We start from the raw sequence: 72,089 nt of genomic DNA, 5'->3' as shown, positions 1-72,089 counted from the left end.
GCATTTTATGTAATATAAATTAATTATTTTTCAGTATGTAATACAATGTGTTTAATTTTATATAAAACAGTTTTACATGTTTCTCCATTATAGCAAGAAGACAGAAAGGCTGAATAGAGAGGTAGGGGGGATAGAAAAGGAGGAGTTAAGGAGAATGATGGAAGAGATAGGGGAGAAGATAACAGAGAAGTTAGGCGAGGAAATGAGAAAATTGAAGATAGAAATTTGGAAAAAGGAGGGGGAATGGAGAGAAGAAAGAAGAGAATTGAGAAAAGAGATAGAGAGCCTGGAGAAGAGAGTGATAGATTTGGAAGCAAGAGTAGAGGAAAGAGGAAGAAAGGAGGTAAGAGAAAGAGAGGGGGGCGAAGGAGGGAGTAAGGGGATAAACGAGACAATAATAGGAAAAGTGAAGGACATAGGAAAGAAATTAGAATGGAAGGAAAGAGAAGAGAGAAGAAACAACATAGTAATAAAAAGAATGGAGAAAGGGAAGGAAGGTGTAAAGGAAAGAGGAGAGAGAGTAATGAAAGAGAGAGGAGCGAAAGCAGAGATAGAATGGATAAGGATGTTGAAAGGAAAGGAGGGAAAGGAAGGTGAAATGGTGGTAGTAAAACTAGGAAGTGGAGAACAGAAAAGACAGGTAATGGAGAGGAAGAAGATATTAAGAGGAAAGAGGGTGAGAATAGAAGATGATTTAACATGGGAAGAGAGAAAGATAAAATGGAGACTAATGGAGATCGCGGAGATAGAAAGGAGGACAAGAAACAAGGTATGGACGAGCTATGGAAGGATAAAAATCAATGAGGTATGGTGGAGATGGGAAGAGGAGGAAGGTGTGCTTAAAAATTGGAAAGGAGAAATTAGAGAAGGTATAGAGAAAATGAGGGGGGAAGAAGGGGGTATGAAGACAGGAATGGAGGAAAAAAAGGGATAGAAGAAGGGAGAAGAGAAGAAAGGAGGAAAGGAGGAGGGGAGAACAATAGTAAGAAGAGAAAGGAGGAAGGAGAAAGGGGGACGGAGGAAGGAAGGAGAAAGGAACAGGAGAGAAAGGAAAAAGGAGGGGAAGTAAGAGAAGAATGGAAGATAGGTTTTTGGAATGTGGCAGGGCTGAAGAATAAGGAAGAAAAGTTCTGGAAGGAAATAGAAGATTGGGAGGTGGTGGTGATGATGGAAACATGGATAGAGGAAAGGGGGTGGGAGGCGATTAAAAAGAGGTTACCGAAAGGATATAGATGGGAGAAGCAAGCAGCAAAGAAGAGAAAGAAGAAAGGAAGACCGATGGGGGGAATGATCATGGGGGTAAGGGAGGAGAGGGGGAAGATAAAAATATCAGGAATGGGAGAAAAGGCGGAGGGAATAATGATGGCGGATTTAGAAGTAGGAAGAGAGAAGTGGAGGGTAATAGGCGTATACATCAACGGGGACATGGAAAGGAAATTGGAGGAAATGAAGGAATGGATGGAAGAGAAAGAAGAAAATAAATGGACGATTTTGGGAGGAGATTTCAACGCAAGGACAGGTAGAAAGGGGGGGAGTGATAGGAGGGGAGGAGGAAGAAGAAAGAAGATCAAAGGACAAGAAAGTTAATGAGGAAGGGAAGAAGTTGATAAAAGAGTTGGAAGAGGTGGGATGGGGAATTTTTAACGGAGGGATAAGAGGGGATAGGAAGGGGGAGTACACATATACAGGAGGAAGAGGGGAATCGGTAATAGATTACGTGGTGGGAGAGGATAGAGTAAAGGAAAGGATAAAGAGAATGGAGGTGGGAGATAACATAGAATCGGACCATCACCCATTGATTGTAACGCTAGAAAGAAGAGGAGGAGCTGAAAAGGGAAAAAGGGGGGAGGGAAAAGGAATAAGAAAAAGAGGGAGATGGACAAAGAGGGGAGGAGAAAGAATAAGAGAGGAAATAGAGTGGGGAGAGGGGTGGAAGGAGGGGATTGAAGAGGAGCTAGAGGAAAAAATAGGAAGAATAGAAGAGGAATTGAGAGAAGGAGAAAAAGAGAGTGGAGAAGGGAAAAGGAAAGGGTGGTGGGACGAGGAATGTGAGGAGAAGAGGAAAGAAGTGAGGAAAAAGTTAAGGGAATGGAGGAAAAAAGGAGGAGGAGGAGAAGGATATAGAAAAGTAAGGGCGGAATATAGGCTAATGTGTAAAGGAAAAAGGGAGGAGGAGAGGCTAAGATGGTACAAGGAGGCAATAGAGGCAAGAACGGAAGGAGAGGTATGGAAGATTATAAACAGGGAAAGGAAAAAGAGAGAAGGGGTGAATGAGGAGATAAAGGCGGAGGAATGGAAGGAATACTTCATGGACTTATTGGGAGGGATAGAGGTAAAAGTGGTAAGAGGAGGAAAAGAAAAAAGGGAGAGGGATGAGGAGCAGGAGATAAGCAGGGAGGAAGTAAAGAGGATGCTGGGAAAACTGAAGAAAGGAAAAGCAGCGGGGGAGGATGGGATACCGAGTGAGGTATGGAAATATGGAGGGGAGAGGGTAGAAGAGTGGGTATGGGGAATGTGCAACAGAGTATGGAGAGGAGAAGGATGGCCGGAGAGGTGGAAAGAAGGGATAATAGTGCCACTGTTGAAAAAGGGAACGGGGAATAAAGTGGAAAACTATAGAGGAGTAACATTGATGCCAACGCTATACAAGATATACGTGGGGATTTTAACTGAAAGGTTAAAGGAAGAAATGGAGGGGAAGAATATGATACCGGAGAGTCAGACAGGTTTTAGGAAGGGAATGGGGGTGATGGATAGTATCTATGTGTTGAACTATTTGGTGAATAAGAGGGTAAACAAGAAGGGGGGAAAGGTAGTCGCGGCATTTATGGACCTGAAGGCGGCGTTTGATTCGGTAGATAGGGAGGTGTTAATGGAGGCAATGAAGAGGAGGGGAGTAAGGGAGGGATTAAGGAGTAGGATAGAAGAGGTGTACAGGGAAACGAGGAGTAAGGTAAGAGTGGGGAAGGAGGAGGGAGAAAATTTTTGGACGGCAAGGGGGGTGAGGCAAGGTTGCCCAATGAGTCCGCACTTATTCAGTTTGCTGATAGCGGATATAGAGGAAGTGCTAAGAAAAGGAGGTTGGGGGGGGGGGTGAAACTGGGAGGGGAAAAAGTGCATTGTTTGGCGTACGAAGATGATATGGTACTGTTGGCGGAGGATGAAGAAGGGATGATACATATGTTGGGGAAAATGGAAAGTTATATGGACAAGAAAAGGTTAGAGGTGAATGTGGATAAGACAAAGGTAATGAGGTTTAAAAAGGGAGGAGGAAGAATGAAGAGAGTGGAGTGGAGATGGAAAGGAAAAAGGTTAGAGGAAGTGAAAGAATTCACATATTTAGGGTATAAGCTACAGAGGAACGGGAGGCAGGAGGCGCAGGTAAAGAACAGAGTTAGGAAAGCAGGAGCGGTGATAAGACAGGTGTGGGGAATGGGAAAGAGAAGGTTTGCAGGAGACTGGATGAAAAGAGTATGGCTAATGGAAAGGTTGGTGGGGACGGTGTTGGAATATGGGGCGGAAATATGGGGATGGAAGGAGAGGAGAGAGGTGGAGGCAATGCAGGAGCGATGGATTAGGTGGACGTTAGGAGTAGACTGGTGCACGCCGGGGTATATGGTAAGAGAGGAGATAGGAAAAGACAAATTTAGGATAAGGGCAGGAAGAAGGGCGGTAGGGTATGAGAGGAAGTTGGAGGAAGGAAGGGGAGGAAGTTTAGCGAGGAAATGTTTTGAGGATATGAAAGAGAGGATAAGGGGAGGAAAGGAAAGAACGATGTGGGAGGAAGAGAGGGGGAAATTCTGGGAAGAAAGAGGAATAGAAGGGAAAGAGATGGAGGAAAAAAGGGGAAGGGGAGAGGAAGTATATGAGGGGTGGGAACAGAAAGACAGGGAAAGGCAGAAGGAGGAAAGATGGGAGAGGATAAGAGAGTCGAGATATAATAGATGGTATGGGGAATGGAAGGAGGAGGGTTTACCGGAATACCTGAGAAAGGGATGGGGGGAAAGTAGATGGAGAAGGATAGTTAGGTTCAGAATGAACAATGAGATGAGAGGGGCGAGATACTGGGAAGAAGAGGGGAAAAGAAGGTGTAGGTTATGCGGGATAGAAGATGAAACATGGGAGCATGTGATAGGAGAATGTGGGGGAGAAGGGGGGAAGGGAAACTGGTGGGAAAGAATGAAGGAAATACTGCAGGAAGGAGGAGAAGGGGAAGGATGGATGAGAGAAATAAGAAAAAGAGGGAAGAGGGGAGAACGGAAGAAAGGAGGGAAGGAGGGGAAAAGGAGGAAGGAAGTATGAGGAGGAGAATGAGTGAGGTATGAATGAGGTGGTGGAGAATGTATGGGGAATCGGAAGCCGAAGCGAAGCGATAGGTAGGGACGGCTCTTTCTCTCTCTAAAGTAGTAGATAAGTAGGTTAAGGTAGAATTAAGTTATTTGTAAATTAGATGTAAGAGTAGAGTTAAGAGTAGATATAAGTAAGATTGTAAGAGTTTGTAAGGTCGGGGAACGCTCCTTCAAAAGCGCCTTCAATCCCTTAGGGGACGAATAAAGAATTGAATTGAATTGAATTGAATGTTTCTCCATTATTTAAATAATTAAGTATATTATGTCTTTAATTTGATATAATTTTCTTATAAATATTTATAAATAATTGTTTTTTAATGTTTCACTGTTTTATACAGTTATATAAATATAATTTTTTATTTGATTTTTATATTTCTTTATTTCTACAATTAATTATTAAATATGATAATTTTATAACATTAAATTAGTTACAATACTAAAAGTCATTTCATTTGCATATAATGGATTATGAAACTGATACAATAGAAAAAAATATATATTTTGTATATAAATTAAATAAATAAATAAGCTCGTTAATTTATAAATTAGAGATAATAAAACAACATGAGCCTATTACGAGCTGTGTGAATTGATGTCAAACATATATATTTCCAAACTTTACATCAAATCATATAAATCTACTTTAACAAAGATGGAGACCAATAATGTTATCTATAAAATTAATTGTAACGATTGCAATGCGACTTATGTTGGTCAAACAAAAGTACAATTGAAGACAAGAATAAAGGAATATAAAAATAATATTAGATATTTACACACGAAACCTTCGGTAATATCTGAACATATTATCAGTGAAAATCACTCTATTGATTGGGAAAACATAAAAATTCTTGATCGTGAACCCAATTATTATAAACGATTAATATCAGAGATGATTTTCAAAAAACAACAAAACAGAGGTTTAAATAAAATTGAAGATTTAGATACATTAGATAGCAGTTATTTTTCTTTATTGGAGTCTTCCTAACGAAATTTTCAAATAATTTCTACAAAACATGTTTACCAATTAGCAGCATATATATATAGAGTGCCAGGTCGCGACTCGTATCACTTTTGTATTTACAACATGAGTATCAAGATGTTCTATCTTTCTGTGACTAGCGTCAATCCATGGTTTTTTAATTTGGAAGTTAAGGTGAGAGTTATATTATAAGTTACTTGAATTTCGATTATATTGTTTGAAGAAGTATTAGATGTAATAAAAAATTTTAATAATAGAAATCGCGAGACCTAGGACATATTAGAAGAGAATTAACTTAATACGGATCATATCGTACTGGCTTAACCAACGTTTCACTATGTTTTAACTAATTATGACTGAAGAGACGCAAGTAAGCGTCGAAACGTCTCATTGTATTATTGTAAAGTAAATTTATATGATTTGATGTAAAGTTTAGAAATATATATGTTTGACATCAATTCACACAGCTCGTAATAGGCTCATGTTGTTTTATTATCTCTAATTTATATATTCTGTAGTTGTAGTATGGCATCTTTGGCATTGTTCTTTAAAATAATTGCTAAAGGGATGTCAGTCTGCATTATAATTATTTTGTTCACTATCATCTTATGAGTGCGTTTTATATTTCTGATTTTTTGATATACTTGAGAAGGACCGCAATGACAGTCGAAACGTCGTATTTATAATAAACATTTGAATAAATTATTGCCAGTGTGGTCGACCCTATCCTAGTTATTATTGTTTATTTTTACTGGCGACCTTTATTTTATTATCTATTTATTAGAATACTTTTTTATTTTAGAACCGGTATAGTACGACTCTTCTGTAGTTCTCTATCCTCTTCTGTTTTAGAGCAGCACACGTATAGTAGAGAAATATTGTGTCGTCTGTTTCTGATTGTGAGTTCCGTTTTTTTTGTGAGTCATGTAAAAAAAACCTGTAGTAGGGAAAGCGAAGCAGTCATTGGTAAACTAAAGATTTCAGAATAGAACTGTACAGAGTGTGGAAATTGTCTGTAATAATTATATAGATAAAACACGTGCCTGATGTATGTGCTCTCTGCAATCGGCAGACATATACGCGGTATTGCAGTAAATTTCGTGTTTTTGCAAGCAGAAAATTAATTAACTCAAATACTTTGTTGCCATCACTTTAATTTGTATTATTTTCTTGCGTTTTATTGAAATTTTTTCATAATAACTACGATAAAAAGTTTACCTGTGACAAGATGTTAGAGATTATTCTCAGCCAAAATAATATCACAATTGAGGATGTAATTAGCTTTAGATGTGTATGCAAGCAATTTCAATTTGCAGCCAAATATGACAAGTTTATGGAACGGAAGCTTCTTCAGAGGTAATTTTTTTGTTTGAAATGTTTTTATAATTTTTTAAAATAATCCTACAATTTATTCTTTAAGCAAAAAAATGTATTTTATATAAAGTGACCAAATAAAAAATATTAAAAATACAAGTGTGATAAATCAAATAATTTGATTAATAATCAGTTATGAAATGAACAAGATTCCCATAACTTTATCGTTTTGTTATATTTTAATTATAAATTAGGAAGGAATTTTTGAAGAAGAATACAAGAAAAACAATAAAATATATTCTGAAATCAATGGTTTCCAACATATAATAAAATATAAATTGTTTATAAAATATAAAATGTACCAAATAAGTAATTATACACAAAATAAATCTGGTTGCACTAACAAGAATTCTGTTCGAAAATGGACGAAACAGTATCACTGGATGAATCTACCAGAATTCCTTTTAATACAAGTATTTTGTTTGCACAAACAACTGATTTGATGTGATATTTTTGGTTGTAGAAATTAATTATCATAAAAGACTCATCTCTGAGATGTTACATATTTAGGAACAACACACACACAAAATGGTTTGAATTTAAATAAAGATACCGAATTACTCAGTAAATCTTATTTTGATATTCTAGACAAAATAGGAAACACTTAATATAAACACATAAGACAAATAGGTCGTCAGAGACATTCTCAGATCAAATCTATTTAATACACACATAACCAAGATCGAGCACAGGTGAAAATAAGAGGTCTTGTCATACGTGACTTTCTTTGAAGAACAACATATATTATAAGTAAGCGTGTGAATTTTATTACTATTTTAACTTGTGACATAGCTCTAATTTATTTATTTATTCATTAATCATAACATAGTGCGGTTGACAACAACTATTTCTCGCATAGAAATGAAGAAATTGTACGGAATCTTTCCAACATCTTAAATGTTGTCGCATCATAAGTTGTTTAATTTGCACAAGTTCAGCGATATATATTATATTTGTTTTTAATACTCGACTCATATTAACGAAAGACTATTAACTTCATGATATGGTAAATTGATTCGAATGGAATTTTTTACTGAAGAAGGCTGCGTGCAGTCGAAACATTTATTTGTAATATATATGGAATAAATCGTTTATTTTTATATCACCTTAATAAGTGTTCTTTGTGTTTGTCTTTAAATAAGTTATTTGTTGTTAACAATATACGAGCAAATTTAATTATTATTTGATATTGTTGATTGATTAATACTTAATTTTACTCATCAAGATTTCTCTATGAAGAAGAAAAATTATTATCCTTTTTTAATTATTGCTTCCTTATAGAGGAATCTTAATAAAACACAGAACTATAGCAATACAACAAAAAGCTTACATTTATATTCGAATATGCGCGCTTTTCGAACGCAATCTAAATAAATTTCATTTTAGGTGCTATTTTAAATATCATTATATAAAGTCAAGACAAATAAATGTGATACAACCCAAGAAGAACAAAAAGTCACGATAGTGTTAAAATGACGTCAAATTGACATCATTTTGACCTTCCGCTCTCCTTGGGAAGCAGCAATTTACATTTTTATTCGAGAACAAGTTTTTCGGATAAAATAATTAAAAAAAAAATAATTGCGACATCAGATTTCATACTTGATAATATTGTCTGCTTTATGCTATAGCTACTCCACTTAACAGGACATCGCAACGACAGTTTATCTTATTTTTTATTTTTATATTAAAATTTACAATACACATATTATAAGAACATAAATATTTAAACATATGTAATACGAGATTTCATATTTAGTGATACTGTCTGTTTTATGCTATGGTTTCTCTATTTAACAAGCATTGTAATGACGGTATGTCTCATTTTAAGTACATATTATTACATAAAAATTTATATCAATTTACAACTATACGAAAATTCTTTCATAAAAAAACAGAACTGTCGTAATACAACCAGCAGCTTATATTTATAAAAATACAAGTTTGTTGAACGTAATAATTGTTTAAAAAATTTATAAATTTTTTCATTTTCAGAACTCCTTGAAATTCAACAAGCTCCTTGGAGTCCAACTAGCTGCTTACATTTTTAGTCGAAAATACTAGTTTTTCGGGTAAATATTTATTTAGTGACAGCCCACGGTTGGAACTATGCTACAGATCTATAAAACTCGTCGAAAACTATAAAATTTTATTATTTAAATTTAGAATAATGTGCTAACTTTCATCCAAGTTATCATATTTTTCGAATTTAAATCAACGAATTTTATAATCCACAAGTTCTATGTAGTTCTGTAGCATAATTTCGATCATAGGCTGTCACTAAATAAATATTTAATCTAAAAACTCGCATTTTCGTTCGTAGGGTTTATATGATGGTCGTTGTTAAGCACTCGATTAACTCCGAGTGTGAGAGTTCTGGTGAGAATGGATAGGGAGATATCGGAGCAGGAATCAACGCATTCTTGTCACTTTAACACACGAGGTTTATTGAAAATACATTTTCACTTTAAGCACAGTCCTTATTGAGTAAGGACTCTCCTCTTGATACAGACAAACACGGTCGTAGATTAGAAGGAACGTCAATACTAGTTTGACTAGACGAAACGTGAACCGGCAGACATGGCCGTAGGAATCGTAGTAGTTATACGCGTGGTTTTTGCTCTAGACCGCCGGAGGTCCCCTCCCCCCCCCAAAAGTGCTAGCGCCGGACCTCTCCCATCAGGTGGTGCCCTCGATAGCAGATCGATACACAGATCACTCGCTCACCTTTAACGGGTGATCGCGGCGGAAGTACCCACCTTGCTTCCCAAACAGTCGTGTTTCGAGCATTTTATTTGTATTGTAAAATAATTCTCGTACAAATTATTTTTAGTATGGTAAACTGATAATAGAATACTAATAATACAAATTTGAGAAATACGTTCAATAATTTTTATTTAAAAATAATGCAGATATAAATAATGCTGCAGTATATTATATTATACAGTTATATTTTAATTTTATATTTTATTATATATTTTAATTTTAATTCTCGAATGTCTATTACGTACATAATTTTAATTTGCTGGATTTTAAGTAAGTATTATATATACAGGCTGTCCAGTAATTATCACCTCAATCGTCGTGTGCAAGTAGTAGTAGTAGTAAGTCGTCGTGTGCAGGTAAAGTAAGTTAAACCGAATAGGAAAGTCCTCTATCGTTTTGCAATTTACGCAATAATTATTGTTATTAAATAAAAAAGATTGGCCAATCCACGCGAATAGAAGCGCGCGACGAGAAGAGACGTCCTACTGTAACATGATACACGAAGATTTTTCGAACACGATTCGTACCAGTCATCGTTCGCTCCTTCTTCCGCTTTGCCGCGCGCCGTGTATCGTGTTACAGTAGGACGTCTCTTCTTGTCGCGTGCTTCTATTCGCGTGGATTGGCCGATCTTTTTAATTTAATAACTCAATAATTATTGCAAAAATCACAAAACGGTAAAGGACTTATTCCTATTGGGTTTAACTTACTTTACCTGCACACGACGGTTGAGGCGACAATTACCGACACCCTGTATAATATTATATTCTGAATTTTTGTTATGTACCTGACAACACAAGCGCGCGTTATTGATATTACTTTTATTTTTTATTTTCCAACTGTCAAACTATTAACCTTCATAATGACAGTTGCTTGATGCTATTAATATAACACACAATGTTAATCGAGACAACCGATCAACATCGCGGAAAAGCAGCAACAATATTTGCGATAATTGACTTTGCATACCTTTTAGAAAGTAATACCAAAATCCTATATTCATAATTTTCAATAGACTGAGCACTTGATACATACAACTATCAAAATATGCATTCACAGCTATACGTTTGCGAAATAAGCACAATGACAGAACCAATCAGTATCGTCGAAAAGAGGCAACAATATACACTTCGAGACTTTCGAGAGGCCTTTGATTGCACCACGATATATTCGAGAATATCGAAATGTCTTTTTTTTTGGAAAGGGATTGGACAGAGTGAGAAAACATTGCCTGTTGCGTATCTCCTGCAGCGCCGTCCTGTCAGCAAAATTGGGCAACACAAGGGTGAATCAAAGAAAGTTGACACATGATATAAATTTAAAAAATGGTAGTAATTTAATCAACCAATTCTGGCAAATTAAGTAATCTTTATTCACGACGTTTCGGCCATGGGTTTCGGCCCTTATCAAGTGCTATAATATATAATAATGACAATTGTTAGAAAATTAAAAAATTAAAAAGTAACAAAGTAACTATAATAAAACGATAAATATTTCCACACATTAATATGTAAACCTTCCTAAAACACAACTTTTTTTAAAAAACCTTAATTATTGATCTTACAATGTGACAAGATATAATAAATCGATAATGTGAAACAATTAACTATATTATTGTGTCGGTTTCAAGCTCTTTATATATTCATTACTTTGATCAAACTAAACGACCTTTATTAGTTTTTCGTAAACAATATTTAGATTATGCGTGTCTTTTTGTAAATTAATTGTGTTGTCAAATTTTTTGATAAAAAACATCTCCGTGATTTCTCGTTTTTGCACATATTTCTCATGATGTAAAATTTCAGGAGCGGACCAATCAAAATCATGACCATTATCCAATTTATGATTACTGATGACTGAATATTGTGTGCCTTAATGTTATTAAAATATTCTTTTATACGTGTGCCTAATTGTCGTTTAGTCTGACCGATGTATGATGAGGAACAATTTGCGCAATTAATTTTGTATACTACTCCTGTTTTTTCTTTTAAAGGTAAAGGATCTTTGACACGTTTAATTAGTGTAGTCAATTTTTTCGGTATACAATAAACACTTTGCATGCTCATAGATTGTAATAATCTCGAAACGTCTTCACTTAGTTCTTTGACGTACGGTAATTTTATGATGCGGTCAAATTTTTCACTAATTAAATTATCGTTGTCAACATTGCGATCGTCGTTATTTCGTGTTTCAAGCAATTTTAGCCTATTTTTTACAAACTTATTAACCACATTCGACGGAAAACCATTGTTCATCAGTATCGATTTTACTTTAGCGATGTTCACTTGATGAAAACTGTCGTCCGATAATAAAATCGCATGATCGACAAGACTAAAAATGGTATTCTTTTTGTATTTAAAGGGATGGTTAGAATAATAATTGATATATCTACCCGAACAAGTGGGTTTCATAAACCAATTAGTTAATAGAATACCAATTTTTCTAATCACAGTAGTGTTCAAAAAATTAATCGAGTCGTCACTATCAATTTTATGAGTAAATTTTAATCTCGGATGGTAATCATTAAAAACCGACAAAATTTCATCAACACCCCCACATGGGATAATTGTGAAAATATCATCCACGTATCTATAAAACAACGAAGTTTTGAAACTCAATCTTTCCAGGCAATCAGTCTCTAAATCATCCATTACGATATCCGCTAATATGGGTAAGAGCGGAGACCCCTTAATATAAACCAACACAATAATATAGTTAATTGTTTTACATTATCGATCTTGTCACATTGTAAGATCAATAATTAAGGTTTTTTAAAAAAAGTTGTGTTTTAGGTAGGTTTACATATTAATGTGTGGAAATATTTATCGTTTTATTATAGTTACTTTGTTACTTTTTAATTTTTTAATTTTCTAACAATTGTCATTATTATATATTATAGCACTTGATACGGGCCGAAACCCATGGCCGAAACATCGTGAATAAAGATTACTTAATTTGCCAGAATTGGTTGATTAAATTACTACCATTTTTTAATTATCATCTGATGACTTCACAGTTTTTTACATCTTTTGATATAAATTTAATTCAATTAAATACAAATTCCCGCAAATACGTATAGTTTCTATATGCAATTACGTCTTTGTTTACACATAAGTATTGTATTCTCTGTTATTCGTATTTTTGTATGATGTCTATTTACGAATAACTAAATTAGTAATTAAAGTTACAACGAAAGTTCATATTATTATTGTATTGAATTCACTTGGAGATCGAGGAAAAACGTGAATTATGGCTTCGAATAACAAAATTATTCGTTCAAATAGAAATTGCAGTTTTGTTGGTTGTTTGAATACAGAAGCTAAAAATCCCGAATTAAATTTTTATTGTTTTCCATCAAAAAGTTATGAAGTAGAAAGAAAGAAACGATGGATTCAAGCCGTTAGGAGACAGTAAGTATGATCGATGTTAATGTATGATTATTTAAAAATAATTTATAATAATATTATAATAATATTATAATATGTATATAAATAAAATACAGAATTATTTCTATTATATTTTTAAATATATATCTAATAATAATTGTTTCATAGAACTGTAAATGGCAAACCTTGGATGCCTGGCTCAAATTCTCGTGTATGCAGTACTCACTTCGTGGGTGGGAAGAAATTAGAGAATATGTATGATGAAGCATACGTTCCATCAATCATCTATCCTTTATCTTATAAAGAAAAAAGTCAAATATAGAAAGAGCTCAGCAACTTAAAAAACGTAATATACATAAAGAAGCTGCAGCAGTAATTTCAACTAAATATGAAGAATATGAGAAAACGAGTTAGTACTAATTTAAAGCATATAATTATTAACATTATATAAATAAATAAATAATATAATAATAATAATGAATAAGAAAATATAATAAAAAATTTTAAATTATAGTCGTCGTAGAAATGAAGAAGAAAAAGGAAAGCATTGGAATCCAAACAGACCCTTGCATGACATCATTACAAATGATGTCAACATACTTTTTTGCTAAAATGGAGAGAATGATATATGTACTCAAACAAATTTGTATTCAACAGCCGCAAAAATATCGTAATATTATTATTGACAAGCCAATTAAAAATATGAGAGAAAAAAACGTGGGCCCGATAATGAAATAAAGCCAGAATTTACGGGTTTTGCAGATGTTAAAACAGATTCATCTATGCGTGAGCTAGCTGGAATATCACACAATTTTTTGATGTTTTATTAAATTTAATAGAGTTAGATAAAGATGAATAACCTGTCTTTTACAGAACGCTAGGAAAAGAAAATAGATTATTACTTTTCCTAATAATGAAATTAAAACTATTATTTTCTGTGCTCTCGGCGTTCTATATATTTCACATTCACAAGACTACTGCGTCAAGAATTTTCTTTGAAGTTTTGCAAACTTTAACCAAGAAAACAAAAACATGGATTTTTTGGTCTTCTAAAGAAAATGTTAAAAAAAATTTGCTTATATATAACATTTTCTAAATATCCAAATTGCAGATGTATTATAGACTGCACAGAAATACCAAAATTAACTAATACAAGAAATCTTTTAATTTACAAAAATAAACATACTTCAATTGTGATTTCATATTGTGGATTATTTATTTACGTTTCAGGTAAAACTTTTCCTTTTATAATTTGCGTGGTACCGTTGTCGATTACAATCTCTCTGACTTCACTCACGTGATTACTTCGGAATAATTTTGTTTCTAATATATTAAAAAGAACAAACATCGAAAATGTCAATTCCTTTTATAAATGATAATCTCAACAAATAAGTTTATTGCACAATACAAAAGTACAGGCAATAAGAAATAAGAAATAGGAAATATCCAACATATCTTTCAACGTGTATAAATACTTTTGGAAATGGATTTAGGACAAAACAGATTGGTCTGAACATTTTGAAAACCGCAATAAATAACAAGGGAGGTCATTTTGTTAAAATTAAAATTGAATGTTTTACTTCCTCTTCACTTGCATTTTATGTCAATTTTTCGCGCTGCTCACCTTACGAATACCTTTGTGAGGCGACAGATGGCGTCTCAATCGACTGCGGCAGATACGCAACAGGCGTATAGATGAATTGGAAACGCGTGCTTCGGATCGTACATGTGCTCTCTGCAATCGGTAGACATGCATATACGGTATCGCAGTAAATTTCGTGTTTTCTGAAGCAGAAAATTAATTACTTAAATACTTTAAAGTATTAAAGTAATTAATAGTACCAATTGTTGCCATCATTTTAATTTGTATTATTTCGTGTGTTTTATTGAAATTTTTTCATAATGACTACGATAATGTGCTTACCTGACGAAATGATAGAGTTTATTCTCAGCCAAAGTAATATTCCAATTGAGGATGTAATTAGCTTCAGATGTGCATGCAAGCATTTCCAATTTGCATCCAAATATGACAAGTTTACGGAACGAAAGCTTCTTCAGAGGTAATTCTTCTTGTTTGTTAAAATTTTTTATAATTTGTTTACGTTAACTGCACAAATTGTTATTTACGCGAGAAATATATTTTATAAAAATAAAATACATACAAAATATAAAAATATAATGTAATGATACAAATTATTGCACTAATAATTAATTATAAAACGGACTAGATTCCCATAACTTTGGTTTTTAATATTACGAGAATTAGTTGATTAAAATATAATAAAAATATAAATTATTTATATATAATATAAAATTTATACAAAATAAGTAATTATACTGAAAGAAGGTAACTTTTTGTAAGAATCACATGGATGATGACGTTAATAACATATATCAAGTCAAAGTCATGAGGTATGAGAGGTTGCCCACTTTCCACAAAAATAATTAGCAATGTAATTTATACTATATAATTTAATATTATTTATTCATGATATCTTTTTAATCTACAAATAAAAAGGCAATAAGAGCTAATTAAGTTCTATAATAAAATTATATTTGTGAAAAGATTTATAACATAAATTATTAAATATTATACAGAAGTAAATTCGTTTTTACGTTTCGGTTGTCGACTAATGGAAACAGTCTACAGTGATCAGATAAAATACGTACTTGTGCTTTCTGCAATCGGTAGATAAGTATGTAGTATCACAGTAAATTTCGTATTTTTGCCAGCAGAAAATTACACAAATAGTTTGTTGCTTTAAAATTTTTATTACTTTCTCGTGTTTCACTAAAACTTTTATATAATGAATACAATAATGAATTTACCTAACGAGGTGATAGACATCATTCTTGGGTTTACTGATATTACTATTGAGGATATAATTAGCTTCAGATGTGTGTGCAAGCGTTTCCAGTTTGCAGCCAAATATGCCAGTTTTAAGGAAAGAAAGTTTCTTGAGAAGTAATTCCTGTTTGCAATTTTTTTTACATTTTGACTGTCAATTGTGTGCATTTATGACGAGAAATTTGGGAAGAATAATAAAAAAAATTAAGGATTAATATATAATTTCGATGATAAAATAACAATTATTCATATTTTTTGATTGTAGAATTTTTCAATGTTTTTCCCGTATTCTCCGTTAAAATTCCCTTTGAATATCATCTTTACATTACTGATTGTGAGTCAATATCCAAAAAGTACTTACCTTTTAAAAAAAAGTAAGAAAAGGGCGCCAAGTTTATGTGTCATGTTTAAAATTGTTATAGAAAAAATATAAAACTTATATTGTAAATATAACATATTATTTCTAAAAAAAACTGATATCAAAAAGTTGTGCCAAATAAATAAAAATTTGTAAAAAAAAATTGAAAATTAAAAACTTACGCGAAAATTAAAAATTATCACAAAATAAAAAAAAGACAAAAAATTTTAGTTAAAAAACTTGGCGCTGCTAAAGTAAAAATAAATTGTTAAAAAAAACAATAAGATTTAAAAATAAGCAGGAATATTTATTCTTTAACAATAAATAATGTTATTTTGCTTAAAATTAAGAAAATTAGAAAAGATTTTATAAAATACAAAATTTAAAAGCAAACGTAAGTTTATCGATATAACAACGGTTCTGCATTTTAAATCTTATTTTGTTTCTTTTTAAAACTTTGAAAATTTGGATGGATTATTTCATAAATAATGTCCCATATATATATATATATACATATATATATATATATATATATATATATATATATATATATATATGTATATATATATATATATGTTTATATAATTTAATGTTACTTATATTTTAATATAATTTCTCTCAAAGGTGGGTTAAAGGATTATTGAAATTAAATCTCAAATATGAGATTATTTCATATTTTAAAATCTTGGCAGTGACCAAGTAAAATTTGGTGCCTTGTGCACAGATATTTAATCCTAACGAAAAAATTTAGTTTCTCTTCTTCCGCGTTCGGCTCTTATCGCCTGTCTTATACTTTAAATTTATATTAATATAATTTAATATTAGTATATAATTTAATATTAATTATTTACGAGATCTTTTGGTTGTGGAATTTTGCAATGTTTTTCTCGTATCCTCCGATAAAATTCCCACCGAATATCATCTTCAGATTACGCAGTCAATATTATGAAAATCTTGTCAAAGAAATTTACAAAGGTTTATTAAAATATAATTTGTTTTATTTTCAGATGGTCCTCTGTTAAGAAATTTTATGACACACAATCTAAAGAAAATGAGAATGAATTTGAAGAGAACGAAGGAAAGGATCAAAAAATTGTAAACTTTATAGAAACAGGCGTAAATTGTATAAGAGAATTAAAAAATTGTATATCTGAAATTATACATAACTATAATTACGATTCACTCAATAATAGAAGAGGATTTGACGAAATATTTTGTACAGATAAATTTGATGAAATTATTTATAAACCTGAAAACACCATAAAATATTATTTTTTTATTGATGAATTGAAAAAGTCTTTTACACAATTTTCACGGTATAGAATTTTTAATATATATATATATATACATATATAAGTATATATTATCGTATCTATTGACTTTATAGCTTAATGTATATATAATTTATCATACAATTAATATGATAATTTTTTAGGAAAATTGATTGCGATCTAACTGAAATATATATCAAAAAAAAATTATTTTACTACATAAAGCTATGCTTCGTGAGTAAGTTACCGAAAAAATTTAAAAAGAAACCTCGCAGAAAACAGATAATGGAAGAAATTGCTACTTTTGCGGTTCAATTTGCGCAATTTGAAAAGGATGTATTTTATGGATGTGTAAAATCATCATTAGATAGTATCGCAAAAGAAGTTTTAAATTGTCTTAAAGAAGAGCATCCCAATCATTCGATATTCTCGACGTCGGCTGAAACTTTTTCTTATTGGAGAAACAACAATATCGACGATAATCATTGGAACGAAGCAGAAAGTACGCAGATTATGGATACACTCGAGAAATATATTTTTGGTAAATTAAACTTTCGACTATGCCAAAAGACAGACAGAAATGTGGAAAACCTTTGTATAGATAACGTAAGTTATTTTTATCGATAATAAAATTTAAATTTTATAAAACTATAAAGTCACCAGATGACAATTCAAAAATGGTAATAATTTAATCGACCATAGTTATTTCGTTTTTATACTATCATGTTATTATATCACGTCATATTCTAAGATCGAATTTTTGTTTGTTCAAAAAGTTGTGATTTACTTTGTTTTAAGAACATAGCACTTGATAAGAGCCAAAACCCACGACCAAAACGTTGTAAATATTCAATAAAATTACTTATTTGCCACAGTTGGTCGATTGAATTATTACCATTTTTAAAAATTTAAATTTATTTATAATACACTGGTCAAAAAAATTATCGCAATACGCAATTAATATCAAAATTTCGCATAAATTTAAATAAGCGTACCTCCGCGAAAAATTATCATATTTAGAAAAAATATTTTTGTTTTAAGGAGTGAAGTCTCCACTTTAAGAATTTTTAAGAAACAAAAAAAATTTTTTTTAAATACGATAAATTTTCGCGAAAATACGCTTATTTGAATTTACGCTAAATTTTGATATTAATTGCGTGTTGCCATAATTTTTTTGACAAAATGTATATTATATTCATTTAAATATATTATAACCAACTCTATAACAACTTAACATGCTGCGCGCATGGCCATGTTTGTTATATCCTTAAATTACACTCGCACAAATTATTGTTGTATTGTAATATTTGACATAGGTGTTAAAAAATAAATGTGGCCAGAAAACAATTTTATTAATAATATATGAAAGCGTGGCCAGGAGACTTGGTTTACGTTGCGTTTTAATTAAGGAAGAGTTCGCAATTGGCGAATACTATATATTTTGGATGCCAAAATAGTAAGTATAAATTAGAATTGAAATTAATTGAACATTACGGCAATTCTAATATATATTGCATACACACATATATTATCATTTTATATTGTTCGCAGTGCTATGAATAGGTTTGAAAATGCAAGATGTTACGATATAACCTTTGAAGAATTCCCGAAACGTCTTCACAAACAATTGTCGCCGTTTATGATGAACCGTGGAAATACTTTGGCAGACTTTATACTAAAACCTGATGAGGTTGACAATTATATACATTGTATATAAATTTTCTTAACACTAATTATAATATACTTTTATAACTACGGCAAATAGATTAATCAATAAAATATGCTTTAAACGTGATAATAGGCAGCAGGGATTATTACACAATCTCTCATATTTTTTATTTTTATAATCAGATCCCATTTCGTTTTTGTATAAATTTAAATTTTTTTTTCAGATGTTGTTCTTATTAGTACAGCGCTTTCATTTATATTTGAGGAACGTAGATGAAACACGTACAATTGATATTTTATATTCATGTGGAATATTAACATTTCATCAGGTATGTTAGCACTATCCGGGTAGCAAACTGACTGCCAAAGAAGGCAAAATTTACGAATTGTATAAAAAGAAAAAGCAAATCAAATTAGATCTTACTTTTTTTTTTAGTGGCATCTACGAAATGAATGGTTAAAAGAAAAGAAAACATATAAAAGGCCAGAGAATGTAAAGTTTGCTGTTGGAATGATAGTTAAACATGGTGACAAATCATATATAGTTATTTTATTATAAATATAGATTGAATTTTATTATAGATTAGATATAATCATATGATTATAATTATAGGTAAAGAGGTGTGTGTGATCGTCGGATGGGACAGATATGATATTGATCGAAGTGATACAATCTCTTTAGACGTTACACAGAACTTAAACAATTCATGGACCATGAATCAATATAAAATGTTGTTGGATCAATTTTTTTGTGAATTTACAGCAACAAATAAATTTGTACATCAACAAATATATTACATTATTCTCACTGAAGATAATAGACTTCGTAAAGTAAAAGAAGGTATGAGCATCATTATATATATAAACTTTTTTATTTGTTTAGTATACGAAACTCATCTCTTTGTATGTAATCCCTGATAACAGTTTTTGCGTGCATTTGCGCGCATTATACATATAAACTGTGTACGAGATTTGCCCGAGTTTTGCATGTGGGATATGTTTAGTTGTACATATTCCACGCAAATGTTTAGCTTATGTATTATTTAATACACCAGCAAATCACGTGGAAATGGATATCAAATTGCCAAAAATATGTCAGTGATGTGATAGTATGTCAGCAATATGCTTGTTGAATATGCTCATCTTGCATGCTTATAACGAGATGAAATTGCGTGCAAAGTGTGCTAGCATTTGCTATCACTATGCCGACGCATTAGGATAAAGTTTTGCTTGCGCCATATAAGCTGCTTGAGTATGCAATGGCTAGGTATACATTTGCGCGCAAAATGTTTTCTGGGATATAAAATAATACTTTATTTTGTCTCCGTTATTTCATTATTATATTTTTTATTTTATTTATTATAATTCCTTTATTATTTATTTCATTTATTCCTTTCTTTCTCTTAGTGATTATGAATTTAATTATTATTTTTTATTTCAGACGCTATAACTTTAACAACGCCGAAATGGATCGATAATAACGAAATAGGTCGCTATTTTTGTAAATTCGAAGGCACGCATTATGTGCCAAATAAAATGTTAGCAAAAATTTATCCGTATAACGCCGCTACAAAAGCCGAGATAGAAATAGCTGAAACATTGTTTGATCTTTGATTGTTTCTCAGATTCTTTGTATTGTAATTTATTTCTGTGCGCGACGGAAGGCAGGATGGGAAGGTCGGAAGCGAGAAGACAGAGAAACACTGCACGCGACACACACGTATCGTTTAATATAAAACTATATTTAAGACTAAGACAAAGAAAAATACAAGTATTGAAACCGCACAGAATTTACAAAAAGATAACTGATTAGAATAAACCAAAAGAAATAGCCGAGTCGATAATTAATAACTAAATGTTCCGCAAGCAACGGTAATTAAACGTGATAAAGCGAAAAAGACAAGCGATCTTTTTCGTACAGTAGAAGCACACTCTTGACGCGACGAGCAATCGGAAAAGAGCGCCGCGATCACGAGAGAGGAGGTTTTTATAGGCCCGTGTTTCTAGAATAGTCGAGAATAATTCTCTTTATTCTATCGTTCGGCTGAGGTCGAAAGAGCGTTTAGTGTAATTATTTACTTTCAGAAAAATAGTCGTTTTGTTGTTATCGGGACTAAATTGTATCTCCTCTCGCGCGACCGCGGTGTTTACTACTATCGGTGATTTGATGTAAGCGCTTCCTTTTCGCAGGCGCGGGGTACACGTATACCTGTGCGGCCGAGCGCTATTTGAAATAATATTATATATAAATTGATGCATGATGCATGTTGCATGTCACGATTGCATGAGTTTTAACGCAATAATGTTTTTAAGCCTTTTCAGTTTGCGTTTAGCCGTTCGATTTTCGAACATTCCGCATGCCTTGCAGTATATACCTGCAATCGACTAAGTAGTGCGAGAGAGGGGGCGCGCGCCTATTCACGCTCTCGCGAGTGACGGGCACGTGGGGCGCACGTGCTCTGACGGATTTCGCTCAAGGAATGCTGAATCGAACAGCTGTTTATTTTTGAGCGCAGCAGTATAGACGCGTGTCGGTGAACGCATCGAGGAATACGCGACAATTTCGATTGTGATATTAACCGTGATTGAATAATGAAACGAATAGTTGAGTGATAAGAAGATTGCAGCGATGAAAAGAGTGGAATAGTGAGTGGAATGTAGTTATGATTGATGTGAGGTAGTTTGGCACGGTGCAAATGAAGTGTTGATGAATTTACTAATCGCTTGTGGTTTTAGGTGACAGATCGTCAGCGTCGGGAAGAAAAACGAGTTTGCTAACAGGTCGCGTCAAGACAGTGGTGGCGGTGCGGACCTCGACGACGCGAACGTGTCCGTCGGCTCCGGAAAGCAATTTGGTGATGCGTGCTAGAGGCCACCTCGTTGGCGCGGTCATTTTGTGACGTATTAAACAGAGTCGACCGACGCGAGCTTCCCGGTTTATTTTGAACCATTTCGGCCGATGAGCCAGCGTGTGTAGGTATTCGCGGGACCATCGGGACCAGAAATGATCCTTCATCTGTTGTAGAAGCTGCCACCGGGAGAGGCGCGACGACGATTCCTCGGTTAGCGACGGTTCGGGGACGGTGGAGAGCGCGGAGCCGATGAGGAAATGGCCGGGTGTCAGCGCACTGAAGTCCTCCGGGTCGTCGGTCAGCGGTTGCAGCGGCCGAGAGTTGAGGCAAGCCTCGACCTGGGAGAGGAGAGTGGCCATCTCCTCGTAGGTGAGTGTAGCATCTCCTATCACTCTGCGAAGATGGTGCTTCATTGACTTGACTGCCGCTTCCCAGATACCACCGAAGTTGGGCGCAGCCGGCGGGTTGAACCGCCACTGAATTTGCTCCTGAGCAGCGAAGGAGGCGACGCGACGTCCTTCAGGGTTTGTGGCTGAGAATAAGTCTCGGAGTTGAGTGTCGGTGCCTATGAAGGTGGTCCCACAGTCGCTGTATAGCGTGTGACATACACCTCGCCGAGCGATGAACCGACGCAAGGATGCCAAGAAAGCGTCGGCCGAGTAGTCCGAGGCGACATCAAGATGGACGGCCCTGGAACCTAAACGGATGAAGACGACAATGAAGGCTTTAGAAGATTTGTGCCCGCGGCCTTTGGCACTTCGCAGCCAGACGGGTCCGGCGTAGTCGACGTCAGTATGGAGGAACGGTCTTTCTGGCGTCACTCGGGGTGCAGGCAAGTCACCCATGAGAGGCTGTGCTGTAGCCGACCGCCATCGCAGGCATCTAACGCAGCGGTGAATGTGGTTTTTGACGAGGAATCGTCCACGAGGAATCCAGAATTCTTGACGGATGGAACACAGGGTCAGCTGGGTGCCCCCATGCAACGATCGTCGGTGATGTTCATCGATGACGAGGTGAGTAATTCGCGACGAACTCGGTAGGATGATTGGATGGGTAGCCTCAAAAGACATTTGAGAATGTCGTAGACGCCCTCCGACGCGAATAACGCCCGAATCGTCTACAAACGGGCTGAGCTTATTGAGTGGGCTTCGGTTGGGCAGTGATGTCAGTCCTCGCAACGATTTTAACTCATCCTTGAAATTTGCAGCTTGGACGACCCGTATCCAGTGGATCAGCGCGTCATGAAGTTCTTCAGCGTCTACCCCGCCGTCGCGGTTGAGAAGGATGGGCTGCCGTCGGCGTTGTCGTAACCACCGGAGACACCAGGCGGTGATGCGAAGTAGTCGCTGCAGGGAAGAGTATCGGAGTAGCAGCTCCGGTTCGTCTCCTCGCTTGTCCAAGACTGCAGCGTGCGAACGGGCTCGACGGTCGGGTAGCTCGACGTTGCTGAGATCATCTCCGAAGACAGTCCAAGGGCCGCTCTCCGTTTTCAGCCAAGAGGGACCCTGCCACCAAAGTGGATGCGCCTCAAGCTCTCCAGGGAAGATGCCTCGAGAGGCGCAGTCTGCCGGGTTTTCGCGTCCAGGGACATGATGCCAAAGAGCGTCGGGGAGCGACGTCTGAATTTCGCTGACCCGGTTGGCAACGAATGTGACCCAGGAAGAAGGATGTCCACGGATCCAGCCGAGAGCCACCGTGGAGTTTGACCAGAGATGAAGAGGCGCCTTTTCAGCTCCGATGAGAGGCAGCGTTTGCTGAACGAGGCGGACCAGAAGAGTTGCGGCTGATAATTCGAGCCGAGGTAAGGAAATTTGTTTCAGCGGAGCAACTTTCGTCTTGGCAGCAATCAGCGTAACTCCATACTCCCCGTTCTTCTCGGTTTTTAGGTACACCACAGCAGCGTAGGCACGGACTGAGGCGTCAGCGAATCCGTGGACTTCCAGGCGGCAGTCAGTCGATCCTCCGCCCAGCCATCGAGGAACGTGCAGTCTCTCCAGTTGGGGGAGCTCCGCTTGGAAGCGTAACCAGGCCTTCTCATGGTCGTCCGGAAGAGGAGTGTCCCAGTCGATACCGAGTAACCACGTAGACTGGATTAGAGTCTTGGCGAGAACAGTCGTGGGAGACAGCCAACCGAGCGGATCAAATAGCTTCGCTGTCAACGATAAAACTGACCGCTTTGTGATCGTGGACAGCGTTGGTTGGCTGGTGGCAAAGAAGAAGAGGTCGTCGCAAGGTTGCTACCGTAATCCCAGAGTGGCATGACTTTCCCCAGGCAACCACCATCTTGCCTCTTGCTGGAGGCAGTCTTCGGTAGGTAATGTAGACAGTAACTGAGGGTGATTAGCTGACCATTTTTTCAGAGGGAAGCCTCCCGCCTTGCAGACCAGAACAAGCTGTCGGAGGATTTCCTTGGCTTCCTGGAGGGTAGAAGCTCCAGACAGGATGTCGTCCATGTAAACGTCGGAGCGGAGGACCGCGGCTCCCTCAGGATGACGATCGCCTTCGTCCACGGCGAGCTGGTGCAGCGTGCGGATGGCCAAATATGGAGCGCAGGCTAAGCCGTAAGTTACTGTAGTCAGCCAATATTTCTTGATCTCGGTCTCTGAATCCTTCCTCCATAATATCCTTTGCAGGCTCTGATCATCGGCATGTACCAGGATTTGCCGGTACATTTTTTCAATGTCGGTAGCAAAGACGTACCGGTGCCTTTTCCACCGTAGTAGGATGTCAGCTAGGGCGGGAAGCAGGTTGGGTCCCGTCATCAGAAATCGGTTGAGACAGTCGCCGTTGGCCAAGGAGCTCGAACCGTTGAAGACCACTCTCAACTTAGTAGAGGCACTGCTTTCGCGCAGGACCCCGTGGTGAGGAAGGTAGCAGGTTCGTTGTAGAGATCCAGTAGTCGACAGGGGAGCCGGCTTTATATGGTTGAGGTCCAAGTATTGCTTCATGAAATCCACGTACATGCTGCGGAAGGTACTTTCTCGTTCTAGTTTTTTGCTGACGTGTTGCAGGGCCCGACTGGCGGCGCGTCGAGTGGCTGAGAGGTCAGGCAGAGGCTCGATCGTCGGCAGTCTCACCACATATCGACCGTTGGCTGTACGAGGGTGATGTCGCAGGAAGTGATCCTCGCACTCCTGGTCAGCCTTAGAAAAGAGTTGTGGAGGCCGTTGAAGCTCCTCCTGCTCCCAGAAGCGACGCACCAGGATAGAGACGTCGTCTTCAATTCGGCATTGGTGAGTGTGAACGTGATGTCCGGTAGTCGTCTCACCAACAACGCCTGACAGTATCCAGCCGAGCGTAGTTTGTTGAGCTATTGGTTCATGTCGATTTCCCTTTTTTAGGCCCTGACAGAGGATTGAACCGTAAACGTCCGCGCCAAGGAGGATGTCAACCGGATCAGCTGAGCGATAATCAGGGTCCGCGAGTTCCAGACCCTGAAGATGAGACCAGTTTTGCCCGCCGCCGCTGTAGCCGCCGGCGTAGATGGTCAGCTTCGGCAGCACCAGAGCGTGGACGGTGATGGAAGAGCAGCCACTAAGAAACTGGAGGGTGAGTACCACTTTACCCTTTGAGACGCCTGTCTTTTTCCCGCCGACTCCATACACTGAAACCGAAGCGGAGCTCCGTGCTAGCCTCAAGCGTTGGGTGAGCCTTTCCGACACAAGGGAGGATTCCGAGCCTTGGTCGACGAGGGCGCGAACTGACTGCCAGGAACCATAGCGATCGCATACGCGAACGCGCGCCGTGGCCAAAAGTACAGCTACAGGCGTCGGAAACGGTCCCTTGCTGACGTGCGACGTTTTGGCGGTCTCCGATGAGCGGTAGGCATCATGGAGTGAGGTATGATGCCGGTTATTGCACGCGGAGCAGTTCTTCTTGGAGGCGCAATCCTTGATTTTGTGTCAGCCGAGACAGTTTCCACACAAGTCGTTGCCTTCGACGTGCTGCTTGCGCTCTGAGGCCGTCATTTTCTTATAAGCGTCGCACAGCATCACGAAGTGGTCACCCTGGCAGGCTGAACAGCGTCCTCTGGTGTTTCCCTTGGGCTCCTTTGAGTCCTGCTTACGAGCATGGTGGGTACGAGTCGACTTCGACTGACTCCCGCCGGTTTTGTTGGGCGAGACGTCGATCTTCGTCGAGGGTAGCGACTCCAGAGTGTGAAGACGTCGCTCAAGGAAACGCTCTAGCAGAGCGTATTGCGGAGGTTCGTTTGTCTCACTGATGGAGGTCTCCCACTCGCGGCGAGAGCGACTATCGAGAAGGTCAACGGCGAGGTGCACAAAGAGATCTTCAGTACTCCCTACTGGCCGGTCGATGCTCGTCAGCGAGCTGACCGTAGTCTTGATGCCATGGAATATCTTCCTAAGCTCAGCAGCGGATTCTCCCTTCATCTTTGGCAGGCTTAAAAAATTTGTTAAATAAGAGCGGGTTAGTAAGCGCTTATTTTCATAGTAGTCGCTTAGAGTTTGCCAGGCTCGTTCGTAATTGGCTTCGGTAGAACTGAGGTCTCTGATGAGAAGATCTGCTTCGCCCTTGACACAGCTCTTCAAGTAGTGCATTTTTTCTACAGGCTTCGTCGTCTTATCCTGGCCGATGAGGGAGACGAAGAGGTCTCGGAAGGCCGGCCAATCCTCGTATCTTCCCGTAAAGGTCGGCAGCTGGATTCGAGGTAGCGTGGTGCGAGGCGCCGATGTTGATGTCTCTGAAGTAGCAGAAGCAGCGGCGCGTTCCTTTTTCTGGAGAGTACGCCGCAACTCCAACATCAGGCCCTTGTTCACTAGGTAAGACTCCTCGCCGAGTGAAGATATGTCTTGTTTAGCATAGGCGTCATGTTTTAGTTCGTCTACACGCTCAGCCAAGATATCATTCATCGCATCGAACTTCTCCCACAGTTTGTCGAGATTCAGAAGCCGGGCTTCCACCGCGTCGAGTGTGATGTTGGCCTCGCCGAGCTTCCGAAGGTTATCGTATGCGCGCGAGATCTTGCCATATAGCGCGGTGGCGTTGGTAATTATAGTTGTTGTGTCTGCCATCTCTGACACTGTCTTACTTTCAGATGCACTGGTCACCTACACTGATAAACTATACGCTTCCGTGGCACCGGATTCACAGGAGGTTCTGGGGTCTCCGGCTCGAAGGACCAAAAATAATGTGCGCGACGGAAGGCAGGATGGGAAGGTCGGAAGCGAGAAGACAGAGAAGCACTGCACGCGACACACACGTATCGTTTAATATAAAACTATATTTAAGACTAAGACAAAGAAAAATACAAGTATTGAAACCGCACAGAATTTACAAAAAGATAACTGATTAGAATAAACCAAAAGAAATAGCCGAGTCGATAATTAATAACTAAATGTTCCGCAAGCAACGGTAATTAAACGTGATAAAGCGAAAAAGACAAGCGATCTTTTTCGTACAGTAGAAGCACACTCTTGACGCGACGAGCAATCGGAAAAGAGCGCCGCGATCACGAGAGAGGAGGTTTTTATAGGCCCGTGTTTCTAGAATAGTCGAGAATAATTCTCTTTATTCTATCGTTCGGCTGAGGTCGAAAGAGCGTTTAGTGTAATTATTTACTTTCAGAAAAATAGTCGTTTTGTTGTTATCGGGACTAAATTGTATCTCCTCTCGCGCGACCGCGGTGTTTACTACTATCGGTGATTTGACGTAAGCGCTTCCTTTTCGCAGGCGCGGGGTACACGTATACCTGTGCGGCCGAGCGCTATTTGAAATAATATTATATATAAATTGATGCATGATGCATGTTGCATGTCACGATTGCATGAGTTTTAACGCAATAATGTTTTTAAGCCTTTTCAGTTTGCGTTTAGCCGTTCGATTTTCGAACAATTTCATTTATAATATTGTATATTTAATTTTGTATACATTAATCACATATGATTCCATAGTTTTTCAAGGCAAGCAGTGTTTTTTATTATTCTTATGTACACACATGTGTTACGAAAATGGTGTATTATGTTTCTTTGCCTTATAATGGATCTATTATTGTTAGAATCAAATTGATTTATACAAAATGGGGGTTTAAACTCATTTATGATAAATAATGTAAAATAAAAGTTTTTTATTTCAAAATGCAAAATGCAAAATGCTTTTGAGACACCTATTTAAAATAGAAAATCGAAAATGTTCATTTTTCAAATAGCTTTTCAAAATAAAAATAATTCTTTTAATATTTTTATATATACAATATGTATTTGTAAACTTTCATTTTTTACTATTGACTTCTTATAATTATTACCTATATTTAAATTCTTATCTATTTATTAATTTCTTATAAATTTTTTGTATAAACTGTCTTTTATAAACTTTTAATGTACTTTTAATATAAACAAAAAATAAAAAGTTACAAAATTCTCATAGAATTGCAGAAAATGTTTATTATAATTTCTTTAATAATATTTTGCTTGTGTGTATGTTTTAAGTACATTTTCTTGATTGTTTAATTAATTTTTGGTTTTTTTACAAAAAATGTATTTAAGACGAAAAATGAGTAATAATACAGGATAATAAAAATTGTAATAAAGAGAAACTTTACTTCGCCTTGCGCCACCCGTAGAAATTGGCCGGAATTTACACGAAAGATATAAAAATAATATTATATAAATAATTAAGTATATAGTTATATAAAAAACTCTGATTCAAAATTCATCAAAAAGTTTATAGTTAAATATTCTATTTTATAATACTAATCACATACACACGCCATTTAATATAAAATCTAATACACACAAATATTTCATATTTTGAAAGATACTTTATTTATAAAGTATCATTAAATATATATAATTTATACATAAAGTATCTTTATATGGACAGTATCTTTCAATATAAAATGTAATGTGTTAGATTTTATTTAAACCAATTCTCAATGTTCCTCAATGTTCTTAATAAAGTAATTTTGGTAAATTTTGGTATATGTGTGTATGTGTATGCGTGTATGTATGCGTCTGTGCATGTGTGTATCAGCAGAGAAAGACCTTTTACACACGACAAACAAACACGCAACACTCACGCATGCATATGTATGCACACATTCACTCCCGCTCGTATATTCGCATGAATGCATGCGCATACACAAACATACACACATCTACACATGAAATATAGTTATATTCTAAATTTATATGTAAATTTTTCAGGACAATTAATTGCGAATATTTCTTTATTACTGTATACTCAATATAACGCTTCAGTATATTAACTTTGTAGTAAGAATAATTTATTAAGCCCGTAAAAAAATTTAAATTGATTAGTTTATGAAAGCAATTGTTGAAAAGCGGTTATTACAGATGAATTAATTAAATAATTAAACAAATTATTTTGTGTTAATTTAATAAAAGTATATATACATACATTCGTGTAAGTTCTCGTTTTATTCATTTAATAATTTTCCTCACATGAAGTATTTAAAGATATTCCTAATTATTATAAAATTTTGTTAGTAAAATAATAAGAGCATTTACTGCTGACGCTAATTGTACAGCCTGAACAAATTTGTTTGTGTAACATATTATTGCCTCGATTTACAATAGAATATCTTTTAGAATCGAAATTATATATTGCTATTCTATAGTTGTCTATCTTTTTCTATTTTTAGAACGCAAATGTAGAAAGAAAATATTGTGTCATCTGTTTTTGAATTCCGTTTTCTTTTTGTGACTATAAAGCACCATGGAAAAAGGATCTATAGTGAAGCACATAAGGTCCAGACCGTTGCGTTGGTCAGGTAAAAATTTTAAAATCATTCTTATTGCTTTGTGAGAGAGAAATTGAAAAAATTCAGAAAGAAATCTTGAAGAAAGCAACTAATGGAAAAAGTTGCAACTATTGCAATTCCATGCATTCAACCTGAAAAGGATATATTTTACGAATATTTAAAATCATCATTAGATAGTATTGCAGAAGTTTTAAATTGTCTTAGAGAAAAACATCTCAACCATTCGATATTCTCAACGTCGGCTGAAACTTTTTCCTATTGGAGATACAACAATATCGGTGATAATTATTGGGACGAAGCAGAAAGTACGCAGATTATGGATACACTCGAGGAATATATTTTTGGTAAATTAAACTTTCGACTATGCCAAGAGACAGACAGAAATGTGGAAAACCTTTGTAAAGATAACGTAAGTTATTTCTATCAATAATAGAATTTAAATTTATTTGAATATAATATATTCATTAAAATATATTATAACCAACTCTATTAACATGCTGCGCGCATGGCCATGTTTGTTATATCTTAAAATTACTGTCGCACAAATTAATGTTGTATTGTAATATTGACAAAGGTGTTAAAAAATAAATGTGGCCAGAAAACAATTTTATTAATAATATATAGAAGCGTGACCAGGAGACTTGGTTTACGTTGTGTTTTAATTAAGGAAGAATTCGCAATTGACGAATACTATATATTTTGGATGCCAAAATAGTAAGTATAAATTAGATTTGAAATTAGGTGAACATTTCGGCATTTCTACTATATATGTTGCGTACACACATACATTATAATTTTATATTGTTCGCAGTGCTGCGAATAGGTTTGAAAATGCAGATTGTTACGATGTAACTTTTGAAGAATTCCCGAGACGTTTTCACAAACGATTGTCGCCGTTTTTTAAAAACCGTGGAAATACTTTGGCAGACTTTATACCAACATCTAAAAGATTGACAATTATATACATTTTTTTGCTTATATGATTTCTGTTAACATTAATTGTGATATACTTTTATAACTTCGACAACGATAGATTAATCAATGATGTATGCTTTACACGTATATAGGCCGCAGAAATTATTACACAATCTCTTATATTTTTTATTTTTATAATGAGATTTTTGTCATTTTATTTTTGTATGAGTTTACATTTTTTCAGATTTTGTTCTTTTTAGAACAGCGTTTGTATTTTTGTTTGAGGAACGTAAATGGAACACGTAGAATTCATTATTGTAATCATTATTATTCAGATATGATATGGGATATAAATCATAAGGTATGTTAGCACTACCCACATAGTAAACTGATTGCCAAGAAAGACAATATTTACGAATTGTTTAAAAAGAAAAAACAAATCATGTTAGATCTTACTTTTTTTTAGTGGCATTTAGGAAATAAATGGTTAAAAAAAAAGGAATCATATTGAAGGCCAGAGAATGTAAAGTTTGCAGTTGGAATGATAGTTAAACATGGTGACAAATCATATATAGTTATTTTATTATGAATATAGATTGAATTTTATTATGGAGTAGATATAATCATAGAATTATAATTATAGATAAAGAGGTGGGTGTGATCGTCGGATGGGACAGATATGATATTGATAGAAGTGATACAATCTCTTTAGACGTTACACAGGACTTAGACAATACATGGAACGTGAATTGATATGTAATGTTGTTGTATCAATTTTTTCATGAATTTACAGCAACAAATAAATTTGTACAGCAACAAATATATTACATTATTCTCACTGAAGATAATAGACTTCGTAAAGTAGAAGAAGGTATGAGCACCATTTGTATGGTAGAAACTCTTGCGGTTCAAAAGTCCTACCAATGTTTTGTCTTTCGTTTTCGTGATTAGGTATTTCAAGTTTGTTGAGAAATAAAACTACACTTTTGATGGGAAAAAGCCTGTACGGCATAAAAAACCCATTTTATTTTGAAATGTATTGTATGTGTATCGTATAAGGATGTCGCTTGCTTTTCGTGTTCGGCACAAAGATCGGCCTTCACGATCCGTTGTAATACACGCATTCACTCTGGAATTTTGCGAGCGACTAACGCATAATACAAGAAACGCACAAACCAGATCACGCAATGACATACAAAAACGTATACAAGAAACGTATAATATCAGATTATACACTGATATATAAGAAACGTATAATATCAGATTATGCACTGATATATAAGAAACGTATAAGAAAAACGTATATTAGAAACGTATAATAGCAGATCACGCAATGATCGCTACACAAAGAAAGAACGACTCGCACGTGTGCACACGTTGGACGCTACTTCTCGAATAAATCCCGCACGCACAAGACATACACACCGTTGCGCTGTGGCGCGATAATTTTTGATTGGCGCTGTCGTGTTAGTGGCCGAGAGAGTCTTTTATCTATGCGCTCATTAATTACCGACCGTCGTATATTAGTACAGAACGAAACTTAATAAACTAAATATTAAGAATAACAAATATTTATTGTCCCAAACGGGAAAAATTAAATTAAACTTAATCACTGGACTCGTGAATATTTCACATAAATATATTCGCCATTCACCGAACATCCTCCCCCCGTTGGGAGTGCAACGAGCAAAACGAATTCGTTTAGGTGTGCGTCTGTGCATGCAGCGGACGTTCGATTCTTAACAATAACGCTTGTTACAATTGTCGCATAAATTTCAAACAACAAGATGACTGTTTTGCAAAGCAATCGCTTGTTGTTACGCATTGTCGTTTAAACATTAAATGATTTAAATCGTTGAAAGCAAAAATAAAAATTACATCTTCTTGGTTACATAATAAATGAAATTAAAGTCTTAAGCGTCCGTAGGTAACGGACAGAGAGAAGTCGCATTTCTTTTGAATGTTCCGTGTGAGGTTTTAATCGTGACCACTTTGACTACGCCGTCGTCCCCTGAATGTAACTCGGCCACCCATCCCAGCCTCCACTGCATACAGTGTTGATTTTTGTCAATTAGTAAGACAATAGAGTCCAGTTTCAGATTAACATCCTTTTTAATCCATTTTTGTCGTTTCTGTAATTCCGTTAAATATTCTAATTGCCATCGTCGCCAAAATTCTTGTCGAATCTTTGTAATCAATTGCCATGATGATAAGCGATTATCTGCAACACAAGAGAAATCATTTTCCAGCATTGTGAAAGGTCTGCCAATAAGCAAATGTACAGGCGTTAATGCGATTGGATCGTTTGGATCAGTAGAAAGAGGACATAAAGGTCTCGAATTCAAAATTGCCTCGATTTCTACCGCTAGAGTGTTCAATTCTTCGTATGTAAACAAGAGATCGCGCATTACCCGTTTTAAATGGTGCTTGCTCGACTTCACAGCGGCCTCCCAGAGGCCGCCGAAATGTGGTAAATTCGGTGGATTAAAATGCCATTCGATTCTGTTTTCTAAGGTAAACTCATGCAATTGAGTACAAAATTCCTCGGATCCCATTAGGGCGTACAGTTCGCGGAATTGATTTTTTGCGCCTACAAAATTGGTTCTATTGTCTAAGTAAATATGCGCCGGAACACCTCGACGACTGACGAATCCTTTCAGAGATGCTATAAAAGCATCTGTTGATAAATCGGTTACAATTTCGATATGAATAGCCTTGGTTGACATGCATATGAATATACACCCGTAGACTTTGATGCTACTGCGATTACGATGCTTTTTCTCCTTAACGAGAATTGGGCCAAAATAATCGATGCCCGTGTGATAAAACGGAGCCACGTTATCGAGTCTTGATTTTGGCAAATCTACCATTTTATATTTCGCGTTCTCGGAACGAAAACGTGCACATCTGACGCACCGACGAATGACTCTACGCACTTGATTGCGACTGTCAATTATCCAGAAACGTTGTCAAACATTATACAGTATCGATTGTATTCCCGTATGATAAAATTTTTCATGAATGTACCGAATGTAAAGATCCGTGTCGTAGTTGCAAGACGGTAAAAGAATTGGGTGTTTCTGATCAGACGATATGTTGGCCTTATGAATTCGTCCTCCGACGCGCAATAAACCGTGTTCGTCAATTATTGGGTTTAACGATCCAAGCTTTGTGCATTTTACCTCTCCGCCCGTTAATAAACGATTTATTTCGTTTTGAAAATGAGTCTGCTGTATGAGCTTCACGATGCGTCGTTGGGCTTCCTCTATCTCGTTGACTGATAAAACGCCGGTGTTTTCGTTGAAACGCAAGAATCGTAAGCAATATGCGACTACTTGTATTAATTTAGTATACGACGAAAATTTGTCTAATATCTCTTCGGAATGAATTTGTACCGTTAGACATGTTGTCTTCTTTATTCCGGGCAATTCGTCTGTATGTGTTACGATAGAGCGCGGCCATTCGGCTTCCGATTGCGAGAGCCACGATGGACCTTGAAACTACGTTTCGTTGTTTAAAAATTCTTGAGGTAGTTGATCCCTTGATAACGCGTCCGCTGGGTTGTGTTCCGTGCGAACATGCCGTCACTCGATTCCTTCGCTAACTTTCTGAATTTCTCGTACTCGATTTGCTTCGAATTGTTTTAATTTGCTAGGATGCTTGTTTAACCATGATAACAACGCTATCGTGGAATCCGACCAAAATATGATCTTATTAGGCTTAAACGTGAGTATCGCATGTATTTCGTTGTAAAGTTGAGCGAGCATTAATGCTCCGCATAATTCTAGACGAGGCATAGTCTGTTCCGCAAGTGGTGCGACGCGACCCTTAGAACACAAAAGCCGCATGAGAATTTCGTTATTTTTATTACTCGAACGTACGTATATGCAATCTCCGTAAGCGGCCTTGCTGGCATTGGAAAATCCGTGAAGTTGAACATTGATCGCATCGTTTATCAGTACATTTCGATTTATTTCTAAATTATCAATTAATGCGAGCTGTTCCGAGAAGGACTGCCAAACATTTTGTAACGCGTGGGGAACGGATTCGTCCCAATCTGTTTTTGCCTTCCAGCATTGTTGCAGAAGGATTTTAGAAATGAGCATGACCGGACCAAGTAGGCCGAGAGGGTCAAAAATCTTAGCGATTTTGGATAAAATGAATCGTTTATTAATCCTCTCGGGACGCTCAATAGTTTTAACCGTATAAAATAATTCATCGCGTTGCGCATTCCAGGAGATGCCTAACGTTTTTCGAATCGGATTTTTATCAGTAAGAAATTCTAGATCGTTAAGTCTTTCCAATAGATTTTCTAAAGCTTGCGGACGATTTGATGCCCACTGGCGTATATCAAAACCACCGCGTTTCAATATTTCAATGACTTCATCCCGAATGTGAATAAGCTCTTCAAGCGTATTTGCGCCTTATAGTAAATCATCTACGTAAAAATCGTTGTGCAAGATCTTTGCTCCTATCGGAAAATTTGAGCTTTCATCGCTCGCGAGTTTTTGTATTGTTCGAATAGGTAGGAACGGCGCCGATGATACACCGAATGTTACCGTATTTAATTGAAAAACTTGAATTTTATCCGCGTGAAGCCAAAAAATTCGTTGATATCTACGATCGTCCGGATGTATCCAAACTTGTCGATACATCTTAGCTATATCGGCCGTCAATACGTATTTGAACGTACGAAAACGCACGAGATGTTTGAATAATTTTAATTGAATGGTCGGACCGATCATCAAAGTACCGTTTAAGGAAATGCCTTTACTCGATTTCGCGGAGGCATCGAAAACTACTCGCGTTTTTGTAGTTGCGCTTGTGGCCTTTATGACTGACAATGAATGATGCAGAAGATAATAACTTGCTTCTGCTTCGTCCCAATGATTATCCAATGATTATCGTCGATATTGTTGTTTTTTCAATAAGAAAGAGTTTCATCAGACGTGGAGAATATCGAATGGTTGAGATGTTTCTTTCTAAGACAATTCATCACCTCATTTGCTATGTGATCTAATGACGTTTTTATATGCAAATAAGATACATTCTTATTTAGTTGAATATATTGTGCGAAATAAAAAGCAGTCCATGCCAAAAGTTGTTCTCGGTTATTTTGTGTTATAAATGTATCCTACATATTTTTTAAGGATTGTAATTTTAAAAAGTGATCTACTTTTACATTACTATATCTTTCGATTAAATCGCGAATAGCTTTCCTGAAAATAAAACAATTCAATAAATTTTTTAAATAATAAAAAATAATAAAATTTATTAACTAAAAATTTGTATTTACTAACCAATAAGTATAATGTGTTTGTTTCATCGAATTATCCTTTATCTTTCTTAACAATATTTTGTAAAATCTTTCGGTTAGATTGTAATTAGATTTTCTGGAAAATTTATATATTAATTGAGCAGCAAGTATATAAATTTATGAAATTAATAGCACTATATCTTGAAAATCATACCGTGAAAATTGTGTTAGCAAGTTTTTAATCTCATTAATATAGAAAACACATTTTATGATATCATTATAAATCTTTTTATAAGTGCCAAAGTTTTTCCAAAATTTTTTCAAAAATTTATCTAAACATTTTGCATCTTGAAATTTTATTAATATATTGATTAACATAATGTAATTATATTTGTTTAATCTTTTATCAACATAATTTTGAAAAATTATTTGAGACATATAATTTCGCAAATCTCTCGAACAATTTATTCCCGTTTGTATAAAGTTTAGTTTAAAGCTTTTTTTTATTCTTCTGTACGTTTTTCTTTCAGTCTCCTTTAGCTCATTTTCTTTAAGGACGTTCTTCGGCTACAATCATATCCAAAAGTATAATGCTATTCATCAATGTTTTTGTATAGGCTTTTTTTTCTCTCCACGAGCAAATTTTTTGCAGTGACTGTCGCACACAAACGTAACTTCAGCATGTACATGTACACTAACGTATTCGGGCAGTCAGAAAGAGCTGGCAACATCGTACTTTCGCGACGAGTTGAGACTTTTAACAGGAAAATTTTCGCGCGTAACCTTCAAAATGTCTTGTCAAACTCGTGCTTCTAATGGTAGATTCGCAAAAAGAAAATTATTAGACAGAAATAAAAAAACCTTAGAAGCTATGACAAGAGCGAAAAAAAGTGCAAGATATAAGAAGATATAAAGAAAAAAATTTGTGAAGGAAGACGTATTATAGAAATTGAAGAACTTGCAAAGAACCTCGTTTGTTGCAATTGCAACGAAGTATTAAATTTGAAAAACATTAAAACGGAATTACGTTTAGGTCTGCATTCAATTTTAAACATAATTTGCAAAAAGTGTGGAATAGAAACTCATCAAGTCCACATCAAATGGGAAAATAAGTAATGACGGAGATCATGTTTATGCAGACACTAATAAAACTGCTATACACTGTAAAAAAATTTTGTAAATTTACATTAAAAATATGTAAAATTACATAAATAATAAATGTAAAATTACACGATAAATAATGAAAAGGTAAACATTTTTATTATTTATCGTGTAATTTTACACTTATTATTTATGTAATTTTACATACTTTTGTGTAATATATTACATATTTTTTTACAGTGTACTGGGTAAGTTATTTTGTTTTAACTAATTGTAAGCTTAAAAATATTTTTCAATGCTTATCAGTCATTAGTAGGACATTTGAAATATATATATATATATATATATATATATATATATTTCAAATATCCTATATATATCCTATATATATATATATATATATATATATATATATATATATATTTCAAATATCCTACTAATAAATAATTTTATACTATATATATATATATATATATATATATATATATATATATATATATATACAGGGTTTGTCCGGAAAATAAGTGTACTGAGCTCGGGAAAAAAAATTTATTTCAACTGGCTTGTACTTTTCCATACTTTAAGCTAATATTCCTCAAAATAGGACCCTTGTGAATCGATACACTTGTCCCAGCGGCGTTCCCATTCCTGGAACGCTCTCGCGAAGGCATCATCGGGGACCTCTCGAAGACACGTCGTCACGGCCTCTTTGACGGCGTCCAAAGTCCCGTAACGCGTTCCTTTCAAACTCCTCTTTATCTTGGGGAACAGAAAGAAGTCCGGTGGTGCCCAGTCCGGGCTGTAGGGCGGGTGCGGCAGCGTTGTCACGCCGTGCTTGGTCAAGAACTCCGACACGACAAGCGCGGTGTGAGACGGCGCATTGTCGTGCTGCAGCCGCCAGGTGTTTTTGATCGCTGGCCGGACGCGGGCGACTCGTTTTCGAAGCCTGTCGAGCACTTGGACGTAAAAGGCAGCATTCACAGTTTGTCCTTCAGGTACAAATTCGTGGTGGACGACTCTTGATGTCGTTGATGGGCGTCCAGGCCGTGGTTCGTCGTCGACGTCTTCTCTGCCCTCCACGAACATCTTGTGCCACCGAAAGATCATGTTTCTGGACATGGCTGACTCCCCGTAAGCCTGGTTAATTATACCGACAGTTTCGGTAGGCGATTTCCCAAGCTTTACCGCAAATTTGATGGAATAACGCTGCTCCAAAAACTTCGGCATCGCGTTCCGTGACGTGGGTCGAGCGTAGAGGTTCGCGTTAACGGAGCTCCTCACTACACCACAGCTCAGAGCCGGTTGCCGTTTTCAGCGTCGCTTGCCAACATACCCCCCTTCACTCCCAGCCCGTCAGAGCGGTGCTGGGCGCGCCTGGAGCGGCGGGAAAAAATCAGTACACTTATTTTTCGGACAAACCCTGTATATATATATATATATATATATATATATATATATATATATATATATATATATAATAGAGCCAAAGCGCGAAAAATTAATTCTTAATATTAACAAATGTTTTACATTTGCGATCGCGCAAAATAAAGGGAAAAGCAAAGAATTAGCAAGCACATTACAAGCAATTCCAAATCACTTATATGGACATCACGAAAATTGTGGAGAATGGTGTAAGCGTCAAGATGACAATGCTTTACAAACAGTAAAGTTTAAGGATTCATCATTATGTAATATCAAAAAAGTGATCCGTTTGCCAGTTGAAATATTGAAATAATGATACCAGGGAATCAATTGACCAACACTGGCTAAGGTGAAAAATCTTTTATTGAAAAAGACGCAACGTTTCGACTCTGAATTGGGTCCTCTTCAGGCTACAAATTAAATTATAAATCTCAGTTAAAAAAAATGAAAATGACAGTAAAAATTGAATACGGAAAATCATACGTATAATAGTGTTAAAAAATATTTGTTACAAGTAAGTGGTAAAAACTAAATGATCATAATGTCCGTTTTTTGTCAACGATCAGAACATGACAAGATATCAGTAATAAACGAACCGAAGTGCTCACTCTGACATATAACATTACATTAAAACGAACAAAGACAATATCTCGAATAAATAACACAATTAAAAAGAGAAATACAAGTCGACCAAATAAAAAAAAATTTAATAAGCAAAAAATATATAAACAAAAGGACAGTTCTAAAACATTTTATAGGTGATAAAAACAAATTATATATAAACTCTACTTAGATAAAAACAAAAATAAAATAAAATAAAAAGAAAAAATTAAAAATTAATAAAATAAATACCAATTTGGAAATACAAATTAAGGAGCATAACTCAAATATTAAAAAACATGTTACATCTCATTCTATTATCAACGAACACAGAACGTTATTTTACCATGATTTTGATTGGTCTAATGTGTCCATTTTACATAACGAAGTGCATGTAAAAAAGAGAGAAATAAGCGAGATTTCATCAAAAAAACAACAGAATTCTATTAGTTTGCAAAGGGACACAAAAAACTTAAATGATATGTATGATACTATTTTGAATTTATTTTAGATATCGGTATTTATTTTATTAATTTTTAATTTCTTCTTTTTATTTTATTTTTGTTATATATATTATGAATTATTTGAATACATATGTATTCAACTTTTATTCAAAATTACATTAAACATTTTTGTAATTAAATATTATACTTGCCAACACGTACATATACACACACAAACACACATGCATACTATGTAATATAAAATTAAGTATCTTTCAATATGTAATGCAATGTGTTTAATTTTATTTAAAGTAGTATTAAATATTTTCTAATTTCTTAAAGAATTAAGTTTTTTGTCTTTAATTTTGTGTGATGTAATTTTTAATTAATTTGATGTAATATTATAAATGCTTAGAAATAAATGTTTTTGTTTTAATGTTTTATTACTTATTGTTTCGTTCAGTTATTTAAATATGATTTTCTATTCGGTTTTTGTATTTCTTATTTAGACAAAAAAAAATAATTAAAATAATTATATTTTGTTATTTTAATTATAGCATATATACCTATATAAAAATTTTTGTTTATTATTCATTTAATAGATGCAATTTTTCTCATATAAAAGTATTTAAAGATATTCCTAATTGTTATAAAATTTAATTGGCAAAATTATAAAACCATTTACTGCTGACACTGATTAATTGCCTCAATCACAATAGAATTTCTTTTGGAATCTAAACTGATCGCATATCGCTATTTTGTAATTCTCTATCTGTTTTTCAGCAAATAAGTTTACTGCACAATACAAAAGTACAGGCAATAAGAAATAAGAAATAGGAAATATCCAAGATATCTTTCAACGTGTATAAATATCTTTGGAAATGGATTTAGGACGAAACAGATTGGTCTGAACATTTTGAAAACCGCAATAAATAACAAGGGAGGTCATTTTGTTAAAATTGGAACTGAATGTTTTACTTCCTCTTCACTTGCAATTTATGTCAATTTTTCGCGCTGCTCACCTTACGATTGCCTTTGTGCGGCGACAGATGGCGTCTCAATCGACTGCGGCAAATATGCAACAGGCGTATAGTGATGAATTGGAAACACGTGCTTCGTACATGTGCTCTCTGCAATCCGGTAGACATGCATATACAGTATCGCAGTAAATTTCGTGTTTTCCGGAGCAGAAAATTAATTACTTAAATATTTTAAAATATTAAAGTAATTAATAGTTCCAATTGTTGCCATCATTTTAATTTGTATTATTTCTTGTGTTTTATTGAAATTTTTTCATAATGACTACAATAATGTGCTTACCTGACGAAATGATAGAGTTTATTCTCAGCCAAAGTAATGTCACAATTGAAGATGTAATTAGTTTCAGATGTGTATGCATGAAATTCCAATTTGCAGCCAAATATGATAAGTTTATGGAACGGAAGCTTCTTCAGAGGTAATTCTTTTTGTGAGTAAATTTTTTATAATTTTTTTACATTAACTACAAATTATTATTTACGCGCGAAATATATTTTATAAAAATAAAATACATAAAAAATATGAAAATATAATGCAATGATACAAATTATTGTTAATTATAAAACGGACTAGATTCCCATAATTTTGGCGGTTTTTTATATTATGAGAATTAGTTGTAAATGCATTTTTAACAAGGGATACAGGAAAAACAATAAATAAATTCTAGGATCAATAATTTCCAAGATATAATAAAATATGAATTATTCATATAAAATATAAAATTTACAAAATAAATAATTAAACAGAAAGAAAGTAACTTTATAAAATATAACATTGTTCTCTTCATGTGCTCCCTACGTTATGTAATAGTTACATATTGGTTTGCTGGATATCAAGGTCAAGATTAGTAGGTATGAGAGGTAATTATTATTGCCGTCTGCAATAATAATTAGCATGTAATTTACATATAATTTAATATTATTTATTCACAATATCTTTTGAGTGTGGAATTTATAAAGAATTTTATGTTTTTCCGCTAAAATTCTCTTCAAAAATCATTTTTATATTAGAGCGCCAAAGTTAAGGAAATTTTGTCAAAGTAATTTATAAATATTTACTAAATTATTTTAATTTCAGATGGTTTTAATTTCAGATGGTCTTCTTTAAAGAAATTTCATGACATACAATCTAAAGAAAACGAGCAGAAGGAATCTGAAGAGAATGGAGGAAAGGATAGAAAAATCTTAAACTTTATAAAAACAGGCAAAAATTGTGTGAAAGAATTACGAAACTATATATCTCAAATACATAAATATTATTATGACTCAGTCGATGATTTTATAATCAATAATACAGAAAGTTTAATTAATAATACAAAAAGATTTGAACACATTTTTCATAAACATTTTGAAGACAAGTTTAATGAAATTATTACTGAACCTAAAAATATCATAAAATATTATTTTTTTATTGATGAATTGAAAAAGTTGATTACACAATTTTCACGGTATAGGATTTTTAATATATATTTTCGTTCTATTAATTTCAATGTCTAATGTATATAATTATTACACAGTTAATATTTAAATTTTTCAGGAGAACTGATTGCGATTTTCTAACCGTTAAATTTATCAGTATAAAATTATTTCTCTATATGAAGGAATGTTCGGGGAGGGTGTCATGGGAAAGATGTGCAAAACTACCTCACAAAAAGCGGCTAATGGAAGAATTTGCTACTAATGCGATAGAAATAAATTTTTTTGAAAAAGATATATTTTACGCATGTATAAAGTCAACATTAGATGCTATCACAGAGAAGGTACTAACTTGTCTTAAAGAAAAATATCCCAACCATTCTATATTCTCGACGTCTGCTGAAACTTTTTCCTTTTGGAGAAACAATAATATCGACGATAATCATTGGGATGAAGCAGAAAGTACGCAGATTATGGATACACTCGAGGAATATATATTCGATAAATTAAATTTTCGACCATGCCAAGAGATAAACACACATTTGGAAAACATGTGTATAGATGATGTAAGTTATTATAAATTATAATATACAGGGTGTTCCTAAAAGGTCTCGGATATATGTGTGTTATTTATTAGAATCCCAGTAAGCAAGAAATATTTAATCAACATTTTATAATGTTGATTTTATATAAATTTTCTAAACGTTATAATGTTTTATATAAATATATGTTTAAAATATTATTAATAAATATTCTACAAAAATATTTTAACTGATGTTTTATAAATGTTTTAAAAATATTATTTAATAACATATATTGCTCTCAAAATATTAATAAAATATTTTAAAAACGTTAATTTCAACATTACCGAAACCTCTAAATCGATGTCAAAGTTTGTTCATAATGATGTTGCATACAATGTTAAAAACTATATATTTGACAACAATAATAACGTTGTAGCAATGATTTTTTGCTTACTGGGATTATCTTCGCTGATGAATTGTTGTATTATAATTTTTGACGCAGGTTTTGAATAATAAATATGGCGAAAAAATTATTTTATTTATAATATATCACAGCATAGCCAGGAGACTTGGTCTACGTTGCGACATAATAACAGTGAATAATACGATCTGGAATACCTATATATTTTGGAAACCAAAACAGTAGGTAAAATATATTAGATGTGGAATTATCTAAATACTTTGGCATTTTTACTTTTATCGTGGATATACACGTGCATACATATATAATTTTATATTGTTCATAGTGCTACGAATAATGTTGACAATGCAAGATTTTATAATATAACTTTTGAAAAATTCCCGAAATGTCTTCGTAACCAATTGTCGGTGTGGACGAACTCTGATGTCATATATTCTTCAAGCTTCTTTGTAATAACCCCTACAGAGGTTGGCAATATACATTGTATAGAATTTCTATTAACATTAGATTAGTAGATTAATATCTACTTTTATAACTTCGGTAAAAATTCAATGAAATATGTCTTAAACGTTAATAGGCAGAAAGAACTTTATATTTTTTATTTCTATGATCAGATCTCTGTCATTTTATTTTTGCATATGTTTAAACTTTTTTCAGATGTTGATCTTCTTAAAAAATTATTTTTGTTCGATGGAAGTAAATAAAAGATATGGAATTGATATTCATTGAATCAACCTGAAAAGCGCGTTATATATTATAACCAGGTATGTTAGCAATGTTGTACTTAGATGATTTTAAAATTAGCTAGATAAAGATAAAAATATGTATTCATCTTAGATAAGTTAAAGATGATTTTGTTTAAAATATATCTAGATAAAAGATGAAATTATATGGCGATTTATTTAGATAATTTTCTAGATAATAATTTTTAAGACTGCTTATGTAAACACAGTTATAAAAAAATGTTAATTATAAAAGGGATATAAAAATATATGTATTTATATTTTTATTGTTTACTGCTTAAGTTCTACTATTTAAGTATTTTTATGTGCTATGATTTTATACTAAAATTATCTGAAAATTATTCTAGATAATTTAGTAAAGATAATACTTTTTTCATCTAAGATGCAGATATAGATAATACATATTTTTATTATGTATATAAAGATAAGATGACGCCAAAGTTTTATCTAGATAATTTTATTTAGATAATAGCAAACACTGTATGTTAGTATAAGGTGCATAATAAAAAATAACAATCAAAAATAATTTCTAGAACGCATATCTTTCTAATTACACGCACAATTTTATTCTAATTATAATTATATATAATTTAGTTAGCTGTAATTTAACTTGCTAAAAAAGTATATATTTATGTATTGTTTGACAAGAAAAAGCAATTCAAGTCTGTTCAAAACGCATAAGAAAACATTCTCCGCATAATAAAATATTATACTCGAATAGAATACTTTAGAATATTCTAGACCAATCGATATTTTCAGCAAATCGTTTTTATATGTTTTTCGAGGAGAAAACATCGCGACATAAATCAATCTGTTTCGAAAAAAAACCTCTCAAAATATCAACAATTAACGGTATCACAACTGTTCCGCCGAATACTTATTTTTCAATGAGCATGCGCGGCTTATCACGGGCGCCTCGTTTCACCAATAATTATCGCGATCGCCCGCTCGCGCATGCTTTTTTCCAGCCGTCGTTCCGTTAATTTTGACAGCGGCCAATTACGCGTAATGCGCTCAGGTCACCTCGCGCAATGTTTGAAATACGCAAAACTATTGGCGCTTCACGCGAAGGTGGGCTCCATCCTAAACATTATAAAAGAGGAGCTCACACCCGGCTTACCAGCCTTATCGCTTTTCCGCCGTGAACCGCATAACGCAAACCGCATACTTGTTAAACCGCTAAAATTTCGTTGACGACCGCCGCTTATTCCACACTTTGATTTTGATTACCTTCTCTTCTGTGAAATAATTAACATTTGTCATAAGTTGTTAAAGTGTATTCTGTTATTAAGTGTTTGTTGAAATTAAACTCTTTAATACAAAAAAGGTGACTCATCCTTTGTGTTGCGCGATCCTCTCTCTCGCAGCGCGTTCGTGAACATATTTCTGGTCCTTCGAGCCGGATATCGCACCGGCAACCGCAAGTTCGCGAGCATGACTCTTCGTGTGAGTGAAGAAAGTGAGCATCTGTGTGTGCAGCCATCATGGATGTACCCACGCTGGTCGACTGTCAGCGTGAGATTCAAATCCGCATCTCACGTTCCGTGGAGTATTTGAAGAAGCTGGGCAGCTCCAATATCACTACCAGTGCTATCGCCACACGCACCAGAATTTTGGATCAGCTGTGGACAAAGTTCGAAGCGCAGCACGATCTTATCCCAGCAGCCTTAAAAGAAAAGTTCAGCGAGAGCGATTATTTTAAGTCAGAATTGCACGCTGATACGGAGAATCTGTATCTCAATCAAAGAAGCATACTTGACGGCTACGCCGAACACTTTCGTGCAGCGAACGTACCTCCTTTTGCCGACGCCACGCCAAGGTCGTTACTGCCGCGCATCAAAGTACCGCCATTCTCTGGTGCCTACGCAGATTGGCCGTCGTTCAGAGATCTCTTCCTCTCCGTCGTGAGTGGCAATGCAATCTCCAACATCGAGCGCTTTCATCACCTCTGCTCATGCTTGACAGAGCCGGCTGAAAAATTAATCAAGTCGTTACCTGTCACCAGTGACAATTATGATCGCGCTTGGGCGATCCTGGACAAACATTATAACAATAAAAAGGAATTGATCCGCTCCAACTTTGCCACGTTCATCGCCGTGCCAAAGATGAAGGGAGATACCGCAGAGGAGTTGAGACGCATTCACAACGCCGTTACTGCCGCCATCAATGGTCAGGAGAGCATTGGACATCCAATTAACATTCACGGAATGGACCTCTTCAACTTCCTAGTCACCGAATTGTTTGACGCACGCACGCGTCTGGAGTGGGAGTCGTCCACGTCAGACTCATCAGAGCCGGCACAAAACGAGGCACTCGTTAACTTTATCAGCCGACGGATCCTGACGCTCAATGCCGCACGACCGAAGAGCGTCAGCAAACCGTCCGGAGAGGCTTCACGGATTGCCAAGGCTCACGTCACTAAGCACCAAGGAGCTGAGCCGCCGCACTGTACACTGTGTCGTGAAAGGCACACCTTGATGACCTGCCGAGATTTCAAGGCCAAGACCGTCAACGAGCGTAAAGCATTTGTAGAGACGAACAAGCTCTGCTACAACTGCTTAGGAAACCACTTCTTATCTCGCTGTCAGTCGAAGAAGAACTGCCTTACGTGCGACGCACGACACCACACTACGTTGCACGGAGCAACCACGTCTTCACAGGCAGCTGAGGCTACCACATGCGCCACTACACTGACCACGACTCTTCAAGATCGAGATCATAAGGCTGTTCTTCTTGCTACAGCTCGAATTAACATCGCCGATCGGTACGGCTCACCACACGCCGTACGCGCCTTGATCGACCAATGCTTCGAGGCGTCGATCATTTCTGAGGCCTTGGCGCAACGTCTCCGCCTGCCTCGAGTCTCGACGGATCTCTCTATCTTCGGAATCAGAGGGACCCGCTCAGGATCAGCTCGTGGCAAGGTCACGCTGCACGTCACGTCAGACGTGACCAACGCCGAGCTCCGCGTGGTAGCTTTTGTGCTGCCCCGCATATCATTGCAGCAAGGCTCAGTCTCGCGAGAAGAACGCAGCTGGCCTCATCTCGACGGACTCCAGCTGGCCGATTCTCGCTTCCTGGACGACGACCCAGCTGAGCTACTGCTGGGAGCCGAGGTCTACTCCTTGATCCTCGAGGAAGGCCTCCGCAAGGGTGACTCAAGGATGCCGATCGCCCAGCAGACCAGCCTGGGATGGATCCTGTCCGGCGGCTACGACGCAACAGCAATCAACGGACATCGTCGCACATTCCGGTGCACCGCCGATCACGATCTCGCCGACCTCGTTCGACGCTTTTGGGAGCAGGAGAGCGAGCCAATAACTCGGGCTCCACTTACTCCCGAGAAAGCTAAGTGCGAGGAATTATATGTACGCACCGTCACACGCACGTCCACCGGGAGGTACATTGTGAGGCTACCACTTTCATCACCGCCGACGAATCTTCACGAGACTCGCTGACCAGCGGAGCGCCTCCTGAGAGCCATGGAGACCAAAGGCAGCCGAGATCCTCGATTTGGCGACCTCTATCGCAGCTTCATGCAGGAGTTCGAAGACCTACAACACATGAAGAGAGTCAACATTGCAATTACAGCGGATGACCTCAAGTGTTACTTACCGCATCACGGGGTCCTGAAGGAGTCGAGCACGACGACAAAACTCCGAGTCGTATTTAACGGCTCTTAACGCACACGGGCCGGTACTTCGCTGAACTCTCATCTGTTGACTGGGACGAATCTTCTGCCTGCGCTCAACGACGTGTTGCTGCGATGGCGTTGGCACCGGTACGTCTTTGTCACCGACGTAGAGAAAATGTACCGCCAAATCCTCGTACATCCTGAGGATTGCCGTCTTCAAACAATCCTGTGGCGTCACAACAAGACAGACGAAATCCAAGAATACGAGCTGCTAACGGTGACCTACGGCATGGCTTGTGCACCGTTCCTGGCCATACAAACGCTGCGGCAACTCTGTGCAGACGAGGGGACGCAATTTCCTCAAGGGGCCACAGCACTTCGACGTGACTGCTACGTCGACGACGTGGTCACCGGCGCAGACAACCTCGACGATGCCATCAACCTTCAGACGGAGCTGCGCCACCTGTGCACGGCGGGCGGATTTCCACTGAGGAAGTGGGCCTCAAATAACTCCGAGGTCCTCGCGGGAGTCCCTCAAGAGCATCGGCTGCAGCAAGGACCGCATTCATGGGACGGAGAGAGCCATTCGACCTTGGGCCTGCGATGGCATCCTCAAGATGACTGGTTTGCTTTCGCAATACATCCGCGTTCAGTCACAGAATTCACGAAGCGACGAGTCCTCGCCGAGACTGCACGGCTATTCGACCCGATGGGCTGGCTTGCGTCTGTCGTGATTCGGGCGAAGATCCTGATCCAGACCACCTGGCTTCAGCAGCTGGACTGGGACGCTCCACTGCCTGTCAAGGATGTTCAACGTTGGCAACAGCTGCTGAACCAGCTACCTCTGCTCAGCAACATACGAGTTAATCGCTGGCTCAGCACCGACGACGATCACTCAAGGCTGCAGCTCCACGGCTTCGCTGACGCTTCCGAACGAGGATACGCCGCAGCGGTTTACCTCCGCAACTCTGAAAAGAGGAAAGCATCAACTAATTTGCTCATGGCAAAATCCAAGGTCGCACCCGTTAAGCAAGTTTCACTGCCTCGCCTGGAGTTGTGCGCTGCTGATCTACTCACCACGCTCACACTGCATGTCCGCAACACGCTCGGCTTGGCGTCTACTCCAGTGTACCTGTGGTCCGATTCCAAGGTCACGCTCCATTGGATCCAGGGACACGCCACCCGCTGGAAAACTTTCGTCGCCAACCGGGTAGCTCATATCCAAACACAGCTCCCGGACGCTCAGTGGAAACACGTAGCCGGGAAAGACAATCCTGCAGATTGCGCATCAAGAGGAATTACTCCTGGGGAATTAATCAACCACGCATTATGGTGGACAGGACCTGCCTGGTTGGCACTGGACGAAACGGCGTGGCCCAACTCAGAGGTCGATATCTCAGAGGACGACCTTCCGGAACAACGCACCACCAGCCTGATAACCAGGAGTTCCGTCATCATCGAACCGGACCTCCTTCTTCGGTTCTCCGCACTTCATCGGCTACTGCGCGTTACGGCTTGGTGCCGTCGATGGCTCAACCTGGCGAGCCGGGAAGTCACATCTGGTCGCCCGCTGCATCCTGACGAGCTAGACGCCGCTCTACTCCAGTGGCTTCGAGTGGTGCAGGCGCTCCACTTCCCTGACGAGGTAGCTGCTGTCACCGCAGGACGGCCCGGTCTACCACGCAGTTCACTGGTCAAGCTGAACCCATTCCTCGACGACCAAGGTGTACTTCGCGTCGGAGGACGCCTCAAGCACGCTCTGCTGCCCTACGACGAAAAGCACCCGGTGATCGTCCCGCCGGCCTCCTGGATGACGCGACTGCTAATCGAGTCCTGCCATCGTCGGTCTCTGCATGGCGGCGTCCAGATGACTCTCAGCTTACTTCGCCTTCGATTCTGGGTGCCACGTGGAAGGACCGTCGTCAAGCAGCAATTGCATTGGTGCGTTACTTGCACGCGCTGGCGAGCTGCCACTTTACAACCTCCTATGAGCAACCTTCCTCGTGACCGAGTGACGCCGACTCGGCCATTCCTGAGTATTGGCCTGGACTACGTGGGACCCATTTCTATCCGGACCAGCAAGGAACGCGGACACCGCTCACAGAAGAGATACATCGCAGTTTTCATATGTTTCTGGTCAAAGGCTATCCACCTCGAGGTCGTCTTGGATTACAGCTCCGAGGCCTTCATCGCCGCCTTACGCCGCTTCGTCTCTCGCAGAGGTCTGTGCACGGACATCTACAGCGACTGCGGCACAACATTCATTGGCGCCGATCGCACGCTGCGTGAGCTCTTCAAGGCGTCGACCTCCGAGGGCCATCACGTCGCCCGCGCCGCCAACACTCAAGGGATCCGCTGGCACTTTAATCTGCCAGCGGCCCCTCACTTCGGTGGTCTTTGGGAGGCTGCCGTAAAATCTACGAAATTTCACCTCCGTCAAGTAATCGGCGAAATTACACTTACGTTTGAGGAGCTTAGTACACTCCTCACACAAATAGAGGCGTGTCTTAATTCTCGTCCGTTACAGGCTCTGTCAGACATCCAGACGACACTTCGGCGCTCACACCAGGCCACTTCATCATCGGAGCACTGCTACTCGCGGTACCTGAGCCATCGCTGACGGGTCAATCAACCTCCACGCTGTCACGCTGGCGTCACCTGCAGCTGATGCGAGATCATTTTTGGCAGCGGTGGTTGGCTGAGTATGTGCACGGTCTCAACCCCCGCACCAAATGGTTCAAGGCCGAGTCCGTACCTCACGTCGGGGACCTCTGCATCATCCGCTCGGAGCTCACCCCTCCGACCCGATGGCCTCTCGCGCGGATCACGAGACTGCATCCCGGGGACGACAGTATCGTCCGCGTGGTCTCAGTCCGCACCGCCACATCCGAACTCGTGCGCCCGATCGTCAAATTGGTCATGCTTCTGGGCGTGGATCGTATTCCGAGCATGAATAATGCGGACACGCCGTCCGCCGGCACGTAACTCATCTCTCATCTCGCGACACTCATTCACCACATAATCATCACATGCACAGTAACATTTGTCGCACCTCATTCTTCTCATAATCACCGCATTGCACTACACACTATTCATTGCACATCAAACACGCGTTTTCACTCTCGCAGCTGATCGCTCCGCACCACGCTATCACCACGTGTTTATCGACTTGTCAGCTGCTCGCGTCACATTCCACGCGATCATCAAGTATTTCGCCGCGCCGGCGCGCGCCCGCCTCACCATCGATTGCTATCGACTTGAGATTCCGCGGCCGAAATTCGACAACATGTTGTCACTGCGCGACAAGGCGGACGGGAATGTTTAAAACGCATAAGAAAACATTTTCTGCGTAATAAAATATTATACTCGAATAGAATACTTTAGAATATTTTAGACCAATCGATATTTTCAGCAAATCGTTTTTATATGTTTTTCGAGGAGAAAACATCGCGACATAAATCAATCTGTTTCGAAAAAAAATCTCTCAAAATATCAACAATTAACGGTATCACAACCGTTCCGCCGAATACTTATTTTTCAATGAGCATGCGCGACTTATCACGGGCGCTACGTTTCACCAATAATTATCGCGATCGCCCGCTCGCGCATGCTTTTTTTCAGCCGTCGTTCCGTTAATTTTGACAGCGGCCAATTACGCGTAATGCGCTCAGGTCACCTCGCGCAATGTTTGAAATACGCAAAACTATTGGCGCTTCACGCGAAGGTGGGCTCCATCCTAAACATTATAAAAGAGGAGCTCACACCCGGCTTACCAGCCTTATCGCTTTTCCGCCGTGAACCGCATAACGCAAACCGCATACTTGTTAAACCGCTAAAATTTCGTTGACGATCGCCGCTTATTCCACACTTTGATTTTGATTACGTTCTCTTCTGTGAAATAATTAACATTTGTCATAAGTTGTTAAAGTGTATTCTGTCATTAAGTGTTTGTTGAAATTAAACTCTTTAATACAAAAAAGGTGACTCATCCTTTGTGTTGCGCGATCCTCTCTCTCGCAGCGCGTTCGTGAACAAAGTCTGTTACCGTTTTTTTGTCGATAACATAAATCATGCCGATCGCATTCGTTTGATTAATCTCGCGTATTTCCACCGCAGTATAAAGGATGAGAGGAGTATAGGTGAATTTATTAATTAACACTCGAACGACACTTTATTTAAACAATATGCAGCAACCTTTGCGAATCTAAAGTTTTGACAATCTCAGAACGTATCGCTTCGGCCACAGTAACAAGTACTGTTTAGCAATGGTTCACAGAGTATTTCAACGCGGACTTAAACGGATTCAGTGTAAGCTCCTTGCCATCTCAATTTGGATTGACTCCGAAAACATGTATTCTTGTTCGCGATAATAAAAGGGGAAGAAATCACACGACATAGAAAAGGCCAATAAGCTACAAGCTCGTGGCTTTCCGATCAAAACAATCAGTATAAGAAGTAGGCAAATATCGGAGCCTGTTGTCAGGTCAATGACCGAGAACGGTCTAGATAGTATAATCGAGAATATTTTCATTGTATTCTTTAATTTCCAAACAGCCGAAACAAAGTCTGATCTTACATTTTCAAGTCCATTATAGAAAAATTTAAAAAACCAGAGCAGTCAAATACAAGATTAGAAAACGTAAAATTTGCAGTTGGAATGATAATTGAACATGGTAACGAATTATAGTTGTATTATTATTAATATAGATGGAATTTAATTATAGATCAGATATAATTATAGAATAATAATTATAGGTAAAAAGGTGGGTGTGATCGTCAGATGGTACAGACATGTTGATAAACATCTTACGTTGTATCATTTTCAACAAGAAAATTTTGTAAGGCAACAAACAAATTACATAATTCTCACTGAGAATAATAGATTTTATCAAGTAAAAGAAGGTATAAATATCATTTGTACACAATTTTTTTTTCAAATTACATTTATTTATTATTCGAGCTCATCTTTCCCAGACAGCACAGAATATTTATAAAATATTTATAGAATATTTTTTTATAATAATTATTTAAATATTTTATAAATATTTATCATAAATATTTTATAAATGTTTTGGAGTCTTAGATTCAATAGATCATAAATCTTTATCATAAATATCAGAAAATATTTACGATAAATAGTATGGTAAATATTATAAATATATTTATTAAATTATTATGATACAAATGTTTAAAAGTTATATTTTTTAAAATAAATACTTTGTAAGAAATCATGAGTTAAAAAGACATTATCAACGATTTTTTAATCAAAACAATCGGTTGATACAGTCTAATCTAAAATTTGGTCAATTAGATGTTTTTCAAACTCTATTAGCCATTTATAAAAAGTTAAAAATGTGTAAAAAATGTTCATAAGTAATTTATTAGACATTTATTTTAAAATAGAATATAAAATTATAATATACACTGAATATACTTAGGCAACAGAGTAAATTAACAAATAAATTTACGTACACATCGATGTATACGTAAACTTATTTGTTAAAAGACATTCTGTTGCAGAATATAGCTCAAAAATAAAAATAATTTTTTGACATTTTAAATTTTTTAAATTTCCATTTTTGCCAACCTTATATAATTCTCACGACGAAAATCAAATACGAAAAAGATACGTCACATAGCGGTAAATAATAGAACTAACAATTTAGTTAAAAAATATTTACAAAATAATTACTATAAATATTTATCTTTACATACCATAAATATTATATGAAATATTTAATCTATGTTTTAACAATACGTTAAATAAAGGTTTTTATAAAACATTTTCAAAATAGATGCGTGACTATCAATATTCATTTTTTGCACATATTAGTTATTTTTATGGACGAGAGGCGATGAACATGTTAAAATTATGGTTAAAGTATGAAAAAACCATTATTGTCGGTAAATTGAAGATTGGTTTCTTACGTAATTGTAAAAAACATGACGTTTTTCCGACACATATACTCTCAATATTTAAAAATTATGAACACAGTGTAACAAATCACAGGTCTTATTGTAGATTTGATCGCATTAAGAAGATTTTCTGTAAAAAACTGTTAAAATTAGAAATTGACGACACATATGACACATTAGGAAATCACAGACACATATTATTAACATATTGAGCTCGATACATTATTATATTCCAGAAGTGGTATGTATTGAGTTTTTTAACTGTCAAAACAAATCATTGTTTTATTTTTTTATGAACAGACGTAATGGATTTGAGAAGAAACTTGAATTCATGTTAAAAAAACAAAAAATTCAGAAAAGACTCCTCATTAAACCAATTAAGTATCGTTGTACCACTAAAGCTAATAATATAAATAATAATAATGAAAACACAATAGGATATCATTACCAGATAGAAAATATTAACTACAATTTTAATTCTACTTTGAATAATAACTTATTAATTGAAATTAAACAACAGGAGTTAAAGGATAAAAGAGAAGAATTTGAAGTAAATGTCGATCCTAATTCTTTTCCAGATTTTAATCCGAATCTTTTTAAAATTAATAATAATTAGTTTATTAATTTATCAAATACTACAATACTGGACAATATAATTAGTCTGCTTCAATTAGGTAAAAACTTTAGTCTTCCGAATAATAATAAGGTACAATTAACCATTGATTTCATAAAATATTTTGAAAATAATCTAAAAAAACTGCCTCCGGATAAAAGAGTTTTTGTCAAAGAAAAATCTAGGAATGTTGTGAATGCGATTAATCAATATCGATATCCAGATAACGGTTTTAATAAAATATTATTAGAGTTGAGTGTAAAAACTATAACAATACAGCCCGCGCCAACGATATGAAAACACCCGACAAAGAGCGCGACGGAAAGGACGGTCGAATAATACTTTTCCCCACGAGCCGAACTAATTAAAAAGATACCGAACAATCACGACAATTTAACAGACGGAAAATCCCGAACGCACACGAACGGCCGTATAAAAACGATTACACACACATACATACACACACACACACACACACTTGTAAATAGTATACATAAATAAACCTTTTGTTAACTATATATTTCGTGTTGCACGCTTCTTGAATTCAACCCTTTCTCGAACCCTGTGATCTCGATTGAGCGATCCGGCCGCACCGAGAAAGCGGTCCGTTATAACACTAAAAAATTTTTAGATGAAAACCCGAATCTTATTATCACGAAGGCTGACAAGGGAAATATTACGGTGGCGTTAGATAAATACAAATATATAGAAGAGGTTGAAAACATTTTTAAAGACAGAGATACTTACATTTTGGTAAAAAAAGACCCTACTAATAGTATAGTTTCCAATTTCCGTGATCTTTTAGGGAGATGGAAAAAGAAAGGTTTTATATCATTTAATACTTACAAGTATTTATCGTGTAGTGATGGTAATCTTCCTAGAGCTTATGGATTACCAAAAGTGCACAAAATCAATTGTCTCTATAGAGTTATCGTCTCGTCTATTGATACACCACTTTATAATTTAGCAGTTTTTTTACACAAGATATTAATAAAAAGTATTCCAAAAACTGGTAGTTATACAGAAAACAGCTTTAAATTAGTGAAAAAATTTTCTACATTACAGTTAGAGAATAATTCGAGTTTGATTTCATTGGATGTTGTGTCACTCTTTACTAATATACCTACTTAGTATTGGAAGGTTTATCGGAGAGATGGCAATTCATCACTGATAATTGCAGTCTTAGTAAATCGGAGTTTTTAAATGGCATTAGTCTAATATTAAACTCTACATTTTTTACTTTTAACAATACTATATACAAACAAACTTATGGAATTCCGATGGGTTCTCCTCTTTTTCCCATAGTCGCCGATGTAGTGTTACAAGATTTCGAATCCAAAGCTCTAAATTTACTTAACTATAAACCGGTTTTTTTCCATAGATATGTAGATGACCTTATTTTGTCAGTACCTAATAAATATATTGAACATACGTTAAATACTTTTAATTCGTTACACCTACGTATACAATTCACAATTGAAAAAGAAAAAACCATAGTTTGAGTTTCTTGGACATCAAGTTAATATCAAAAGATAATAAAATTATATGTGATTGGTTTAGAAAGCCTACGTTTTCTGGAAGGTATTTGAATTTTCTTTCGCAACATCCTATATGTCAAAAAAGAGGCACAATCATCGGTCTGATTGATAGGGTAATTTTATTATCACATTCTTCATTTCATCAGAAAAATATAGAAATGATTATTAACATCCTAATAAATAATAATTATCCTGTAAAATTCATATTTGACACAATTAACGATAGATTAAAAACTCTAATTTATACTAGAAATAATATTAAAAACAACAGTCTAAATCAGTCAAATGACTCTTCTTTGTTTTTTACTGTACCTTATTTACCGAATATTACAGAACAATTGATAGGTATTACAAAAAAAGCTGACACTAGACTCTCTTATGTAAGCATGAATAAATTAGGGAAATTTATAAAAACACATAAAGATAAAATACCTAAAGGAGTGAATACTAATGTAGTATATAAAATTAACAGCAAAAATTGTGATGCCTCATATGTGGGTCAGACTAGCAGAAAATTGAATACCAGGATAACGGAACATAAAAAACACATCAACAGAAAATGTTCTAATAAATCAGTTGTTACTGATCATAGATTAGAGTTCTCCCATGATTTTGACTGGGGTGAAGTAAAAATTTTAGATAAAGAACCGTATTATAATAAAAGACTAATATCGGAAATGTTGTATATAAAAAGACAAGCTAATGGATTGAATCTACAAAATGATACTGAATTTTTGCCTGATATATATAATAACATTATAGAGTCTCTGCCAAAATTATCAGGGTTTATAAACAAACCTTGTTATAAAAAAGGTGAAACACTGAGTTACTGTCTCATTTGAGATCTGAGAGTGGTGACGGTTAAACGTTCTGTTTTGTCTTCAGTAAAAAAACTTTGCTGAAAAGACGTCGGATCTGATACTTGAAACTTTTGTAAAATAATCACCAATTTGTTTAAGTGAGTGTGCAGTGCATTTTACTTGTCAGATTATAATGAATAATCGGATATTGTTTATTTAGATCTCCATTTAATGTTTAACAACATTTCATCATGAGGATTCAATCAAGATATCTCCCTTGACTAGTATACTCGTATCAGGAAGTCTATACTCATAAGTGATTGCATGGTACGGTCGCTCGAACACAGTATGTATCAGTACTGGTGGTTGTCATACACGATGACTTGTTTAGCAACATATGTAACGAGACAAAAAACTGACTTTATATATTTATTATCTTGACTTTGTTAATTACCGTCTATAATGCTTAATATTACAATTCAATTTATAATTAAAATATTTGTATTGCGCTGAAGAAGGCTTGAAATGTCAGCCGAAACGTTCGCATAAATGTTTAATTCTTATATATTTATTATTTCGTTTTAAATGAATTTTATTAATATCATCTGACAACTGTATTATTTTTAATATATATAGCTCTTATAGCCCTTCTTTGTTTACAATCATTAAGTTTAACAGAACTAATTACTATTTTTATTTTCAAAATATTTATATAATATTTCGAAAAAATTTATATTCATAAATATAAATTTAAAGTGTAAGACAGGCAATAAAAGAGCCATGGCTCTCCTATCGGTACCAGCCGTTGAGGGACAGAATAAATATTTCGCAATGTAGCCATGATTGTAATGCTACTAAATATAAAAAGAAAATACGTCCCATAGATAAAAAGAAATACCGGTAATATTACTTGTTATATAAAATTAGTATAACAAACATTAAAAATTGAGACTCACCGCACAAACACACGCTAGAAATCAGAGAAAAACACAACACTTATTATAATTCTTGTAAAGTAGAACTTTTCTATAATCACTTTACTGCCGATAAATGTCCAACTCTAGCCGGAAAACCTAAACTATTTTTCATTCAAATTTGCCAACTTGGTGAACATAACAAAATGTTTTATCCCTTAGAACTGATTTCAAGCGGATTCTCAAACTCATTTCGTATCGAAGTTGACTTTTTGTTTGTCTACACATTTATCATAGGTATTGTAGATACTATTATCTATCGAATATTAGATTGCTACAAAATATTATTTCCATCTTTATATCATTTTATTCTCTCTTTATCACACAGTTTATATGTCTAATTTGAAATCATAATTAATATAATTGTGTTCATTATTTATCTCAGTCTTAAATATCTCGTGATTCATGATCAATTTCAAAAATTTTCAAACAGATTGCCCTTCTTGGATCACTACACGCCACACATATTTTATAGAAGGCTTGTGCTATCAATTATCCGTAAATAGAAATCGTTGCGATTTGTTAACTTTTTTGACATTTGTATGCAAGCATGTTACAAAATTCATTAAATTCGGCACAGTATTAAAGCTTTGTGTGAATGTGAAAGAAAAGATTCCATACATCATTTCTATGCTTACACGCTTGGTACAATTTACTCCAAAAATATTGGAATAATATATTGTGTGTGAGTACGCTTGTTTGTGTGTGTGTGTGTGTATGTATATGTGTACATATTCATACATTAAAATGTATGCATATGTATTTTTATCACACTCTGACACATATAGTACCAGTCGATATGGATTTACTCTTTACTCTAATCAAGAAATTCATATACATTTCCTACTTATGGTGATAATTCGAACCGAGATCGAATTAAAAAAAAACATTAATAAAATTTACTGTAATACAGCATAATCTTTTTACGAAAATGACAGAAGTATTGATATGTGAATTTGTCATAAGCAAAATATTGTATAAATATTACGAAAAAACATATATCATTTTCCTTTGTCGAAAAAGAAATCTTTAATAATAATGTAAAGAGAAATTTTTAATAATAATAATGCACATATAATAATATAAATTCCTTTTTTTAGAATATGACACGTTTGAACCGAGAGTACATGTATTTCAAAAATAAAAGCTTTACTAACATTTATTGTAACGCAACATAAGCATCATTTTAACGAAAATGACACAGGTATATAGATAAGTGTATATGTGTATATATGCATTTGTGTAAAATATGATTAAAACATTGCAAGCATTGAAAAAAAACATTTTTATCATTTTCCTTTCTCAAAAAATAGTGTATATAATAAATTTACACGCCAAACTATATAAGATTATATATAGCAGAACAGCAGCGAAATATTAAAGGGGATATATATTAAAGCAGAGAGGTTTAAATAATCGACTCGACGCAATGTGAGTTTATTTTTTGTTTATGTTACATTGTTCGGAAAATAATAATTGATTATTATTTTTGGAAAATATAATAACAAATTATATTGCGTTTACATATTTGTAATTTAGAAATATAAAAAACTTTTTTGACATATTAGAAATAAAATTATAAAATTATATATATTACTATTAATGTTAGAATTGAAATTATTTTATTATATAATAATGAATTTAAAGAAAAATTTCGGCAACAATGTATAAAAGTTAATCAGTACATAATATTAATTTACAAATTTAACACTTATCTTATGATAAATGATAAAAAATTAGATTAATTTTAGCAACTGACAACAAATTAATTTTGTTCATTATTTTCCGAACAATCAAGTTCACGTATCACTTTTGATTAAGTTTTGCCTATGTCTAAAATTTGATTAATTTGTCTCTTTTTACGTCGAATTTATACGATACATTTATATAGATATTTATTTAAAGTTTGGATAAAAATAAGTGTTTTAAATTTGACTCATGTACTTAATAATATTTATGCTACCGGTACACTTGATGTGGCTATTAAAATATTCTGTCTCTCTCTTTATAATTATATATCACATCTCTTATTGAACTTCCTAAAATAATTTATTGATGCAGATAACACGTTATCAAAATAATATTTCAAATATAAGATGATTACAGCATTGTTACTATAAGAATATTTAAATTAAAAAATACTATTCATTATTTTATAATCCGAATTAAATTTCCAAATTATTTATATATTATAAAATAGAAAAATTATTTATCGCAAACTAAACCTGTATTGTGAAATACCTGATTTGAATACAATATTGTATAATAACACTTTTGTATAAATATAATTAAACTGAATATATATTATGTAAAGAAATCTTTATAATTATTTAAACGCTCAAACCCAGGTAGCAAACTAACGTCTTTTTATTCGTTAGATATTACACTAAACGAGGAACGTTTCCAATTTGCGATCAAATGTATGCAAGAAATTATGAAAATCAATCCGAAAAGAAATTTTGTCTTCAGTCCATCTTGCATATATGACTGACTTTTTATAACATATTTAATGCTTAAAGGTGAAATTGAGGAGCACCTAGAAGAGATTCTTTGTTTAGCAAAAATCAACAAATTAGTGTTGATAAATTATGGCCTTCATAAAATAAATTCAACGGTAAATATTCTTGACGCATATTTTTGCGTTACATAATGAATTCTATAATGAAAAATTGTCAAAATTTGTAGTCTGCGTGTAAAATAACAAGTTTAAAAATTATATGTAACGAAAATTTCCCAGTCTAAAAAATGAATGACATTAATAAAAAAGAAAAATATTCTTTAAGAATGTTAAAATTTAACGCTTTGTCACATCATATCAGTGAATAGATTTCTTTTAAAGAAGATTTGTCTGTTATTTATGATTATTAAATAATTATTTAATTATTTATTATTTAATATTATTTTTCAGTGTCGGCATTTGAATGATAGGGATATCTGAGTGGGACTCGAATTTGCGTTTTGTCTTACTATTCGCTTCAATAGTATTAAATATCAATATTAATAAAACATATTTGCGTTTCATTTTAGTTTATTTTGTAAGTACATTCTCATTTTAATTTTCAATATTTACTATTTTGTAGAGTTTCTTAGAGTAAAGAATTAAAAAATGCAAAATTGCAATTTATTTATTATTTAGAAGTTTTCACAATTAATTTTCTTGAACTCTACCCTGGGATTTTGACCTATGTTTCTTGATAGTGGGAAAAAAAATTTGTTTGCATTACACTATAGATTATGAGTTATCTACGACATAAAATAATAGCAATTTTTGCCTGCTGTGTATGCTAAGTTATTTCTATTACAACTTTATTGAATTTTTTTCTCAATATTATTTTAAAATTGTTTCTATATTCTGCAAACAAATCTAAATATATTTCTATCAAAACCGACGCTTTTTTATTTCTAAAAAAGAGATAAACGGCTTATCTTGTATATATAATTTATTATGTTATTTATATAAAAACTAAAACCCTAATACTGTTATATGAATTTACTCCTTACATAAATTGTCGTTATTCTTATAAAAAGAAAAATTAATTGTAACATGAGTGTGTGTGCGTGTGTGTTTGTGAGCGTGTGCGCGTGTGTGTGTGTGCGTGCGTGTGTGTGAGCGCGTGTGTGTCGTGTGCATGTGCGTGGCGTGTGCGTGCGGGTGTGTGTGTGTGCGGGCGTGTGCGTGTGTGTGTGTGTGTGTGTGCGTGCGTGCGTGCGTGCATGATTATAAACAATTTTGATATTACTAATACACATTTTTTTTGGTTAGCTTAAATAATTTAACGTATTCTCTATTTTTGATCCGAACCTTTTGTCAGATAATAAATCTCTCTACATGAACTTCTTATGCGAGTTATGTTACCAGGATTTTCTCTCTTTAGCAAGATATTTATTACGATTTGTTATTGTTTTCCGAAAAATAGCATCTATATGCAATATATCTTTTGAATTTCAATCCGGACTAATAAAAGAGCAAACACACACACTTCTGCACCATTCACAATATTATAATTTTCAATTATTCAATAATATGTCGCGAACGACTGCGGCATCGTTTGGATAATGCTGTCCTAGCATGTTATTTGGCACATAATAAGTATCTTCAAATTTACAGAAATATTTTCCAACTTCTGGATTATTTATCCATTCTTTGCATACCGATGTTATAGCACCTAAAATATAAAAACGTAAAAATAAAAAATATAGTATCAAATGTATTATGTCATGTAACAAACAATATAAGAAAAAATATCACAGAATATACAGTATATAAATTATAATGAAGTATTACATATAATACACATACATTGTGGAACGTAACACAGATCATTCTCGATTAACAAAACGTAGTGCGGTTGCGATTTCAAATTATCGATGTTATTTTTCTGTATACATTGCTCTTCAACATCATTCAGAATACAATATGTTTTCTTATGTATAAAGCGTTCAATGTGGCATTCGTTGTGCCACCCAATAATGACCCCAGCAACATCTTTTCGTGTATTATCTTTCATTTTATGCTTATGTGTAACTATCAATCCAATCGCATATTTTAGATTAGGCGATCTTTTTTTCCGAAACGTTTTAACCACAGTACATATTTTCTGAAAAATTAGTATAGTTGACGCTTTTATATATATTATGTAATTTATATTAATGTAATAATTTGAATTAAAAATAATTATAATTCGATTTTTACACGTATAATTGTTATATTATATGTTACTTTGTTACATATCTTTAATTTATAATATGTACAATGAGTGAATTCAATTACCTCATTATATAAATCTATTGATGCTGCTCTATAATTGATATGGTCAAAAGAAAAGCGGCAACCTCTCCACAAATCACATATATCCAAAATGGTTTTTTCAACCGATCTAAACTTTAAAAAAATTGTTATTAAATTTTGAATCTAAAATCTAATTTTTATAATCTAAAACTAATGTTATATATTATATGCTCTTTTTAATTTATTAGAATTAAGCTTATTGATTTCAATGTTCTTAAAATATTTTACAAAGAAAACATCGCTGATTATGTCTTTTATATCAAACATCGCTGCATTAAACGTCCGTCCAGTTTTGGAGTTATAAACTTCAGAAAGTGAAAGTCCAAAACTACCAATATTTTATATAAATATTAATTACTTACCATATTTTGACCTGTGATTCTAATTACATTCGAAATTAGAAGCGGTCTTGGCGGCACTCGTTGGCATTTTCTTATGTTAGAAATCTTTGCATTATTTGTATTATCTGTCCATTCAAACGTGAAACATTCTCTATTTTCTATACAATTTCTGTATAAACAATAAAGAAATAACATGTACATGTACATCAGTGCGTAATATAGATGTTTAAAAATAATATTCAGGCAATGATAAATTTTTTAGAAAAAAGCTATATTACTTTGTATAATTAAATATTATATTAATATTATATTTTATTATCTATTTTTTGGAATAGTTTAATTGTATAATTTAAGATGCCTAACAAAAATAATTATAACTTGTAAAGATATTTATAAATTTTAACTTCATTTAATTTAATTTAAAATTGTATAAATAAGATTGTCCAATTTTCTTGTTGACTTCTCAATTTTAAATCATTCTGCACATAAAAATATATATTGAAATAAACATATCAATGAAAAAAATAATCCACGAATTATATCGGGTGTCTGATGACTCGCGTTTCGCACATTAATGGGAGATTTATCAGACAATTTGGAGACGATTTTTCCTCAGCGAAAATGTCGAGAAAGGTCATAATTTTTTTAATGTTCCCAATTTTTGAGATTATGTATCTTTGTAACTAAGCCTTAAATTAAAATTCTATTAAAGTAAAGACGAGACGTCTTTTTATACACAACGTTTAATTTTATATATTTTTATATTTTTATATTTGTGACATGTTATAAGTTTTTTCTCATCGCTGTACTTGTTATGTCATCTCAATTATTACTGCATTTGAAAATAACCTAAACCACAGGTCGAAATGTTATGTTATTTTGATTCAATAAAAAAATTATTTGTCCTGTTTATAATATTAGTTTTGTTGAAAGTACAAAATAATCTTATTTTCAATTGTACAAATTAAATTTATGAATTTTTTTAAAATTTATAACACATTTAAATTTTATATTAAAAATAAAAGAAAAATAAAGCTAATAAATGAACCTTATTAAATCCTATAACTTTTGTCTGAATAGTTGTATAAAATAATTTATTTTCGAGACGTTTAACTAGTGCAAGACTATTGGGACACGCTGCATATAAAATCAAATCTTAGCTTGAAACATGGATTAAGGTAATTAATTACTGATGCAGTTTTGTAAAAAAAGAAATTAATTAAAAATTTTATAATAAGATTGTACAATTCTATTGTCGACTTCTCAATTTTAAATCATTCTGCACATAAAAATATGTATTGAAATGAACATATCAAAGAAAAAAATAATCCACGAAATATATAAGTTGACATATATAGTATAAAATTGTGGTTTTAGAAAAAAGCTATATTACTATGTATAATTAAATATTATATTAATATTATATTTTATCTATTTCTGGAATAGTTTAATTGCATAATTTAAGATACATAAAAATAATTATAACTTTTAATGATATTTATAAGTTTAAACTTTATGCAAAAACAAAGATTTTTTTTTAATGTATGTAATATTTTTTTAACATCGACTAATATTATAATGCAATACATAAAATATTTGAGAGGGAAATTATGGACAAACATTCTTTTATTTGTGTCACAAACAACCACAAAATAATGATATTTAAAAAATATCGTTATAATGTTATTAAATTTTAGCGCTCGTATTTTAAATAAAAACAACAGAGTGAATTATGTATAAGCCTTTTGATGAGTGTAAAATAGATGTTAAATATAAACAACTTTAATTATTTCAGAAAATTACAATCTTTAAATACGGAACATTTCAACATTTACTGTTGTCTCTTCAGCCGCTATCATATGAAATTTAGATTATAAACAGAAATAAATAAATGGTCAAAAATTATGTTGTTTATGTATACATTGATTGTTTAAAGTCTGTAAGAAATGCTTATTTATATTGGTTGCTTCCTATGCTGTGAATATCTGTATATTGTGGTTGTTGGTAACACATTTGAAAAATATATAATTGTCTATGGTTCTTCTTAACTGGTTAATTTGTTGCAATATTACACAAGTCGGCACCCGTAAATTTTTTTAAACTACAAAATATAATAATTAATGCATATAATAATAAATTAATATATATACATGTGAGTATTGCCGTATAACTATTTGTGCGTATAGTAGGTACGAATACTCGACAAAATAAATGTGAAAATAACTTCATAGATAAAATTATATATTTACCCGGATTGCCAATCCAAATGTGTATTTAGAGTATAATTATTCTCTATTTTGTGATTTGTTGTCACAACATGTAAACCCAATCTATTTGCAACGCAGATATATATTGTTAACCACAACGTTTGTTTATAAAATAATGTGTCTTCTTTAGTCTGCCGAAGAATAATAAGTGTGAAAGTATAATAAAAATATTATAATAGAGAATTAATATTATATTAATAATAGGTTAAAAAATTATATAATTCATAATAGATAACAAAAAACATACATAAAAAACTTAACATACCAGCGACTTACGAATAGGACACATATTTATTTGATTCGGTTTCATCCATGGTTTATAAGAATCAAAACTTATAATAATTATGTCGAGTACATCCTTAATCGACGTTGCGTCTTTTACGCACCAAAAATTCTTATTAATACGATTATTTCTCCAAATCGATAATTGTTCAGATGATATGGACAATATTGGATGCCGATAATATTTATCTTTCAACAATTTTAATACGTCTTGCACGATATTGTCTATGAATTTATCTATATACAACATAGTAATACCCTTATTGGGATGACAATATTGTAATATTAAGACAATTAATTTCTCCAAACTCAGCGTATGATGAAGTCTTTCTGTAATTTTATTCCATTGTAAAAAATCAAAAATGTTCTGATACAGACAGTGAAATATCATTTTGCTGTAGTATCTTTCTGTTAAATTGTATTGGCTGAAAAATGTACATATTATAAAATAAATACAGAATAATCAATTAAATATACCAATGATTTTTAATGATATTTTAAAATACATTTAGTCACATACCGTGGATCTTGTTGATATAAATTTCTAATAAGTTCATCATGTAAAATCAGCAAATTTAAAGGGTGCTTTTCTGCATGCAGATCGAGTAATGGTATATTAATATAGTCTTTCTGTAGATTACGATAATAATACATCTGAGACATACGAGGCACATAAAGCCACAAGTTTTCCGCACATTTCATACCCTCTCTAAAATCTTCAATATTTAAGTCATTAAATTGAATGCCCATTTTGTCTTTACAAAACAGCTGTACAGTGGGATATCTAAAATTTAAAACACTTTTAAAATACTTTTAAAAATTTTTTAAATTTATACTAAGAAAATTAAACTCATCATCCCATATTATATATTCAAATTAAATAGAAGAAACTGATGATGCTCAATGATTCTTAGATTCCGGAAATTCTAAAATGTAAAAAACGCAAAACGGTTGCGCAAAATACTATTTTAAAATACATACATATTTCTGCATACTATATATTTTTGATTTGTTTTAGTCTTTTATTGCGACAAATTGATAATTTATGTTTAATGGCAATGTTGTGTAATGAAATGTTAAATAATAAAAAATTTTGTTTTCTATTTTATTACTGCATCATAGCGCGATGAAATGTGTGCACAGATATATATATATACATATATATGGTATATATATATATATATATATGTGTGTGTGTGTGTGTGTGTGTGTGTGTGTGTATGTGTGTGCATATATATATATATATATATATATATGTTATATTATATATATATATATGTTATATTATATATATATATATATATATATATATATATATATATATCTGTGTCATATAAATTATTATTAATTAACAGAAAAACTTTTTCGCATGTGTGAAATTCTAGGTGCGACCTTAAAAATTTCTCTACTAATGGAGTTATAATTAAAATGTATACTCTTTGTATAAAATAATTATTTTTCAAGTTTTCGAGTTTGTTTCTGAATTATATTGTTATACGAAAAATTACCTTATTAACAGTTATATTATTATTCTTACAATTGCACGTGTAGATATCGATAATATAACAAAAAATAATTCTTATAACAAAAATTTATTCTTAAAAGTATTCTTATATACCAAAAAATTATTTCTTCAGAAATTGTTTCTTATAAAAATTAAAATCTTTCATAAATCTTTTAAAGCTGAACAAACTTTCTTTTTTATAACTTTCAGTTGCAATTTTTTTAATTTGCACAATTTTATTCAGAAAGTCTAATCAAGTCATGTTTTAAAACAACACAATATCTGCAAAAATTTTGCGAATTTGAAAGGCTAAGTATAAACAAATTTTAAAATATCTTATATATAAATTCAGTTAGATATATTTTAAATATCAGAATATTATTATTTAATTCTTCAAAAAGGCAGTATTTTGCGTAAAGTTATTTAAATATATTTTTCGCCAAGTTTTCGCTAAGTTCCTTTTTATGTGATGAGTCCATCAAGTAAAATAACACAAAAATTCATACATAAAGAAACTTACCTCTGAGCATATTTTTTCTTCCAGAGAGGTTCATAATGGGATATCCACTCAAATCCCTTGCACGTGGAACTAAAATTCTCAACGTCGATCAAACTAATGGTTTCGTTTTCCAGAATACTTAATATAATTTCGTTAGATAAATCCTGTATCGCGGTCATTATACCATTAAAGTAAAAATAACTTGCAGTTTTATCTTAACAAATTGATTGATATTCTACATATGCACCAACTCCGCTTTATAGAAAGCACGTGGCTTACTGCGTCGTGGACACCCATAGACTGATGGAGGGAACAAAGAAAAAAGTTGGCTGTCCACGATGCAGTAAACCTCGTGCATAATTTCTATAGAGCGTAGTTGGTACATAGAATATTATTCGATTCGTTAAGGTTAAAACCGCAAGTTGTATTTATATTGTACGTGTGTTTGTTATATATATTTTTGTCTAATTTAGTAATAATTTTTTATTAATTCCTCAATTTAACGTACATGCACTAAATTGTGAATATATGATATTTGTATAAAATTTTGGATGTGCAAGAATAACTGTTTTGAAGATGCTGGAAGAAAACACACTTTCTTATGATTGATTTTTTTTAATAAAATGATTAACAAAAAAATTTTATAAAATAAATGATTATTATAATTGAATAATTTGCAACAAATTGACCTGCAAAAGGGCTATTAAGTTATCCTTACAGTAATGACATTTATTTTTATACGATGGGCGTTATTTAAATTATTCTTAAATTGAGAATCGAACATATCTATTTTATAGTTGTAAAAAAAATACTTCCTACATACAAATTATATAATATAAAAAACCACTCATTTTATATACATAACTATGCATTGAGATTCTTCAACGACAAAGCATTATTTTTTTATATACTCAATTGTAATATCTATATAAACATCTAAAGCTCTATTCCTCAAAGTTACGTGTACGTTAAATTGAGGAATTAATAAAGAATTGTTAATAGATATTAATAAAACATATTTGCGTTTCATTTCAGTTTATTTTGTAAGTACATTTTAATTTTCAATGTTTATTATTTTGTAGAGTTTCTTAGAGTAGAGAATTTAAAAATGCAAAACTGCATTTTATATATTATTTACGAGTTTTCACAACTATTTTTCTTGGACTCTATCCTGGGATTTTGACCTACCTTTTTTGTTAGTGGAGAAAAAAATTTATTTTCTTTTGTACAATTTTCAGTTCCTGTTCTATTGTTTGCCTATATACACTATAGACTATGAATTATCTACGACATAAAATAATAGCAATTTTTGCCTGCTGCGTATGCTAAGCTATTTCTATTACAACTCTATTGATTTTTTTTCTCAATATTATTTTAAAATTGTTTCTATATTCTGCAAAAAAATCTAAATATATTTTTATGAAAATCGACGCTTTTTTATTTCTAAAGAAGAGGTAAACGGCTTATCTTGTATATAATTTATTATGTTATTTATATAAAAACTAGTGTGAGATGCATATTTATTACAACATTTTATTACATCATAATTTTTTTCAAACTGTTCTCTTCAATTTACTCTAACTTCTTGTCTTAAGATTAAACAATTATGACAACAGAATTCTAATTCTCAATTGTCGTTTATTTTTAAAATTTTTCTTTATCAAATAACTTATAATTGAAAAAGAATGCAGTAAAGTAGCTTTCTCAATCACCAAATACCAAAGTACTTATTGACTGATGAAAACATTAGAAAATTCTTGACAACTCTTTGTTAAAAAAAACCCTACTCCTTACATGAATTGTCGTTATTCTTATAAAAAAAAAATTAATTGTGACATGAAAAGTCATCAAAACTTATTAAAGGAATCATTGAGTCATCTTGCAATTAGTGTCACTCTCACTTGCATCGAGGATATCTATCATATATATTACACCCGATATTAATCGATCAAATGAATAATACATAAATGTGTGTGTGCGTGCGTGCGTGCGTGGGTGAGTGCGCGCGCGCGCGTGTGTGTGTGTGTGTGTGTGTGTGTGTGCGTGCGTGCATGATTATAAACAATTTTAATATTACTAATACACATTTTTTTTGGTTAGTTTAAATAATTTAACGTATTATCTATTTTTGATCCGAATCTTTTATCAGATAATAAATCTCTCTACACCCAGAAAGCAAAATGTATGGAAATTGCCATCAGATCAGCAACAGATTTCCATAAAAGTTGCTAGCAACTTGGCATCTGTTATGTCCGCATTAGGCTTATGATTTGCTAACAAATCCTGCTGACAGACTCTGACAGCAGATCGACGTCAATAACCGAGCAGGATCTGCTAACATGACTTGATGTCAGATTTACGGCAGAAATCGAACAAGATCTGACCGCGCACAATGTGACAGCAGATACCAAGCATGATCTGCAGTTTTTAGCTATTGATAAAATGGGGCATTTAAATGGATTTAAAGAGTTTTCCAGTTACTTTGTCGGATAAAAATAGATGAAAAATTAAAGATATTGTTTTTTACTAATAATTTTTATAATAATTTTTTACATATTATTGCGCGCTCTATCTAATATAATCTTACAACATTTTAACTATTGACAAAACATATAATACATATATATATACCTATATATAACAAACGAATATTAATAATTATATTAATTATAATTGTAAATTTATTACTGATAATTGTTATTTAATTAAGTAAGACATTTTATAAAACTTTAGTCTGAAAATGTGTGAAATAATTGATGTCCGAGAACCGGATTGAAGGATTTTTCGATGAGCGCATCTCCAGAAACCGCCTAAACAGAAAAAAAGAAAATTAAGAATTAATATATAATTTAACACGGACAATTTTAATATTATAATCGTAGAGCACTATGAAGAGTGTTATAATATTAATATCGAGAACTAAAGTGTCTGGCACTAAAAAGTACCGATTGATATGTGTGATAATATGTATTGGGATGTAAAAGAGATAGTTTTTAAAATTTTGACGCTGAAAAGTGCCGATTATTGCGAAACGTGGCGATCCATGTCAGATGAATAAAAATTAAGGCACTGAAAAGTACCATTTGTCCTCTGCTCTTTTCAAGAGAGATGCGACTCACTCAACGACATATATACATATATATACATATATATATATACATATATATATACATATATATACCCATACAGCACAGATTATTGCAATTATATTGCAGCAACGTTGCAATGTTGCAAGTTGCAATGCAACATTATAAAGACATTGCAGAGATATAGGTGCACAAAATTCCAGCACACTTGTAGCAACATGACATCAATATTTCGGAAATATTGCATGTAATTCAAATTCTATAATTTATATATTGTAATATATATGTATACATATACCCAGCAAACACCAAGTTACAGCTATATAATTGTTAGTTGTAATTTCCCACTTAAAAATATAATACGTGTATTATAACAATTATATTGTTGAGTGGAAAATTACAACTAACAATTATATAACTGTAACTTGGTATTTGCTGGGTATAATATACTGTAATAAAATAATTTTTTGCAATATTGTACAATAAAAGATGTTAACGATAATCAATAATTTTATTATCTTCCAAAAAGCGGACATTTTAACATTGCTGCAATTCAACAGCAATGATGTAGCAACATTTTGCAGTGAATTTGCAATATTGCAATATTGCGGTGAAAGATTGTTGTAATGTTTTTGCAATCTAACGGTGCTGTATGGGTATATATACCATATATATGTATGTCATTGAATCCACTGGTCGCGTAGTAATTTTACGTTCTCGTATATAATTGCTTCTTCTTCTTTTTCTTCTTTTTGATCTTCTTATTTTCTCTATTTACATTTGACTTGATACTAAAAGTGCTTTCGGAAGCGTTCCATCAAAATAAAATCAAAATAAAAAAATAAAATTCAACTCTTAATCCGTATTGTTATTTTTGGCATCTATAGACTGTACAGGTGGGTCAATTATTTCTGATGCATTTATTAATTAATGAAAGTGTTTTAAAAAATCTAAAAAAAATTCATAACTTCTTTGATCTTTTTAAATAAAAATTAGAATAATAAATTTGAAAAATAATTTGTTTAAATATATTTTTATAATTTGTTTAAATATACTTATTTTTATTACAAATATTGTGAAGTAGAAAACTTATAATTTAGAAATTGCATGAACAAAATTGACCAGAGTACATCGTAAGGGTTAAAAAAATTCTTAAAATTAAATTCAAATAAAAAATTTAAAAAATTAATTAAAAAATAAAAATAATAAATTAAAAAAAATTATTTTAAATAAAAAATTAAACACTTCCAGTACTTTTAGAACCAATTCGAAAATATTCCCGCTCTTTTGTGTGGTATCCCGCGTTCTCGTTCCAGTCCTCGTGTTATCTGAAGATGATGTACATAAAAGTTGTTATGTTATGACCAAATTATAAGAAAATTAAAAAAGAGTAAAGCTAACCCAGCAAACATCGATATATAATTGTTACATTGCTATAATAAAACGGAATATAACAGGTAATATAACGTGTACATTACATGTAACATCAATGTTAGTTGTAATTTCTCACTCATAGATGTAACATTTTTAATATTACATATATTACATTGTAGTTACATTGTAATTATATACCAAATAACACATTGATGTATTGATAAGTCAGTGCTATCTTGGAATATAATGACAATATAACTACAATGTAATATATGTAATATAAAAAATGTTACATCTATGAGTGGGAAATTACAACTAACGTTACATGTAACATGCTTAAGTATATAACATTTATATACTGTGTTTGCTGGGTGCTTTCTAATATCTTGCTTCCTAATCTAAATCTCGCTACTCTCCTCCATCTACTTTCTCCCCAGTCCTTTCTTAAATATTCTGGTACTCCTTCTCCTCTAACCTCCTTGTACCATTTGTTAAATTCTGGTCAACGGGCGACCTAAAGCGGAAGCCCAAGATTAATTGAGATTAGCCCTAGAATAATTAGGCTAAATTAGATTAAGTTAGAATTAAGTTAGGTTAAGATTATATTGTAAAGTTTTATATTGCGTATATGTTGTGTATGTAAATATTTGGTTTTTGTTCATTATGAGTTGTATGTAATTTGTAACCCTAAGAAGAACAGTAAATATATTACTACTATATACTACTACTACTACTATTATATATATATATATATATATATGTATATACAATACATACATATATAAAAATATATGAAATAATATAAAATAATAAAAATAAAATAACAAAAATTTGATTTTTTATATTGTGACGACCCGATTAGCCGTCACTAGTCGCCCGCGCTCGTGTAAACGGCCCCTTTCGGGGCCACCACACGAATACGTTGGGAATCCGCCTTTTCGCCCCCACCCGTCACTCGACCCCCTCCAAGCTAGTCTTAGAGTGGGGTGGCCGACGGG

At 34.0% G+C, this 72,089-nt stretch overlaps 6 protein-coding genes and 4 long non-coding RNA genes across 13 annotated transcripts; 6 read left to right on the top strand and 4 right to left on the bottom strand.

The window, feature by feature from the left end:
- The first annotated feature begins 14,770 nt into the window (after positions 1–14,770).
- Positions 14,771–20,616, top strand: LOC146723612 (uncharacterized). Its single transcript, XM_085481573.1, has 7 exons — positions 14,771–14,917; positions 17,071–17,179; positions 17,668–17,940; positions 18,651–18,790; positions 18,886–19,024; positions 19,795–19,843; positions 20,444–20,616. The coding sequence occupies exons 1-7, from the start codon at positions 14,772–14,774 to the stop codon at positions 20,614–20,616; spliced, it is 1,029 nt and encodes a 342-aa protein (XP_085337699.1). The 5' UTR covers position 14,771.
- On the top strand, positions 19,238–19,703 carry LOC114928238 (uncharacterized). The gene is made up of 3 exons (XR_003819033.1): positions 19,238–19,331; positions 19,439–19,529; positions 19,616–19,703. It is a non-coding gene; the product is annotated as an uncharacterized LOC114928238 (long non-coding RNA).
- An 875-nt stretch (positions 20,617–21,491) lies between the features above and the next one.
- Positions 21,492–27,905, top strand: LOC114928243 (uncharacterized). Of its 4 annotated transcripts, XM_085481564.1 has the most exons (10): positions 21,492–21,648; positions 21,739–22,223; positions 22,290–22,867; positions 23,062–23,655; positions 23,741–24,415; positions 24,488–24,731; positions 24,866–25,087; positions 25,196–25,403; positions 26,425–26,635; positions 26,693–27,905. In XM_085481564.1, the coding sequence occupies exons 8-10, from the start codon at positions 25,295–25,297 to the stop codon at positions 27,084–27,086; spliced, it is 714 nt and encodes a 237-aa protein (XP_085337690.1). In that variant the 5' UTR covers positions 21,492–21,648; positions 21,739–22,223; positions 22,290–22,867; positions 23,062–23,655; positions 23,741–24,415; positions 24,488–24,731; positions 24,866–25,087; positions 25,196–25,294; the 3' UTR covers positions 27,087–27,905. The 4 variants fall into 4 exon arrangements, with proteins under 4 accessions (XP_085337690.1, XP_085337691.1, XP_085337689.1 ...); XM_085481565.1 differs by having other exon boundaries at positions 24,488–25,087; positions 26,747–27,905; XM_085481563.1 differs by having other exon boundaries at positions 24,488–25,087.
- On the bottom strand, positions 21,719–24,817 carry LOC146723611 (uncharacterized). Its single transcript, XM_085481572.1, has 2 exons — positions 24,118–24,817; positions 21,719–24,006 (listed from the first exon to the last, which is right to left on the bottom strand). The coding sequence occupies exons 1-2, from the start codon at positions 24,815–24,817 to the stop codon at positions 21,719–21,721; spliced, it is 2,988 nt and encodes a 995-aa protein (XP_085337698.1).
- Positions 27,906–30,727: 2,822 nt separating the features above from the next.
- On the top strand, positions 30,728–31,241 carry LOC114928237 (uncharacterized). The gene is made up of 3 exons (XR_003819032.2): positions 30,728–30,871; positions 30,977–31,067; positions 31,154–31,241. It is a non-coding gene; the product is annotated as an uncharacterized LOC114928237 (long non-coding RNA).
- Positions 31,242–32,423: 1,182 nt separating this feature from the next.
- Positions 32,424–35,165, bottom strand: LOC114927847 (uncharacterized). The gene is made up of 4 exons (XM_085481571.1): positions 35,132–35,165; positions 34,116–34,915; positions 33,538–34,010; positions 32,424–33,456 (listed from the first exon to the last, which is right to left on the bottom strand). Exons 1-4 carry the CDS (start codon positions 35,163–35,165, stop codon positions 32,424–32,426), a joined length of 2,340 nt encoding a protein of 779 aa, XP_085337697.1.
- Positions 35,166–44,036: 8,871 nt separating this feature from the next.
- LOC146723610 (uncharacterized) lies at positions 44,037–46,676 on the bottom strand. The gene is made up of 2 exons (XR_014924486.1): positions 45,269–46,676; positions 44,037–45,140 (listed from the first exon to the last, which is right to left on the bottom strand). It is a non-coding gene; the product is annotated as an uncharacterized LOC146723610 (long non-coding RNA).
- On the top strand, positions 45,580–46,932 carry LOC146723609 (uncharacterized). The gene has a single exon (XM_085481569.1). It carries the CDS (start codon positions 45,580–45,582, stop codon positions 46,930–46,932), a length of 1,353 nt encoding a protein of 450 aa, XP_085337695.1.
- A 36-nt stretch (positions 46,933–46,968) lies between these two features.
- Positions 46,969–48,827, bottom strand: LOC114927845 (uncharacterized). Its single transcript, XR_003818953.1, has 3 exons — positions 48,186–48,827; positions 47,090–48,076; positions 46,969–47,028 (listed from the first exon to the last, which is right to left on the bottom strand). It is a non-coding gene; the product is annotated as an uncharacterized LOC114927845 (long non-coding RNA).
- LOC146723608 (uncharacterized) lies at positions 47,398–50,093 on the top strand. The gene is made up of 2 exons (XM_085481568.1): positions 47,398–49,585; positions 49,636–50,093. The coding sequence occupies exons 1-2, from the start codon at positions 47,398–47,400 to the stop codon at positions 50,091–50,093; spliced, it is 2,646 nt and encodes an 881-aa protein (XP_085337694.1).
- Positions 50,094–72,089: the final 21,996 nt, after the last annotated feature.

The sequence above is a fragment of the Nylanderia fulva genome, unplaced genomic scaffold, assembly GCF_048542155.1.
Source record: "Nylanderia fulva isolate GAGA-0341 unplaced genomic scaffold, ASM4854215v1 Scaffold181, whole genome shotgun sequence".
In the NCBI taxonomy this organism is placed as follows: domain Eukaryota; kingdom Metazoa; phylum Arthropoda; class Insecta; order Hymenoptera; family Formicidae; genus Nylanderia; species Nylanderia fulva.
This window is presented reverse-complemented; position numbering and strand designations above follow the sequence as displayed.

Coding starts and splice junctions, on each gene's coding strand:
- LOC146723612 (XM_085481573.1), top strand. CDS start 14,772: ATGTGCTTACCTGACGAAATGATAGAGTTTATTCTCAGCCAAAGTAAT. Junction 18,791..18,885: donor ATATTTTGGATGCCAAAATA/GTAAGTATAAAT, acceptor TATTGTTCGCAG/TGCTATGAATAGGTTTGAAA. Junction 19,844..20,443: donor ACTTCGTAAAGTAAAAGAAG/GTATGAGCATCA, acceptor TTTTTATTTCAG/ACGCTATAACTTTAACAACG.
- LOC146723611 (XM_085481572.1), bottom strand. CDS start 24,817: ATGTACGTGGATTTCATGAAGCAATACTTGGACCTCAACCATATAAAG. Junction 24,007..24,117: donor ATGGTGGTTGCCTGGGGAAA/GTCATGCCACTC, acceptor TATCGTTGACAG/CGAAGCTATTTGATCCGCTC.
- LOC114928243 (XM_085481564.1), top strand. CDS start 25,295: ATGAGACCAGTTTTGCCCGCCGCCGCTGTAGCCGCCGGCGTAGATGGT. Junction 25,404..26,424: donor AGCCACTAAGAAACTGGAGG/GTGAGTACCACT, acceptor TTTTTTCTACAG/GCTTCGTCGTCTTATCCTGG. Junction 26,636..26,692: donor ATCAGGCCCTTGTTCACTAG/GTAAGACTCCTC, acceptor GTCATGTTTTAG/TTCGTCTACACGCTCAGCCA.
- LOC114927847 (XM_085481571.1), bottom strand. CDS start 35,165: ATGTATCGACAAGTTTGGATACATCCGGACGATC. Junction 34,916..35,131: donor TTGGATACATCCGGACGATC/GTAGATATCAAC, acceptor ATACGCTTGAAG/AGCTTATTCACATTCGGGAT. Junction 34,011..34,115: donor GAGTACGAGAAATTCAGAAA/GTTAGCGAAGGA, acceptor AACGAAACGTAG/TTTCAAGGTCCATCGTGGCT.
- LOC146723609 (XM_085481569.1), top strand. CDS start 45,580: ATGAAGGGAGATACCGCAGAGGAGTTGAGACGCATTCACAACGCCGTT.
- LOC146723608 (XM_085481568.1), top strand. CDS start 47,398: ATGGCTTGTGCACCGTTCCTGGCCATACAAACGCTGCGGCAACTCTGT. Junction 49,586..49,635: donor ACTTACGTTTGAGGAGCTTA/GTACACTCCTCA, acceptor CGTCCGTTACAG/GCTCTGTCAGACATCCAGAC.